Below are 72,089 nucleotides of genomic sequence, written 5' to 3'. Positions count from 1 at the left end.
GAATCAAGTTTCAAAAATATCCCCTCCTAAGAGCTTGTTCTGACCTTGTCCATGAATGGAAATCAAGAGCACCCTGACAACAATCGAGAAGGATGCCTTCATTTCCCCTCCCCCAGTCCACTCCGCGTTTCAGGGAGGCCCGCGTCTCATTTCCCCTTCTTTAATTCAGGCCTAAGGCGCTTGGGCACTGCCTCCCCCCCACCTTAATCGACAGCACTTGATTCAGTGTCAGTGCTGTGATTTTTCTGGAAACTTTGAACATGTTCACTTTTTAACTTTTTTTTTGTCATGAATAGAACTTGTACTTTGAAAAAAAGAACATGATGAAAATGAGTAGAAAATCGTGACATTTCCATGAGACTCCGTAAGCAATCATATGTTCCTGAAGCTTTGGGTAGGCAAACTTTCATGACAACAAATAACTTGTCTGATCGAGATTTATTTTTTTAATTTTATTTATTTATTTGAGAGAAAGAGAGAGAGAGAAAATCAGCAGTGCCCGGGCCTCCAGCCAGTGCAGACGAACTCCAGATGCATGCGCCCCCTTATGCATCTGTCCTATGTGGGTACTGGGGAATCAAACCTGGGTCCTTAAAGGCCAAACTATTTCTCCAGCCTTGATAAAGTTTTATGCTGCTGCTTGTCTTTTTAGCATTCAATGGTTTGATAAATGAAGGCAAATCACTTGATTGTAAGATCTGTTGATCTATTTAGAGTGTGGTGAGCGGACAGGGTTAGTCTGCAACAGCAGAAGTGAAAGACTTACGACTTTTAACCGTAGGAATGGCATTTGGTTCCAGTACACAATCAACCTACTCCTTCACTTCCTGTCCCTCTATTTTTAGCTGTCTCTTCCAAAGATGATGGCATTACTTACAAATATCCATATGTGATAGTTTCAAATCTACAAACAAAAATGAGCAGATTTTTGTTTCATGTAAACGTAGATATAATATTTAAAAGGCCTAGATGACTTTTCCTCTGTATGAAGGAAATCTTAGACAATTTTTTGACACAATTGGGATTGAAAAATGCACGTATTAAGTATGTATTCAATCCAATGGATTTGGACGCAGCCTGCAGCTGTGAACACATTACCACTAATAAACATATCCTTCTCTGCAAGCAGTCTTTGCGTCTCATTTTAGTTTTGGTTTTCCTTCATGTTTCTCCTCTGCTATGAGCACAGTGAACATGGGACCCACCCACTGAAAACACACTGATGTGCCTGCTATGGTTTCCTTACTTGTAAGTGCTGGGTTGCATAGCCGATGTCCACAATGAATCCATCCTGCCTACCTGAAACCATATGAACTGAACACATCACCACCTTTTCCTTCACTCTTTGGAACCCCTGTTTGTTTTCTCTGCTTTTATGATCGTGGAATATATTTCCTGTCAGGGAAGTCATCCAGCATTGATCCCGGTCTGATCCAGGATTTTGGGGTCCAGGCATGAATTCGCAAGCCTTTGAACTCCAACGTTTGGTTCCAGATCCAATTTTAGCAAGTAGTTGGAAAAAAAAAAAAAAAAAAAAAAAACAAACCAGACTCTAAGAAAGGTAAATAATGAATGATGAGGTTTGGTTTGCGTAGCATGAGAACCTCGGGAAAAGGCTGGCTGGAGGACTCCCGCAGGGGATCCCCTCCCCAGCCAAGTGGAAGGCGGAAAAAAAGGCCACGGTGAAGGCATGGAGTAAAGATCTAGAAAAAGCATGCACACACGCACACACACACTCACGTGCACACACACATACACAGCAAACGTGAAAAGAAAAAGCTCTTCACCTTCACATAAAGGAAAGCTAAGGGATAAGATAATATACAGTTAAGGGCTTAGACAAAAATCTTATGTGTAATAAAGCAAGAAGGAACCCAGAAACAAACCATACATGCTGAAAACCAGCAGGAAAAGGCCCAGGCATGTAAGAATTCCCTCCACCCACCTGGTGCCCAGCAAGACTGGGAGGGAAGAGAGTTGACCAAAGCAGAGAGACCAGGAAAGTCCGGTGACAAGCAACTGAATAGTCAAGACAGAGAGAGCGAGATTTGCACACATGGCTGGCCCAAGTATAAGGCCCGTGCATCTTAATTAAGAGGCCGCGTGCCCTGTGACTCAGGTGTGTAATGCAGCGACCGCACTAGTTGATGGAGGGCCAAGCCCACTGTGGTGTGCTGAGCTGAGGAAGAAACAGGAAGCTGTGGCCACTCATGCTGACTGGCACCTCCTTGGATGAGACTGGATCAGACATGCTTTCTACTTCTGCCAGGCCAAACAAGGTGGCATCACCTTGGCCTTTTGCCCATGGCTGACTGCTTACAAAAAAAAAAAAAAAAAAAAAAAAAAAAAAAAAAAAAAAAAAAAAAAGCTGTTTGGAGAGATGGTTTAACAGTTAAGACGTTCACTTAAGAAGCCTAAGGACCCTGGTTTAATTCCCCAGGACACACTTAAGCCAGATGTACAGGGAGGCACATGCATCTGGAGTTCGTTGGTTTGCAGTGGCTAGAGGCCTTGGAGTGCCCATTCTCTCTCTCTCAAATAAATAAGTAAAATGAAAAATAGTTTTTAAAAAACCCTCTTTCTCCTGTTTCTCCTTCACTTTTGTGAGTAGTGTGCCTTAGTAACTACATTTTTTTTTTAGAAAAGTAGCGCACTGTAAGAGATGAATCAAGCATTTAAAGGTGTATATAATCGGTTTACCAGGAGACCTAGTAACACTTTGAGGTGCGTGGTAGATTACTATGTAATTTGACAGCCATGCCTTCATTTGCTTAAGACAGCGAATATGTTTTCTATATCAGTGACTCTGATGTAAGGGGCTCAATGCACTAGTTAAGATAAAATACTGTTGTTTTTAAGTTCTAAGCTTCGTGCATATGTTCCTTGGCAATTTCTCACATGACAAAATTCTCCGTGGGGTTTTTCTCAATTCAAAACATGTTCTCAGTGAACCGTATCTCTGAGATGTTAAATTAATAAAATAACTTCCTCGTAGGCTGCTTGAATCATGAAGACTGGAGACTTCCTCACGCCTTCCAATTAATTTCTAAGAACTTTAGGATGTCCAAAATTAAGCAATAAAACTGCCCTTTGGCACATCTGGAAAATTAAAGAAAGGCGAAACAGTACCCTCTCAAGATTATAACTGAGAATACTCAGCAACATACATCTTAAAGGAGGGTTTTACAATCTAAACAGAGAAGGGGAAGAACATTCTATGGTCTGTTATAAAACTTAAGTATCTTCATATATTTGAAGAATTTGCTTTAAAAGTCAAAGGTGCACTTTGTTTTCTGTGTATTAGTCACCTAAAGCTGTCTTTGTTAGTGTCCGCAGTCAGCATGTGAACAAACACAATGTCGTTCAGAATTGCCTAGAATTCAAGTACAGAGTCCTAAAATCACTTCTACCCATCGAAATGTAGATCAATCTCATCAGAACTGGGGAGCTAATTTAGCTCTGCATCCACACGATCGGAAGCCTTTGCCAAGCCTTCTTTCTGTAAGTGTGAGCAAACACTGAAGGCTTACTTTGTGCTGAACTTACACTCCTCAGGATTCGAGACTGGGGTTGCTGGCTCCTTTCTGAGTGTGTGCTGGGTCTGCAGCGGCCATAATCTACCCCAGTTTTTCTACATTTCCTGGTCTTTGGTTAAGAAAATTTGCCCTTTTAAAAATATTTTATTTATTTGAGAGAGAAGGAGAGATACAGGGAGAGAATGGATACGCCAGGGCCTCTAGCCACTGCAAAGAAACTCCAGATGTGTGCACCACCTTCTGCATCTGGCTTATGTGGGTTCTGGGTATCAAAACTGAGTCCTCAGGTCCTTAGTCCAGGCAAGCACCTTAACTGCTAAGCCATCTCTCTAGCCCCCAAATATGCCCATTTTCACCATTCTGGAGAGTTCAGAAACCAAGGGAATAGTCCACTGGTATTAGATATTAAGTATTAGGATTTGTTTTTAAGCAAAAGTTGATTTTATCATTTTAAGTCACTATTTGAAAAAAAAAATCATTTGCTCCATAGAGATGTTCAGAAACTCCAAATGCTGTTAATGTGCTACATTTTTTTGCCATGCATTCACTGTCTTCCCCTATTTTGTGTTTTGTCACTTGGCCTTCATTTGATACAATGAGTTTTGCCAGGCTGAGTTACAAAGGGCACAGCTTCATGTCCGTGCTAAATGTCACTGTTACGTGAACTCTCTTCAATCTGTTGCTGTGAGTCAAACAACGTGGGCAAAAATATGTCCTCAAGAGCTAGCATACGACTCACCCAAACTTCTGTCCTCTTTCTAATTATACAGGCCAACCTGAGCAGTCTCACATGTGGGCACTCTGGGCCCACCAGCTCAGCTGTAGCGGAGGAGTCATGAGCTCCCCCAGGAACACGGTCATGAGCTGGCCGCTGAGCGGGGCCGTCCATGCAGTGATGACAGGAGCCTGCGCTACAATAATCGGATGAGGCTTTCTAACAACCTCACTTGCCTCACTTATCCATGAACAGTGAACTCTCTCCTTGCAGAAACCGCAACCCTAGGTCACAACCACCTGTAAGTGGGTGTAATGTTAAATAATGTCTGTGGAGGGGAATCTCTATTCACCCAAAGTTCATTTCTTTGGTCAATATTAAAAAAATAGAATAATTAGTGCATTCCAAATTCTTTTCTACACTGTTTATGGTTGGGTATTATTTTCTCCTTTCTCTTGGTTTAGTGTGTTTTTTTTTTCTTTATTTTTATTTTTTCTAGCCTCATGTAGAAGTCTGGTTATTTAAAAAATCCCCAATATGCACTCCCGTTGTGACTTTGCCACAGTTAATTTTCATGAACGTGTGGCAGCCATTTGAGGATGAGATTTGCAATTTTCAGAGGAAATCTGCTTCTTAATTTCTCAAAAGCACATATACACACACAGATAGATATTACAGAGTTGGGAAGCAGACTAGATGGATATACAGAGAAACATAAATAAACATCTCCTTGATGCCTCCTGTGTATTCATATTATTTCCTCAAACTAAAAAGACACAGATCACAAGGACTTAAAATGAGCACTATTCCATTTATGAAAATGTGCCCATATCTTCTCTGAACAATTCATTATCATGTAAATAAAAGGTAAAGAAGTATTGTGTCTGCGGATGCACAGCGCAGTCATCATGTTATGAATACCAAGTCTTTAAAGGCATGTTTTGCAATTTCTTAAACAAGAATGTGATTTTTAAAAACATTCTCCCCTTGTCAGTGTAACTGAGCACCACAAACAGTACAGGTTGCTTGTTCAACAGGCTTCTTCTGCACGCACATTCCGCACAGAATCTATCACTAGATCAATGGGTAATACCTGTACTTGTTTTTACAGCTCTACGAGATCATTAGTATCTCAGAGGTGCAGAGAAAGAGATATTGCTGAATTTCATAAGAGGCACATTCCTACTGATGCTACAACATATGGCAAGAAAACATAATACAGCTTGCTTGAATGTTTCAAGTGGGGTATGACTTTCCAGTTGCCTCTTTCCACCCCTTTCTAAGCATCTCTCGTTTTAATGGTGAATGCTATTGTTGGTAAGCTCCTTGTTGACAAATGAGTCAAAGAAAAAAAGGCATGAATTCTGCAGATGGTGGAAGTAATTCAGTGGGATAATCTGCATAAGCAGATTCACATTTTCATAGAAAATATTTTAATTTAATGTTTAGCTCTTACCACTAGCTTACTGAAACATTCCTAATTTTTCCTGGCTAGTTCCCACCTCATTTTAATTAAAAATTGTATGAGGATTAGAGATTAATCATTTCCCAAGATGCAATATGATTATACTCTGAGGTACAGATTTTCCATTGTGTTAATTTTTTTTTTTCCAGATATATAGCCCTATGTCACCAAGTTCTTTGTGAAATATAGCTCAGTGTGAGGGAAATGCAAACAATCTGGTGTTAGATAGCATTTTATTTATCTAACACAGAAAGCACACCAATGCTAATACAAACCACAACTTTTTGGCTGGCTTGTTTCCATAGAACAAAAACACATGGAAGTTTGGCACCGAGGTTCTTATAGATTTGTCAGTTTATCTGTTCACCAATTAAACGTGCGTTTGGTTGAGAATCTTTTCATGCAAGTTGATGCTACTCTAACTTAATAGAAACAATGGTCTCTTTCCTTCACAACACATCTTACCTGAGTACTTGGGAGAATTCCCTCACCTTGGAGAGCCATGGAGTAGAAAGAACCGAGTTAAGGATGAGCTGACTGTACTGTTTCTACAGACGTGACAACCAAACCCAAGTCCAGCTCAAATCGCAACCTACTATGGAAAAAGTGTGAAACAGATGTCACTGCTTTACCTTCATTTCCTGCCCCCTTCTGACCATCATAAAACAGGATTTTATCAGTTACCTGCAAAAGGCAAGCTATTGCTCAACATCATGTTTAAGAATTTGGAATTTTCACTCTTGCTGTGAGTCATTTGCTTGCTATCTAGTTTCTTTTGCCCTCTATGCTTCTAGAGCTGAAGATACCAATAGAAAGTAAGGGCTTATTTCAGGCTGCCGTGTGGGCAGTGAGAAATGATTGAAATACATTGACAAGGTGTTTTGAGAGTTTCTACAGTGATCAGAAATATGGAGCATATACTAAGAGAACTCAAATGAAACCACTGTACCCTGAAGCAAGTAGCCTAGACCTACACCTCCCCGGAGCTACATCCAGTGGGAAGGCTGCCTTTGGTCACTGTGGGTGGCTCTTCTGACCTCTAGAGGAGGCCATTTCAACACAAAGGTGAAGACGGGCAGTTGCTTGTATATATATATATTTTTTTTATAATTAATAACTTCCATGATTGTAAACAACAGTTGCTTATATTTGAATAGGAAGTTATTTATCTTCAGCAAGTTCACTGGACAGAACTGAGCTGAATTTCTCAAATTTTGATGTTCATCAGTACGCCTGGGATGAGTGGGCATTAAATCTATGCTGGTGGGCACACGCCCAGAGTCGGTGATTCAATGGGTCCTGGCAGAGACTCAGAAATCTACTTTTCTAACAAGCTTCTGGGCCCCACTGATGCTGCTGGGCAATGGAACACACATGAGAACTAACAGGGGGCTATGCTGCTAAGTTAATGGATAGATGTCTTCATGATGTGCCAAAAGATTGATTTACATTCCAACAGAGGCCCAGTGTAGTGTTCTGTCTACATATGTAAGCCTTTGGGATTGTCCTAGGGGGTAGCAAAATCTGCACAAGAAAGAGTAGAAAGAAACCCTGAATTTGAAGAAATGTGTATGCATTTATTTTTTGCTACTGGGGATCAAACCCAGGGCCTTAGGACTATGAGCTACATCCCCAGTTCTTGTAGTAAGGACATTTAGTCACAGCCTTTTAATATTTCTATGCTCAGTGGCTTGGAATGACAAATTACTATTAGAAACTTAATTTCCTACTCTATAAGTTGGGAAAGATACCCATTTCTGGAAGCTTCATTGAGTGTGAAATGGGTTAGGGCACATGAAAATGTCTTATGAAAAATAAAGAATTTTTTGATGTAACTACTTTTTCAAATGTTTTATTTACCTGAGAGAGAGAGAGAGGTAGAGAGAGAGAGAGTATGGATATGCCAGGGCCTCTTGCCATTACAAAGAGCCCAGATAAAGTACCACTTTCTGCACCTACCTTTGTATATTTGCTGAGGAACTGAACCTGGGTTGACAGGCTTTGAAAGCGAGCACTTTTAACTGTTCAGCCATCTCCCTAGCCCAAAATGTGAACCATCACCTGTTCATAATCTACTTCAAATATCAGGTATCATGTGAATTTTCCAGTTGAGTCTACATAGTAGTTGTGCTTTGAATGCAAATTATTTCCCCTTAAATCCACATATATTCTAGTATAATTTCTAGTTCAAAGTTATCAATTTCAACAGGGTGTTTTAATTGAATAAGAAATCGCAAAGCAGCTTGGGGATGAAGGGTCATACTTACAATCCCAACACTCAGGAGGTACAAACTGAAGGTTGATTCATGCCTAAGATCAGAATGAGCTATGCAGTGAGAGTCTGTCTCCAAACAAAGAAGGGGAGAAAGAGGGAGAACTGATAAGGCAGAATGTGTATTGCTCAAACTCACTGTGGGGCCAGGGCACGTAACTTACTAGTAGAGTATCCAGCATGTGTTAGGCCCTTGTTTTGAGCTCCAACACTCCACGCTCACTCCACCCTTCCTTATTGACCATACATAGCATATTTAGCAGAATGAAAAACTATAATTTTAAAATATTTTATTTATTTATTTGAGAGAGGCAGATACATACATACATACATACATACATACATACATATATATATATATATTAGTATAATATATACTATAATAATATACATATATATAATAATATAACATGTATACTATAATAATATTATGTATATGCAGATATACAAAGAGAGACAGACAGACAGGCAGGCAGAATGGGCTTACCAAGGCCTCCAGCCACTGCAAATGAACTGTAGTTTCTTACGCCACCTTGTACATATGGCGCATGTGGGTACTGGTCCTTAGTCTTCACAGGCAAGTGCCTTAACTGCTAATCCATCTCACCAGCTTCAAACTTCCTTTTTTTTATTTTTTGGTTTTGGTTTTTCAAGGTAGGGTCTCACTGTAGTCCAGGCTGACCTGGAATTCACTACATAATCTCAGGGTGACCTTGAACTCACAGTGATCCTCCTACCTCTGCCTCCTGAGTGCTGGGGTTAAAGGCATGTGCCACCACGCCGGGCTCAAACTTCCTTTTTTTTTTTTTAATCAAACATTTGATGGAAGGGGATGTGATATTTTACTTTGTTCCATTTGCATCATTCCACATTGTTTATATCTTATAGCAATAACACTTGTGCAGAAATACCATACTTAAAGTGATTAGTAGCCCAGAGGCAATTGTGTGTATGGGGCATATCTTTTAGTGAGAGAGGGGAACCATCAGAACACTGCCCAGGCTCTTTTATTTGGAAAGCTTCACTCTCCCATATCATTACTTCACATTTCACTTCTAAAATTGCAGAATTGCAGACTATGGTAAATCCTTAGCTTTCTGGTGTTTCTTTTCTTTCTTTCTTTCTTTTCTTTTATATTGCTCAGCTTTCTGTCCATGCTAACATGAAATCCCAATCCAGTGGCTTGGAACCAGTCTCTTTTCCTTGAGCCCTACCTCCTAGGGTACCCGTGCTCTGTGTCAGAAATGTACCACTGCTGAGCCCTAGGCTTCCCTTTGAGTGGTCAGTGAAAGTGAGGTCTAATCAAGAATAGCTTTCCCCTCAGGTTTCCTTCCTGTAATTTACTTCCCACTGATTCTCAGGGAGGTGATTCTGCAGGGAAAAAAAAAAAAAAATGCCCTGGCTGTTTAATCAGTTCTCTTGATTTCTTTCTGAAACAAGTAAGAAGATAGTTTGTAACAGCATCCATTCTCTGGGCAGCCTTAGAACCTTTGAGCATCGTGTCAATGAGCGTTTTTCCAAGCAAAACTCTGTGCTAGGCACCAGTCGGGGAGAGAAATCTGAAACGTGATTTACATTCTACTTCCAAACCTAGAAAAGGACCACAAGGACGAATGAGCTCTGAGCATGGGGGGCTGAGATCGCACAGAAAGCGGCTGAGAACAGTTAGCAAAGCATGGTGGTCAGGAGGGGAAATGGCTGCCTTGCACGTGGTAGAAAGTACATGGAAAGATTTGTCTGTCCCTCTGTCTCTTCCTGCTTCCTGGTGTTCCTTGGTTGGCTGGTTAGTGTTGTTACTGCTCTTTTATTGTTCAGGGGCTATCATCATGGCATGTAATATAAAGGAAGGGAGAAACACTTTAGGACACACCTAGCAGTGAGACGTTGATCTGGGGATCAGAGGGATTCTAGACTCTTGCGCGACAACACTGGTTAGTGAAACTAACGGTGATATAAAATTGAAAAGGTGCTAAAACTTTCTAATGCTGTCTTGGTGACGGGGTACTCTTCCTGAGGAAAAAAAAAATGCATGTTAGAACCTCCCTATTCTCTTACCCACCTTGGGGCTACCTCCATAACGACCATCCTCTAATCATGGCCTGTCTGTCATCTGTCTGTCTGTCTGTCTTTCCACATTGTAGATCATAATCTCTTCAGAGGCAGGATGTTGGTTCTTTCTTTTCAGTGTTGCAATGATTGCTCTGCTGTCTAGCCTTCACGGACATACTGAGTAAAAGAAGCAAGTTTCTGAAATAGGATCTGATATTGAGGCGTATTCTGAATTCTTTTTTTTTTTTTAAACTGATTTATCTTCATGCGTACATGTGTGGATGTACCAGGGTCTCTTGTCACTGCAAATAAATGACAGACCCATGCACCTCTTTGTGCATCTGGTTTTATGTGGCTACTGGGGAGTTGATATCAGACCCACAGGCTTTGCAAACAAGCACATTGAAATGCCCAGCCATCTCCCCCCCCCCCCCGCATATTCTGAATCCAAAAGGAAAAGAAATTGGCCTCTACTACACTACGCCTTGTATCTTAGGTTGTTACTCTCTCCAATCCTACATATTACAGCCTTCACATAATTCTCACATTCTCTTTATGTCTTTACTAACATACGGTTTCTTTTAAATTTTTCTCATTTTGGCTTCCAAAGTCACTTTCTGAACCTAAGGCTGAGTGTCTTATCAGGTATCAAAAACCATAATATGCTTGGTGTATTGTTGCATTATGTTGTTTTTTAAATAGGAGGAAGAAAAAGGTATGGAAAAGAATTTGCCAAAGGAGCTGTAGAGAATGGAGAGTGGAAATCTGAAAGACGAATGCCTTGCCGCCAACACGATTTTTTTTTTTTTTTAAGTCAGGGAAAATCACTATGATTTTGTTTGCCTTTGTTCAAGAGTCTTTTTCTATACATTGATTGTCACTGTGACAAGTAATAGAAGTGAAGGGAATAGCCACTTGAGGACAGACCTGGCAGGTGATTTGGGGCACAGTGGAATTCCAGACCCACCCACTGAAAGAGTAGCCAGGAGCCTTGGAAGCCGGAGGAGGGTCAGGAAAGAAGAGCTGAAGGCGCAGACGTGAGATCCTTCCTAACCAGCCGACTGTGAATGGAAGTTCGCTCAGAGCTGAATCTGCAGCGAGAAGAGGAAAGCCATTAGAGTTGACCGCACTGGTTTTAGAGAGAATTATAATGCCATATACATCCAACTTTAAAATCTGAATATCTAAAAGCAGGTGCTCATCAAGCCTCAATCAGACAACCTCTTGGATTTTCACTCAATAGCTTCAAGCCGACAAAATTTTCCAGGGTGTGAGTCTCCAGGGATTCACCCTGAAGACACAGCCAGCGTGTCACGTCTGGGTTCTGCCGACTCCTCCCATGTGACACTCTGTCTGCTATAGGTTTGTAAGTCTATCTTTTTAATATTTTGTTTTATTTATTTGAGAGAAAGAGGCAGAGGGCCTCTAGCCATTGCAAGCAAGCAAACTCCAGATGCACATGCCACCTTGTGCATCTGGCTTTATGTGAGTTCTGGGGAATCGAGCCTGGGTCCTTCGGCTTTGCAGGCAAGCACTTTACCTCCTGAGCCATTTCTCCAACCCAAGTTTATTTATTTCTTTTTGAAGCTTCTGCACTGTTTTTATATACTGAGCATTAAATGCTGTCAGTTGACATTGAGTGATAACTGCATCATAGAATCATCTGATGGCATCAATACACCTCATATTTTAATTTTTTTGTTCACTTTTTATTTATTTATTTGAGAGCGACAGACATAGAGAGAAAGACTGATAGAGGGAGAGAGAGAGAATGGGCGCGCCTGGGCTTCCAGCCACTGCAAACGAACTCCAGACGTGTGCGCCCCCTTGTGCATCTGGCTAACGTGGGACCTGGGGAACCGAGCCTCGAACCGGGGTCCTTAGTCTTCACAGGCAAGCGCTTAACTGCTAAGCCATCTCTCCAGCCCTCATATTTTAAAACAAAAAAAATAAATTTCATATATTTCTTAATAGCTGAACCTGGGATTAACCAGGTATATGGTCAAGTGGCGCTCTAAAGTACCCCTTATTTCACAGTCATCAACCTCAGAGATCAACTCCTATGTAACTGTACTTCTTTGATTGAAAAGGTTCTAGACTGTATGAAATAAAGGGTATGACCAAGTCACGTTGGCCTAAAGGCCTTCCCCGCATCAGACTTCCATCTGTTTCCCCAGGGTTTACACCCTTTGGGATTTTGTTGGAAAAGAGAAAAGCTGTGTAAGTTGTTTGTGAAACAAGGTTCATTGGACTTGGTGAATGTCTTTAGTGAGCTAGCAAGCTCTAATTGTGGTAGGCATTGCTAGGTACAAAGGGAAATACACGATTTTGAAGTCATATGCGTTGCCCATGGAAACTAGCGTGTCACACAAATGTCCTTCAGTGTCTAGCTGACTTGAGTTGTAAGGTGCTCCTGTGCAGCTCATGTCGTCAGCTGTGGTTGCAATTGGAAATATTTATTGTGACAGGTCTCATGATCAGGTAAATCTCGCCTGAGAAACTTTGCTGCACGGACCTTCTCCATGTTATTTTGTCAAAGTTTGACACAAGTGACTCCATTTTGAGTATGGCAACTTTCACAGCTGTATCTTAGCTACGTGGACACATAGATGGACCCAACCCTCCTTCACTGAAATTCCCTTTGGGCTTACTGTGCTCTAGACTGGTCCCCTCACCCTGCACATGTATGCATGCACTGACTTGAGGAAACCCTATTGATTGCCCAAGCAAAGAGTAAGGAAAATGAGCCACGCAGCATGCCATGTTATTGGCAAGGATGCTTAGTAGTGATAATAATAATAACGTTAGGGATATTATTATTATAATAATTATTATTACATCTCATGTGTTGGCCAAAATTGAGTAAGACACTCAAGAGTCAGAAAGTTGAGAAAGGTGGGGAGAGAGATAAAGAGAAAGAGAGAGGGAGAGAGACTGAGAATAGATGCGCCAAGGCCTCCAGCTACTACAAACAAACTCCAGACACATGTGCCCCCTTGTGCATCTGGCTGATGTGGGTCCTGGGGAATCTAACCTGGGTCTTTTGGCTTTGCAGGCAAACACCTTAACCACTAAGCCATCCCTCTAGCCATATTTTGTATTTTTTTTTTTTTGAAAGGACATGACCCTACAGTGTGGTGTGGCTATTAATTCCATATTGAAAGAGTGAAATAGTCCTTTCTGGAATTACATTAATGTCAGGAAAATAAGGGACGTTACAAGACTCAAGTTACTGCAAAAGTTGTAAGATTCACAACGGCCCTCCCTAAAGTTGTAAAAGCAGTGAAAAATTGCCAGAGAGGGGAGAAGCTGGTGGAGTTACATGCAGATTAGCTGGGCAACCCTAGGAACTCAGCTTTGGTGAGTTACCCTGGCTGGGGTGGGCTCATCCACACTTCTGTGGAGAGCTGAAATAAACTCACTGGTTTTCTACCGCAGACTTGAGTAGGGTCATTTCTTCAGTTCCTCTTGCTGCAGGTGTTGAGAGCAACAGAAACGGTCTCAGCTCTCAATGAGCTTCGTTTAGGGAGTTAGAGCCCCAGACACTTAATGATCTTGCCACCTGTGAACAATGGCAAGTGCAGACAAGACTGGGGAGAAAGTTATGCAAATGTTGATTTGAAAACAAAGTGGGGGGGGTCGGGGAGTGAGGCGCAATTGCTCCTGAGCTGGGAGGTTTCCTAAGCAGCTGCAAGGTGACTTGACTTGGACCACACCCTTGGGTAGTTAGAGGTGGATTGGATGGGCTTCTTTCAATATACATGGGAGCCTTTGATAGGCTGATGCATAAGACAAAAAGATCAGTTACTTTGTGACCTGCCAGCCAGCTGGCCTCTTGGTGAGTCATCATGACTCAGGGGTTTTGACCTTTTGGTGGAGATTATTATCCCAAGGCTGTTCTCTTATAAACGTTTGTGCTCATCAAATCTGTCAGGACAAACAGATTATGTGTTTATTCCCTTTGGGCCTGTAATTAGCTGAATACAAAATGGAGCTCTGTTACCCTTAATCCCCATCCATATCTGGGGTGTGTGGACAGTTCCCATCTCCTCAGCAAAAGCCCTGCAGCATACTAAAACAAAGACTTATGCAGAGGGGCTGAGGAATTTGTGCATGGGCACAGGGTACCACCCAGCCCATCTTTTCCTTTTCCTGGCACATGGTGGCAACAAGCCAAAAACGAAAGGTAACCAGCAGCATCATTTTGCCATCCGTTCTGGGGCATCAAGAGGAGATGAATGTTTCCAGTGAGAAGTAATCTCAAAATCTATAATGTATGTCCCAAATATTAATTTTTAGAAAGCTCTTGAAAAGATTAAATGTGGCTGAATCCATGTGCCAAAATAGTCTAGAAAAAATAACAAGACTTTTTTTTTTTTTCTTGATTCCTTGGACTATGTCGTTGAGAGGCATAATATTGGAAGGCAATTATGAGATGAGATTGAAATTCTAGGGTTGTGCTCACCCAGCTGCAGAGCTCGATGTGAATTATATATGCGGCTGAAGGGAACTGGGCAGCAGTTTTAATTAATTGGCAATTTTGAGCCTCTTATACTAAAAGCTACCTTAATGATAAAAAAATGATATGAGAAGGCTATAGAATTTGAAATATGCAGCCTGAAACAAGTACATTACGACCACTGAGCTTTTAAGCAGCAATTTGTCTTTGACTCAGCCATTACATGCTAAATATTTTTCAGTTATAAAAATTATAAATAAATAGAACCAGCCTAGAATTTTGAGTTTAAGAGCTTTTTGCATCTGAAAAGAAAAAAAAACAGATTATTATAGCCAGATTCCAACATCATTTGCTTTTGAATAAAAACTATAAATATTCTATTTATTTGCATAATGCATCTCAGAAGGCACAATTCTAAAATCATTTGAACTGAAAGAGGTTGGAAGAGTCTCAGAATCAAGGCCAGTAGGACCCTCCCTTGGCCTTTCTGTGTGACAGACAACCATGACGGAATTCTCTGAACTCTCTGCACAAGTAGATCATGAGGCTTTCACTCCAGAAGCATCCAGACTGACCTTGAGGGGAAGGAATTGAACAGAGAGACTAAAATTAATTTGCACACACAGAGTGTGTGGCCTTACCACTCCAGACCCCAGTGGATCACTGCCTTGATCCTGTCACAAACCTCCCGTCACTGTCCACTCTTCATTCCACCTTTGAATAGAATGGACAGCTTTCCCTGAGCAATTGGCCCCTCACTTTGGAAGATGCTTAGATCATGTGAAACTTCAAATAAGCTTATGCTTTTCGCTTTAAAAAAAAATTGTTAATTTATTTGAAAGAGGGAGAGAAAGAGACAGATGGAGAGAATGGGCACACAAGCACCTGTAGCCACTGCAAATGAACTCCAAACGCATGCGCCACTTTGTGCATCTGGCTTATGTGGGTCCTGGGGAATCGAACCTGGGTCCTTAGGCTTCACAGGCAAGCATTTTCACTGCTGCACCATCTCTCCAGCCCAAGTTTCACTTTTAAAACTGCCTATTGGTGTCTATGTTTATACCCCCTAATCCATGCTGCTGTCAATATTGGTGCAAGAATTGCATTTTGCCAATGCCTACAAATACTGGTGAGACCAAAGACCCATCAGGGTGACAGGGGAAGAAAGCCAAGGGCGAGGAGTGAGAGAGGTCGCCTCTACCACCTCGGCCAGGTTTTAGGGAACATCACAGAGGAGGTGGTGCAGTTCTCTCCCTCTCACCTGAGAACCTCCCACATGGATCTGACACCAAGGAGACGCCAAACTCATCAAGACGGAAAACTCGAGCCTGCTGTGAGCTCAACTCCAAAGGAGACTTAAGGCACACCCTCCAACGCTCAGGGAACGTGCCAGAAGGGGGAGAGAAACGCGGTAACAGCCACAGGGTAGCCAGACACTGAAGCAGCCCTTCCTGGGGAGGAGGCAGGAAGGAAGTTCCACAAACTCAGGAACTCAACGAGCCAGGGAGAAGACTGCAAGACCTGGGCCCTAAGGATGTACAAAGGGGGGCTCCTGCAGTGTGGGCCAGATCTAGGGCTCACTGATGCCTAGGCGGGCTTTCTGGTGATGAAACTGCCCTTGTGTTGAAGCAGCTACTGGGAGGGTCCTCCAGGATGGGGGACCCTCTGCTTCATTCACCTATTGCTCCTGTAAGTAACCCCAATAAACTCATTGGCTCACCACACTGGTTTTGGTGTTATCTTCCCTTGGTCTGTCATGTGGGCCTTGTCTGGGGAAAAGATGAGCATTGGGGGTCAACCCAGAGAAAAGGTTTCCCACCCAATTTCCTTAAAACCTCTTCCCTTCCTTCTGTCCTCTCCCGGGATCGTGTCTTTTACCCACACTCACTCCCACATGAACTTACATGTTTGTATAATTTAAGAACTAAGATCCATGTATGAGCGAGGCCATGTGTGGCTGGACACCTGAGTCTGGGTGATCTCAATTCAATGATTGAAGATAAGAATTTCAGTGGAATGGTGTGGAACCAGATGCAGGAGGAGGAGGAAGAGGAGATGACCCTCGATGTTGTGAATGTGGCGGAGGGATGACACAAAAACAAAATAAACACGAAGTATTCTCATCTCACCCCACCGATCTAGTGGCAAGTTTTCGCCAACTATGCTGGTTATCACGCAGTCGATCATGGGAAGCTGGACGACATCTTGATGCCTTCCACCAGACCCACTCCCCACATTCCCCAGTGTAGTCTGGGCCAACACTCTCAGGACTCCCCTGCCTGGGCTCCCCACTTCCTTAAAACAGTTTCAGCTTGCTCCCCTGGGCTAGGTATGGCCATACAGGCAAACAGACCACATCCCAGCTAGCCCTCAGCTTCCTCCGCCCAGGCCCTTCAAAAGGCCGCCATCTCCAACTTCCCTGGCCTCAACCGAGAGCTGTCAAATAAACTTGAACTAGCTTTGTGGATCTGGTTTGATCTGGTTCTTCATGTGGGATAAGCCTTTCAGCAATATTATCTAGCAGCACTTGAGAAATGCAAACGGGGGTTATTGGATTTAAAAATTAAAAGCCGGCCTGGAGGGATGGCTTAGCGGTTAAGGGGTTTGCCTTCAAAGCCAAAGGACCTAGGTTCAATTCCCCAGGAGCCAAGTTAGCCAGATGCACATGGGAGCATGGGAATTTGTTTGCAGTGGCTGGAGGCCTTGGCATGCCCAGGCGCGCTCTCTCTCTCTCTCTCTCTCTTTCTCTCTCTCTCTCTCTCTCTCTCTTTCTGTTCCCCTGTTTTTCTGTTAAATAAATAAATAATAAATATTAAAAATTAAAAGCCAATGATCTTTCTTATTCTTCAAAGCATATAAAGAGTTCAGTCTTAAAGTGAGGTAAGATAAGAATGAGTCCTTTTGATGCCATTTTCTGGTTTCTGGATATGAAAAATTTTGAAAAAATTTAATGGGTGGCTAGAAGTGCATGTGAGCCCATTCTTTCTTTCTCTCTCTCTCTCTCTCTTTCATATAAATAATAAATATTTTAAAACATAATGGACATATGAAACACTTAAATATCTTGGTGAAATGCAGGCAGTGGTGGTGGTATGTGTGTTGTTAAGTGTTAATGGGTCTTGAACTCAAGGCTTTGCACAAGCTAGGCAAGAGGTCTACAGCTGGGCAGCACTGCGTGTTGCACTGCAGGAAACTGTGGAGGTGATGTGCAGATATTAGTCTACAGAGGTGATGTGCAGATACTAGTCTATGGAGGTGATGTGCAGATTCTAGTCTATGGAGGTGATGTACAGATACTAGTCTATGGAGGTGATGTGCAGATTCTAGTCTACGGAGGTGATGTGCAGATTCTAGTCTACGGAGGTGATGTGCAGATATTAGTCTACGGAGGTGATGTGCAGATATTAGTCTACGGAGGTGATGTGCAGATATTAGTCTACAGAGGTGATGTGCAGATTCTAGTCTACGGAGGTGATGTGCAGATATTAGTCTACGGAGGTGATGTGCAGATTCTAGTCTACGGAGGTGATGTGCAGATTCTAGTCTACGGAGGTGATGTGCAGATATTAGTCTACGGAGGTGATGTGCAGATACTAGTCTACGGAGGTGATGTGCAGATTCTAGTCTACGGAGGTGATGTGCAGATATTAGTCTACGGAGGTGATGTGCAGATTCTAGTCTACGGAGGTGATGTGCAGATATTAGTCTACGGAGGTGATGTGCAGATTCTAGTCTACGGAGGTGATGTGCAGATATTAGTCTACGGAGGTGATGTGCAGATATTAGTCTACGGAGGTGATGTGCAGATATTAGTCTACGGAGGTGATGTGCAGATACTAGTCTACGGAGGTGATGTGCAGATATTAGTCTACGGAGGTGATGTGCAGATACTAGTCTATAGAGGTGATGTGCAGATACTCGTCCATAAGCAACACTTTGAGTAACAGAGGGCTAAAATTAAGAATAAAATGCAGGGTTAGAGTTACAGTAGTAATTGTTTCCATCTACCGGGATTTTTTTTATAAGAAATATTTTATTTTTATTTATTTGAGAGACGGAGGCAGATAAAGAGGGACTGGGTGAGCCAGGGCCTCTAGCCACTGCAAACGAGCTCCAGGTGCTTGTTGCCACCCTGTGTGTCTGGCTTAAGTGGGTAATGGGGAATCGAACCTGGGTCCTTCGTCCTTGCAGACACATGCCTTAGCTGCCTAGCCATCTCTCTGGCACTCTAGTTGAATATTTACTATGGATTTCATGTATATTGCCCAATGGCTTTACTAATAGCACATGATAGTATTTACTGCCGAAAAGTAAGCAAACCAGGGATGCCGGGAGTAAAGGCATGTGTGAGTAAATCAAGTTGAAATACAGTAAAACCATGTGGGAAGCTCTCAGGAACACAAACAGTGACTTGCTTTCAGTTGATACTTTGGGCACCAAGGGGAGACTTCCATCGCTAATTTGAAAGAAAGAGAAGATTTTAATCATGGTACAGTTTTAACATTTTTTTCATACTAAGTTATTTAATTTCTAGTTTTATATTTGCCCTGGGCTGTAAAACTTTTCCTTAATAGTAACATTAACTCAGACCAGCTACACCAAATTTCAGCAGAATTTACCTTCCATATATTTTGATCTTTCTCCAAACCATTCTCTAATGAATCTGGTCAGTAGTGCTCATATCAATAACTTTTTTCTTTTGAGAGAGAGAGAGTGAGAGAATTGGTGCACCAGGTCCTCAGCCACTGAAATCAAATTCCAGACACCTAGTGGGCATGTGTTACCTTGTGCTTGCCTCACCTTTGTGCATCTGGTTTATGTGGGATGTAGAGAGTTGAACACGGGTCCTTAAGCTTCACAGGCAAGCACCTTAACTGCTAAGACATCTCTCCAGTCCATCAATATCTTTTTAATTGCAAAGGCACAAAGCAAGAGCACTCTCACAATTGCTGCTAATTAAAAAGACAATGGCATAAGTAGAAATCCTGCTTTTCATTTGTGTAAACAAAGGCAAGATGCAAATAATAAGCTATTGAAGTTCCAGTGGTCTTAAAACAGCAATGATGAAAACCTAAGATCCACTCTTTCATTTTTGATAAGGCAGTCCCAATGACTGTATCTGACCATGATAACCCACAGGTCTACCTTAAAATTAGTAAGGAAGTTATAAATTCTGTTCATTTCTTAAAGTTTTTAAAGCTTCTTGTCACTGCAGGAAGTGATGCATAAAGCAAATTCTCAAGTTCTCATTTTACTTTCAAAAATATGACTGTACCTTTATTAAACATGCAATATATTTTCAAAAGATTTACAAGTAAACTTTCTATTATATTATTAGCCAGCCATGGCTCCCTCTATGAATTAAAGAATTAAAATGTTAATGGGAAATTCATGACTCAAGAATTAAAAAGCTTCCTTTTCCCTCCAAATGACTGAGGATATATTTGGCTCTTTTCAATAACAGGACCCAGAAAATTCATTAGGTTTGCATTAGCAAAGAGAGCAATGGGCATTAATCTCCCTTCCCAGTCTAGAAAATAGGTAAAACATATTAACAAGTCTTAAGTGTCACTGGTGTATCGAGAACAATGCAAAGCACTTATATAAAATAGGTTGATATTTTTATACAACTACATCCACCTGCCTATATGCTTTCAATCATGTCTAAATTATTTATAATACCTAATAAAATATAAAGGTAGTATAAATAACTGTTACAATTTTTGTCTAAATACAAAGAATGAGCACATATAATAAGGCATATATATATATATATTTATTTGTTTTTAAGATGGAGTCTTATATAGCTCAGTCTGCTCTTTACCTATGCAGCTAAGGATGAGTTTGAAGTCTTACTATTGTTATTGTTATTATTCTTTTTAAGTTTACATGTTGGTGCATGTGAATGTTGATGTGTGCATGTGGAGGCCAGAGGACAATCTCAAGGATGGGATTGGAGAGGCTTGATACTGTGTCCAGTTTTACATGGGTTCTGGGAATCTGCACTCCGGACATGACTCTTGCACAAGAACTGTTTCTGCCCATGGAGCCATCTCCCTAGCCTAGCCCAAGGTCGATCTCTTCAGCATCCAGCCCCCCACGTCCTGAGTGCTATGACCAGTTCTCGGCGCCCCCAGTGACCACCAAGGAGAACCAAACACGTATGCAAAGGCAAGGAGCTTTATTTTGGGCTTAAACTCGGTCTCTTGACTTCACCAATGCAGAGGATCCATACAAGAGCCCTGAGCAGCAGGGGGCAGGTTTTTTATAGGGATTTGAACAAAGAAGTAGGGAGAAGTAGGAGAATGGTTCCATGATTGGTTGATTTCAGCAGTAACTGCACTTGTGTTTTTCTGATAGGCTTAGGATACTGATGGGCAAAGTTGGTGGGCAGGGAGCTAGGGGGGATTCCAAGCAGATTAGGTAACCTTTATTGTGATTGGCTAGGTGTATTTGAGGAACTTTAAACAAACTTATTTTAAGCAAATGTATCAGTGACCACAGGAACTCGTGGTGCAGACAGTCTATTCCCCCTTACCAGGAAACTGACCTTGCTGGGAAGCAGAAACTTGGCCTGGTGATGATTCTGAGGCTTATTGTGGCTTCCTGAGTCCTTCATAGCCCAATGTCGATCTCTTCAGCATCCAGCCCCCCACGTCCTGAGTGGAGGCAAAAGAGCTATGCACCGCCACACCAGATGTATATATATGCACACGCGTGGAGATCAGTTGCAGTGGCTAGAGGCCCTGGCATGCCATTTCTCTCCCTCTCATTATAAAATAATAATAAAAAATAAAAATGAAAACAATGATGAGCTTCATAGTGGACTTTTTTTCTTTGTACTTATGTTGGTGGTTTTTTAATTTATCTATTTCTTTGCAAGCAGAGAGAGAGAGAGAAGAGCAATAGGGAGAAAGGAGAAGGCAAGGCTAGGGCAAGGCAAATGAGTGGGCACCACAGGGCCTCTGGCTGCCACAGACTCCAGATGCAATGTACCACTTCGTACCTCTGGCTTTACATGGGACCTGGAGAATCGAATCTGGGACATTAAGCTGTTCAGGCAACTTCCTTAACTACTGAGCCATCTCTCCAGCCCTTATGTTAGTTTTTAAGCCTCTTTGATGATAACATTCTTAATATCCCTTGCATTCTTTCCTAACCTATGAATTTTATCTAGCCTGTATAAGCATCACCTATCCCCTAGTAAACTCCTTTTACCTCACTTTTTTCCCTTAAATTGCCTTTATTTTACATACAACTTTTCAAATCATAATAAAATCTTATTCTGTAAAAGACAGTATTGGTCAATAATCTCAGAAAGTTCATGAATATTTTCATGATATATACCATCAAAACTGTACAACAATTCAAATTATTCAATAGTATTTGGTAAAAGTAATAAAATCATAATTCCACAAAGTAACACCAATGCCCCCTGACATGCATAATTTCACTACATCTTCACTACAACACTCTGAGGTGAATTCTATTGTATTACTCCATGATCCTAATGGAAAAAATTCCTTTAAGAAAATATTTTTGCTGGGCGTGGTGGCGCACACCTTTAATCCCAGCACTCAGCACTGGGGAGGCAGAGGTAGAAGGATCTCTGAGAGTTCAAGGCCCCCCTGAGACTACATAGTGAATTCAAGGTCAGCCTGGGCTAGAGTGAGACCCTACCTCAAGCCCCTCCCCCCGAAAAAAATATTTATTTATTTGAAAACAGAGAAAATGAGTGCACCAGAGCCACTAGCTGCTGCAAGTGAACTCCGGGTACATGTTCCCCCTTTGTATATCTGCCTTTCTGTGGGTCCTGAGGCATCGAATCCAGGTCTTTGCGCTTTGCAGGCAAGTGCCTTAACCACTGAGCAATCTCTCTAGCCTGAAAAGTTCATTTTTGAGGAATATAGTTTCTTGAAAAAATTATATACATATCTGCCTTTCTCAAATAAATAAATATTTTTAAAAAGAAAATAATCATAAAAGTGCCAATGAAAGCCAAATATTTCCAAAACCCCTCCACTGAGAAACAAACAAGTTTACAAATGATTGCTAAAAGTTCTTCCAGATGCGCCTTCTTGCGTGGATACAAACATGATATTTCTATGCCTTACAGCCACATAGGTAGATCAATATTAGATAGAGACATGGTGGATTAATGACAAGTAGACAGAGACATGGACAACAAATTCAAGTATATAGGGAGGTAACAAGGACTCTTGCTAACATTTTTGCTAGTTTTCCATATACATAGTAAGGCACCTTGTATAGGAGAGAAGATGGAATTAGAGTATGTGAAGAAACACAAAGATAAAAACAGATCTCTTTAGCAACTCACATCCAAAGCAGGAATGTCACAAGACATCAAGCCTTGCGATCATACGTTATGAATATAGAAGGAACATTTTATTTATTCCCTTATCTTCTCCATAGTTAAACCCAGAACCAGTTATACAGAACAGAACAGAACCATTTTGTGAATGTGATTTCCATGCAGGAAACATCTCAGGTAATCTCCACTTACCCAACTCCAGTCAATTGTACAAAAGTGGAGATTTTATAATAAAATCATGAGGCTATATTAATAAAAAAAAGTGCACATACAAAAAGTAAAGGAGTTTACAATGATAACTGTCTCTCTCAAATAAATTAATAAATACAAAAGGATAAAGTTTATTCTTAAAAAGTTCAAGTTCATCTTTACAAAAACCATTTCCTTCTTGTGGAGAAACAAAAGAATGAGAACTCCAATTATGCAGAGAGATGTTGATGGTAGTTAGGAACAAATTTGATTAGTTACCCAACTTCACAGCCAGGTCGCACTGTCAGCAAATGTACCTTGAATTTCTCTGTGGACGAGTTTCTCAACTTTGGGAGCAAAGTGAAAAGTATTGCTTAAACAGTGATTACTGGCAAGACCCACAAGGCTGGGTTGTGCCTAATATTTCTCAAAGTTAGCTTGTTAATAATAATAATAATATAGGAGAAATGCATGTGCTCATCTTCACAGCGGTGCTGAACAACCTGGACGTTATTCCTTTTGCTTTACACAGCTGCATCTTATGCATTCTGTAATTTCTCCCTAAACACACCACCCCACGGACCACTGACCTGACCTATGAATGCCAGCGTATTTTCTTGTTGGTACAGCTTTGGGACAATTTGTCTCTGCCAAATTGCTTACAGCTCAGTCAGATGAGTCCATCATAGCTGTATTCCATTCAACAACACAAACCTGAACTTGTGCACCAAAGGAAAGCAATGTAATATTTATAAATGAGCCCTTTTTAAGACCCTCCTTCTCAGCCAGGAATTAAAACTGCACAGCAGTGAGCACTGAAGGCATAGTTTAAGGGTTGACAAGCCTCTTTTCGCCAAATTGCCAAACATTTCTTAGCTCCCCTCTAGAAACCTTTTCTTTTCCTAACTTGACCCTTTAGACGCTTCCAGCCTCTTGTTCACTAGTCGGTTTCAAAGCCACGTCCACATTTTAGGTACCTGTATGAGGTAGACCACTCCACTTCTCTGTACCAATGTCTGACTCAGTCCACTCCTGCTGCTGTAACGAAGTGCCCTAGTGTGGGTAAGATAAGAGCAATAGAAACGCTTTTTTAAAAAGATTGGGCTGGAGAGATGGCTTAGCGGTTGAGTGCTTGCCTGTGAAGCTGAGGACCCCGGTTCGAGGCTCAGTTCCCCAGGTCCCTCGTTAGCCAGATGCACAAGGGGGCGCACGCGTCTGGAGTTCATTTGCAGTGGCTGGAAGCCCTGGCGCACCCATTCTCTCTCTCTCCCTCTATCTGTTTTTCTCTGTGTCTGTCACTCTCAAATAAATAAATAAAAAGTGAACAAAAAAAAAAAAAAAAAAAAGATTCCTGGCATCTGGAAGGTCTTTGCAAATCAGGCCAGGAGATTAATAAACACCTGCTGAGGGCCTTTTCCAGTGATGATGCCTTTTCACAGTGTCCTCCCCTGGTGAAAGGGGCAAACATGGTCCCTGAAGCCCTTTCATAAAGACATTTTTGTCAGAGACCCCACCCAAGAAATCCTGCCAAAAGCCTCACCTCTCAAAGACCTCCAGTTCTTAACACGATCACTTCAAAGGTTAGCTTTCAGTGAGCAAGTTTGCAGGACAGACATTCAGGCCACAGTAAGTACATGCCAAAGGTAAGTTTTTGCTCCTAAAGCATCTCTTCTTTGGTTTGTATGTAAATACTTTTGGTAAAAACTCATAGCTTTGAAACAATTAAGGCTCGAAAATCAATAAGGTCTAAAAGCCTTTTATAAACGTCGCAGAACTTGGATTTAAACTACTGCAAGACCTGGTTTATAGATTCTGTCTAAAGGTGATTTTTCTTTATTCTTATTTAATAGAATTGATCAGAATTTTAGAAAACAATGGGAAATACATGAATTCATGATCTGAAAGACAGGCAGGATTTTTTTTCCTCTCATAACAAAATAAAACTATTGAAATAATGGCTGCAAACAGATGCCTATGATGCCACGGACGAGACTGTAAGAGGGAAGGTGAGGGTCGAACTCAAGACCAGAAGTAGAGAACTCCATTGTACCTGTGCAGCGTGCACTTGCGCCGTTTTAACAACATGTGAATGCCGAGAAGACGCTCGGGCTGTTTTCCTGCGCTCCGCTGCTGATCTTGTATCGCATTTTATTGCTTTTGAAAAGAGGTTTCTTTCTACTTTCAACCTCCCAACGTCAGGCTGAGTCTGTCTGACTTAAGAGCCCTTATTGGAGCATTTCATGCCTACTTTCCTTACATCTAAGCGGCTTGAAATCATTCAAGTGCTCAAGTGAGAATTCCCTTGAACTCATCCCTCACAAAGGCGTGCAGGTCTTTCCCGAAGGCGCTATCTTCCCCCGCGCGTCCTGTCCTCCATCAGCTACAGCGACCGCGTCGCCTGGACGGCGATGTAGAAGGAGGAGGAAGGAGCCTCAAGTGTGCTGGAAAGTTTGGGATAACTCACTAATTCTATGATATCACTTTTGGAGTGCTTTGTTTTTCTGACCTTACTCTTGGTCTTCCATTCTCGGATTTCAAAGGACCGGTGTCTAAGACTCTCCAGCAGCATTTAGATATGCTGTTATGACAACCAGCAAAAGAAAGGAGAGCCTCTCACCGTGCAATAATGGACAACGGCTCAGCCACTCCAAGCTCTCCTGTTTGAGCTACTGTGGCATTGGCCACCCACCACAGTTTAACCACAGTCCCCCAAACAACAGACAGCACGGGGAAAAACTTGTTGGCCAGAATGCCAGATCCGATTTCGGGCTTAATTGGCGCTGCGTATGTAGCATGAAGGTTTTAGTTGGTAGCACATAGCTCCAGTGTATGATCTCCAACTGCTCATCGGATCTAAAATCGGTTGTCCAGCTCAAACACAGTCCTTCCTCTTCCTGTTGTGCAGTATTCCCATTGGGAACCCTGAATGGGGATCTGGCGGCTAGTGTTACCGTTCCAACATCTAAAAGCAGAGTGCAGAACGGTGGATGTCCAGATGTGACCTAATAACTGCTCTCACTTTATTCACACATGGTCCTATCTTCTCATCCGTCCATCTCTGACTTCAGAGATAGGGCTAGGCAAAACCTCCCTTCTCTGCCATTGGGTGCTTTGTTTAGGGCCATAGGACACAATCATGAGAATTAAAGAGACCAAAATCGTAGGTGGTTGACAAATTCAAGAGAAATAAGTTCTATCACATAAAGAATAAAAGAGGGCTGAAAAGACAGCTCAGCAGTTGAGATGCTTGTGTGTGAAGCCAAAGAACCCAAGTTTGATAGCCCAGTGCCTTTGTAAGCCAGATGCACAAGGTGGAGCATGTGCCTGGAGTTTGTTTACAGTGGCTGGAGGCCCTGGCGCACCCATCCTCTCCCTCTCTATGTGTGTGTGTCTCCCTCCTGCCTCTGACTCTCTAATAAATGAATGAATGAATAAATAAATAAGTAAAATATGTTTAAAACAGGAATAGAAGAAACCTATAGTAAAGAAAATATCCCCATTATGATTGCAAAGTAGAAGCATTCGTAATTTCAACCCTAGAAAACTGCTGCTAAACTTTAATTGTCGTATTCTGATATTGTTGAGAGCATCTGCCTTCTGAGTCTTCCCACAGGCTATTGCTAAGTTAGAGAATGAAGGTAGTTATGGGACACTTCTTAAGTAAGAACACACACACACACACACACACACACACACACACACCAAAAAAAAAAAAAAAAAAAAAAGATATACAAATACTCCTAAATTCTTGGATTTCACATCAGAAGTGCTGAAATCAAACCAACTCAGAGAATGTCCTTACTTTTACCACAGGAAGAAATCTCTTACAAAAGAGATTTACAAGTTGTTTTTATTTTTTTAATTTAAATACTCTATTTATTATTCGAGAGAGAAGGAAAGAAAGTAAAAGGGCTTCTAGCCACTACAAACAGACTCCAGACACATGCACCACCTTGTACATCTGGCTTTTCGTTGGTATTGGGGAATTGAACCTACGTTATTTGGTTTTGTAGGTAAGTGCCTTAACCACTAAGCCATCTCTCCAGCTCAAGATTTACAAGTTTTATTAATCGTATTACTATATAAATGTACCAAGAGAAGATAATCAAAAATCTATAATTTGCCTACCAAGACCTCAAGTTGACATATTTTAAATATATATAATAGATACAATAATACATATGCCTAGTCCAAAAAAATACATATATCTTTTCAGAGAAGCACAAATAAGAACATGAAAACCTTTCTTTCTTTCTACCCCCAGTTCTGCCAGTAGAAAAACTTGGTTATCATTTTAAAGATTTCAGTATTCAACACCATTTTAAAAAATACTTGCTCCCAGTATTTTAGAGTTCTCTAGAGGAACAGACAAGACAGAACAAAAGTATGTGATAAAGGGAGTGAGATGGTTTACTGTGTTGTCAAAGTGATCGGATGAGGAATCCACAGACATTCCTCCTGGGCAGGCCTCTGAGGTTGCTTCCGGGAAGGATTAACTGAAGGAGGAAGTCCTTCCATGTTACCTATGGACCGCATATGGTGTCCTTCCCTGAGGGTGAGCCCTTCCCCAGAGTGAGCCTGAAGGCTTTATGTAAGGAAGCCCTGGAGAAGACAGCCTCTTCCTCCCTCAGCCTTCCATCACGGACTGAAGACCAGCAGTTCTCCAGGAAGCCTTGGGGCTGCGTTGGGAGTGCTGAGGGGAACCAGCCACGGGGGGCTGAACAGCCATCCTGGACTCCCTAACCCTCAGGCCGGCAGGTTGCTATTGCTGGACTGACCTAAGCTAATCCAAAAAGCTCCCTTTTCTAACACAATTCATTCTGTCCGTTCTGTTCCCCCAGAGAGCCCTGACTGCTGCAGGGAGTTTCCTTGGCATTAGTTTCTAGGATACGAGCTGGACAGTCCCACAGTCGCTGGCTACGCGGTTGAGAGTCAAAGAACCCAACGATCCGGTTACAAGCCTTTGCAGTCCCAGCCTGGCACTGAAGGCCTAGAGTCCCCCTGGAGAGCCGCTGGGTTCAGCCCATGTGGGAAGGCTGGTGAAACACAGTTCTAGAACCTGCGGAGGACAGGCAAAGCACAACACAACAGAGTAATAGCCAGGACAGCCTCAGATAAAAAGCATGCACCAGGTGAAGGTTCCGTGTTCTCTTGGACTATAAATATATACATATATACATATATTATTTTTCCATGACTTTCCCAAGAGTCATGTTTCTGCCTTGATTTCTAATCTGTTCAAGTTCACAACAGGAGTTAATAGCATACTAAGCACGAAGCTGCTCTCTTCCATCCAAGTTCTTAAATGAAGTCCATGTCATATTTAATTTTATTCATGAATGCTGTGCATCCTCCAAAATCATGATGTTGGTATGACCCATGATGTAGCCACATGGAAAAATAGACAGATCTATTATAATATATAGTTTAGTTCTCTTATTATAGAAATGAGGAAAAAAATACAAATCAGTGAGTTTCTATAACCGGGCTAAGCCCCAATGTCAATAACTAACAACATCATCCACTGAATTCAAAGTTCATATTTTTTCCATCCCTGATGAATATTTTGTCTTAAAATTCAAGAATACAGTGCAGGAAAGTAAGCTACACATTGGTTTCAATTTAATAACACTCCACTCATGATTGCTTTGCTTAGCCACAGTAAAAGTTTAGCAAAGGATTATTCTCCACTTTATTTTCCAGTACTAATATTACAATTAGTCACGCATAGTGAATTCCAGGTCAGACTGGGCTACACTGAGACCTTACCTTGCAAACACAAAAAAGAACACACACACAAAAGAAATAAAACTGAAACAAAGGAGTATGTGCTCTTGGTTCATATTTATCTTTCATCTGATAATCCACAGTATGTGTCAAAGGACATAGGCTGAGTTTATATCCTAATTATAGTAGTTAGTACTTATAGAGATTTACCAGATGGCAGGTATTGGTCTAACTGCAAAATCTTTAAAACTTTTTCCTTTGTTGTTTATTTTCATTTATTTGAGAGCGACAGACAGAGAAAGAGGCAGACACACGAGAGAGAATGGGCTCGCCAGGACCTCCAGCCACTGCAAACGAACTCCAGACACATGCACCCCCTTGTGCATCTGGCTAATGTGGGTCCTGGAGAATCGAGCCTTGAACCTAGGTCCTTCAGCTTCACAGGGAAATGCTTAATCATTAAGCCATCTCTCCAGCCCTAAGTGCAAAATCTTTTATTTGACTTTAACAATTATATTGGTAATGGTTTAATAGGTTGCCCATGAGTTACATAACACAGATACTATGTGATTCTACAAGTTGTTCCATATTTAAGGAATGAATAAGATTATGACAATAACAGATTAATATTGACTGCAGAGTCTTAATGAATTGCATTAATTTGCTTAACACTTGTAGTTATCTGTTTTCCTCACGTCTAGTCTTCGAAGACCCTGTTAGTTCCTGTTGAAGATAAATGAAACACTTACGAGCTAGAAGCACTGCTGTAAGCTGTGAACTTGGCTTTCTTTTGTCAGATTTGCTCCTAGGAAATATGTTTCCTTTGCCCATCGTGTAACATAGAAGTTGGAACCGAAGGAATGGCAGAAGCTCACGAAATTGAAGGTTTGAAGTCCCCAGACATGCATGTGAATCAGTGCACAGCTGGTACTCCTTAACTGTGTCAGTAGCAAGGTTTCCTTCTAAATTTCACAGGACTTACTTTCACAAGGGTCCATTCAGTCCATCTGGCATTCCTTATACCATTGCACCTGCTGTTTTCACCCATGATTGGCTAGTGTGTGAGTGGGAAAGCCCATCTCCTTTGCCTTGGGGGAAGCACGACGTGAACGTCAGAGCTCTTGGATCTGCCTGTAGTAACTCTGTATGAGCTTCGTCCATTTGGCACGTGTGTGTAGAGTGTGTGTGTGATGTATGGAGTGTGTGATGCGATGTGCACATGGTATGTGCATGCGTGTGTGTGTGCAAATGCACACACCCTGTGCGCATGTGTGTGGAGACCATGGAATGCTGGCTGTTCTCTGTTTGCTCATCTGCCTGTTTTCTTGAGATGGAGTCTCTCATCCCTCACTCATCCCAGGGCTGGGATTCTCACCATTTTGTGGGTGACAGTCAGCAAGCCCCAATGATTTTCCTGCCTCTACTCCCCTCTCCCAAAGGATTAGAGTCACAGACCTAAGCAGCCACACCAAGCCGTGGATGTGGTTTCAGGGGAACGAGACTTGGGTAGGTGGGTGTCCTCATACCCTCTTGCCTATGCGGCAAGTGCTCTTAACTGCTGAGCCATCTTCCCTGTCCCTCCTCCCAACCCCATATAAGATTTTTGTCATATATGACTCTCTGCTTGCAGACTTCTCCTGTGACAACCTGAATCTCATGCTTTCTGGCCACATTTAATAATTTCCTGTAACATAATGTCTCTTCTTGGAGTGTAATTGTGGTGAACCCAGCTCGAGTCACTGTAACCTGAAAAAAAGAAAGAAAGAAAAATCTACTCAGATAAAATGTACTAAAAGCATGTTGTCATTCCCCTCCAGGACTTGGATATGATAATGGAGACTTGCTAGACCACTGGAAAGAGCACATGAAAAGCCATTGATTCAGTATGACCTTTTCAATGTGCCTTTCCAAAAAATATGGTTATGTCAAGCTTCAAGGAAGAAAAAGCTGCAGTAGCTTATGATTCATCCTTTTCATAACAGCACAGACACCATTTATTTAGGATTGTCATTGTTCTAGCATTTTCACATAGTTTCTGCCACTTTATTCCTGTGTCAGTTCTATGAAGGAAGTGTTTGATTTTGAGGGAGTTCTCAGATCACCCACATAGATGAGCCCAGATTCAAATACAGGTCCAATCTGTTCTAGATGTACATACCATCTCCCTCCTTCGCCTCTGGAACCAGTCATGTACAATGGCTCCCTCCAGTAGCGTGAATGTATGTGCTCACTAACATATTAATAAGTTCTCTCTGACACTGGCTGAAAATAATCAGGTAGTGGTTATCTAGTGATTTTCATCAAAAGACTGAGTATTGGCAAAAAAAAAAAAGAAGAAGTACCGTATCATTCTTTTTTGAAGGGCTCATACGCATGTTCCCAAATGTTTTAAGAAGAGCGTGACTTGTGTGTTTCAGATCAAGTTATGAGAAAACCCATGAAGAAGCTCATGAGCCACTTTATTTGCAAGCGAGTGTAGGAAAGGTGTTTCGTCGTGTGAGGGCTGAATCTAGAAGGCTTTACCACGTAACTACTGCTTAGATTGCGTAGATAATGACTGTGGCACACTGTGTTTCTGTGGCGGTCATTTTTGGCTTCTGAAGCCCGGTCAACAGAGATGCCCACCTGGAGGCACGCTGCGTTTGTATGTGGCATCTTTTACCCACAACAGCCTCGAGGGAACCCAAGAACGTAACCAGAGGAGGCACAGGAAGTGGGAGCCACTTGGCAGTTTGCAGTAAGACACAGCATTATGTGACTTACAGCAGCCTTTGATACAGACAATGGCATAGCTCAAGTGGATTCGTGTGTGTGTGTGTGTGTGTGTGTGTGTGTGTGTGTGTGTGTGTCCTTGAAAGATAAAAAATAAATAAATAAGTAAAGACCATCCTTACATCCTGTGAGCACACATAGACACAAATACCAATACTTTGCATGCACAGAGAGGTTTCGGCCTTGGTCCTCCATCCTTAGCCCTTCCTGTGTGTTATACCTGAGTAACTCTTTGACAGGTGGCAGGCACTGCATTTGGGAAGGATGATGATTAAGTTGAGTGAAAGAATAATTTACTGGCCGTAGTAAAGCTCATGCCCATGTTACTGTGAGAGTAGCAGAATTTACTTCTTCCTAATTGCATCTAGGACATGGAAAGCAGTTGGCTTGTCGTTAAGTGTTGGGTTCCATCCGGAAAAAAAAAGACGTTGATGCTTAATTCGCAATACCTGTGAGTGTGTCCTTATTTTGGTGACTAGAATGTTTGTGAATAATCAAGTTGAGGACACTCATAATCTAAGAATGATTAAATAACCCGTTATGGTTGTGTCCGCAGTGGAAGAGGAAATTTCGACACAGATGTGGAAGAGCAAGAGTGTCGTGTGCGTTAAAAGGCAAAACTTGGCACATGTCTAGAAGCTGAGGAGTGGCAAAGGCTGCCTTTAAACTAACAGAAGCAGCAGACTCACCACTGTCACGCTCAAAAGCCTCTGGCTGCACTGAGGCATGCTGGTGCCCACCTTCAATCGCAGCTGCAGGAGGCTGAGGTAGGATCACCTTGCCTTCAAGGACAGCCTAAGGCTATTCAATGGGTTCCAAGTGAACTTGGGCTTCAGTGAGACCCTACCTCCAAAACTCCAAAACCAGCCAGGCGCGGTGGTGCACGCCTTTAATCCCGGCACTTGGGAGGCAGAGGTAGGAGGATCCCCATGAGTTCGAGGCCACCCTGAGATTCCATAGTGAATTCCAGGTCAGCCTGGGCTGTAGCGAGACCCTACCTCGAAAAAAAAAAAAAAAAAAAAAGATGTGGACTGGAGAAATTAAGTTTTCTTTGGGAATAGCAATGATGCAGGCAAACAAAAAAAAAAAAAAAAAATTGCCTGTGACCATGATTTACACCAAACAGAATAGAGGTAAAAACATCTGCACATGCCTTAGGTTTAAAGTGTGTTTTGTGTGGTCGGTTAATTCTTTTCCTGCCTCGTAGTACATTTTGCAGAGCCCCATTTGAGAGAGACAAACGGTGCCATGTAGAAAAATTAGCAGCTGAAAGTCCGAATAGCAGTTGAGGTATCACAGTTTTGTTGCATCGTTCTCCACAAAGGAAGTTGTTGAATAGTCCACGAGCTTATTGAAAATACCTACTTAGGAAGCAGCTAGGGAACAGATGACGCCGCTTGTGCACACACCATCCTCTTCGAGCTGGAGAAATCTGGGGATGTTTCTAAGCCATGTTTGTCACGTGAGTGGACAGAGTTACCAGGGACGTGGGCAGCAATCTGAGCTACAGAGAAAGAGGTGGTGCTGGCTCCTCGGCACATTCATCTCCTCTCATGGAAACGTCATGGCTAAGTCAAGGGTCACCCTCCCAGGCCCTCAGAGACACAGAACCCCATGCCTACTTGCTTCTTTATTTTTAATTTATTTTTGTTTATTTTTATTTATTTATTTGAGAGCAACAGAGAGAGAAAGAGGCAGAGAGAGAGAGAATGGGTGCGGCAGGGCCTCCAGCCACTGCAAACGAACTCCAGATGCGTGCGCCCCCTTGTGCCTCTGGCTAACGTGGGTCCTGGGCAATCGAGCCTCGAACTGGGGTCCTTAGGCTTCACAGGCAAGCACTTAACCACTAAGCCATCTCTCCAGCCCCCTACCTGCTTCTTTAGTGAAATAGAAGCACCTGTAAAGTGGAAGAACCTCAGAAGAGTCATCAGCCCCTTCATTTCCCTCAGCGAGCTAAAAATATTATGCTATAAATGCTGCAGAATTTTTAAAGGATTTATAAATCTGACAATCTATTGTTGTTTTGTTTAAAATCTGTTCGTGACAGCATTTTGGTTGAAGAAATTGCTCTGTTGGCATGGCAGAGGACTATCTGACCGTAAGTCACCGGATTGGCTGTCCGGGAGAACATGCCATACCACTTTCATCAGACCTTTGATCTTCCCCCTGTATGCCATCTGACAGTCTTTCTAGAAAATATCACACTCGAGAACCAGAGTCCAGCTAAAGTTTCTTGGGAAAGTCTCTATTCCCTTGGCAAGATTGTTCAATGTAATAAACTCATTGACTTCCATTTGGCAGAAGCCCTGTCTACAGAATGGCTTGAAACAATCCTCACATGATTATTGGTAGAAAAATCATTACTAGATCTAGGGTTTTGTTTCCTGGCACACAAATAGTTGGTCAAATGCAGTAAAGGTACTTTTATTTTAAGAAGTGCCTAACATTAAAACCAATAAATTTTCAGCTACATTACCCTTCATAATGTGGAGAGGCCTGGCTGAACCTGCTGAGAAAATGATTGACAACCACAAAGGAACAAAACAGTTCTCCCTCCATCTGCTTTCTGACTCAAGACTACAGAGCCAAGCTGGAGAGATGGCTCAGCAGTTAGGGCTTTTGCCTACAAAGCCTAACAACCCCAGTTCAATCTCCCAGTACCCACATAAATCCAGATGGACTAGGTGGTACATTCATCTGGAGTCCATTTGCAGCAGCTGGAGGCCCTGGAAAACCCTTTCTCCCTGTCTTCTCTCTCTCCTTTCTCTCTCTCTCTCTCCCTATACAGCAAACATTAACATTTACTATTGTACTCTTTGGAGGTCTCTCTCTAAATCCTCCCATATCTCTCTCCCCACCCCATATGGTAGACATTAATATTTACTATCACTGCCTTTGTTTTCAATGAGCCTATATTCTAAGCCTTTGAAGCAGCATCTTTTTATTTTTTCATTCAGGTGAGGAAACCATTGCCCATTCACTGAGGAGGTACTTGAGGTCCAAGGATGTTAAGTAACTTGCTCACAGTGACAAATACGGTGTGGTGGTTGGATTCAGGTGTCCCCTGTAAACAGGTGTTCTGAATGCTAGAATTCCCCAGCTGATGGAGATTTGGGAATTAACACCTCCTCGAGGGAGTGTGTTGTTGGGGGCGGGCTTATGGGTGTTATAGCCTGTTTCCCCTTGCCAGTGTTTGGCATATTCTCTCATTGCTATTGTCCACCTGCTGTTGGCCAAGGGGTGATGTCCACCCTCTGCTCATTTTCCCCTACTATCATGGAGCTTCCCTTCGAGCCTGTAAGCCAAAATGAACCTCTTTTTTTTTCCCCACAAGCTGCTCTTGGTTGGGTGATTTCTACCAGCAATGCAGACCTGACTGCAACACACAGTAAATGCTGTAACTAAAGGCAGCTACATGGTTTGTGATGTTTCTTATTCAAAAATCAGGGACATCCATTAAGAGAGCTAAATAGTAAAAGCCTTTTTCTTTCTCTTTCTCATGATGATTTTTTTTTTTTTTTTTTTTTTTTTGGCTAATGGCAACCTAAGCAGAGAAAATTTTAAAACTTACACTATTAGCATGAATTTTAATTCTCATCTTTTATCATACAAGATCAGTTTCAAATGCAAGCATAAGATTTAAGTCCTATAGAGAATGACCAAAATTGCAGTTTCTGTTTCCCTAACTTCTTAGTTTATCTGTATTTCAGAAGAGGAAACATTGGACAAATCTGACTCAAATGCTTTAATTTCAGTTTTGCATATACACACATCCTATCAAACAGTACTTCATGACTCCTGGTGATAAGAGAAAAGTGAAATGTAACAACAAAAAGTCACAACAAATCTCTGTACTGTTCTACATCTGATTTTCTGTCTATGCCATATTCTTGAGTGTGACTGTTTGCCCAGTGCTGAAAAGTAATGTAAGGAAAGATATGATAGTGTTTCTTTGTTATTCTATTTATTTATTTATTTGAGAGAGAAAGAGGTAGATAGAGAGACAGAGATTGAATGGGGATGCCAGGACCTTGAGCCATTGCAGATGAACTCCAGATGCATGCACTACCATATGCTTCTGGCTTATGTGGGTACTGGAGAATTGAACCTGGGTCATGAGGCTTCACAGGCAAGTACCTTAACCACTAAGCCATCTCTCCAGCCCATGATAGGGTTTCTTGATTTTCCACATTTCTTACTACATTATTACTTTCTTTATTCCAAGTAAACTCTATTTTTAATATTTTATTTATTTATCTACTTTAGAGACAGAGAGTAATAGGCTGGCAGGGAAAGTGAGTATGGGTGTGCCAGGGCCTCTTGCATTGCAAACGCATTCTGCATGCATGTGCCACTTTGTGCATCTGGCTTTACATGGGTACTGGGAAATCAAACCTGTATCCCTAGGCTTTGCAAGCATCTGAAGTGCTAAGCCGTCTCTCCAGCACCCAAGTAAATTCTAATTCAAACACAAACTTTGGCTTCTCAGGGTTACCAGTGCCAGTGTTGACTTCTTCTTTCTCTAAAAAGAAAAAATAAGGGCTGTAGAGATGGATTAGCAGTTAAAGCAGTTGCTTGCAAAGCCTAAGGACCCACGTTCAATTCTCCAGATCCAACATAAGCCAGATGGTGGCACATGAGTCTGGAGCTCGTTTGCAGTGGCTGGAGGACCTAGCATGCCCATTCTCTCAATCTCAATCTCTCTCTCTTTCTCTCACTCTCTGTCTCTAATCAATAAATAAAAATAAATCTTTTTAAAAATTTGTATGGTGATTTTCTCAATCATTTGTGTGTGTGTGTGTGTGAGTGCCTGGCACAGTGGATGTGTAAAGCTCAAAGCACTATGTTTTGGTCTTTAATCACCATTTCACCACCCTTGAGGCAGGATTTCTTTTGATGTCACTCTTCTTTTCTTGCTCCTGTGTCTGCCTCCCATGTCTTCAACAGTGTGCTGGGATCATAGAATCCCACATGACTCTCAGCATATATATATATACACACACATATATATATATGTATATATGCTGAGAGTCTATATATATATATATATATATACACACACACACACACACACACGTGTGTGTGTGTAATTTATTTGAGAGAGAAGGATAGAGAGAGAATGGGCACACTAGAGCCTCCAGTCACTGCAGACAAATTCCAGACACTTGTGCCACATTGTACATCTGGCTTAGGTGGGTCCTGGGGAATCGGACCTGGGTCCTTAGGCTTCGCAGGCAAACGCCTTAACCACTAAGCCATCTCTCCAACTTGTGAGTTTTCTTTCTGATGGCACTACTGTCTTTAAGAATTACAGCTGATTTCTCCGCACCCACCTTTTCTGTGTGTTTAAACTTGTGCACGCTCCTTTCCTCAACTAATTGCACGTCATCTGCTCTCCTGTCTCTCACTGAGCTGACACAGCAGGGGACTAACCGGGCCACAGCCTGGGTTTGGTAATGTCCACGCTTCTTCCGCCAAACAACTTAGTTCATTCGCTTTGAATTCAGCCTCACTCAAGTTTTTAGGACACATGTTGAATCGTGGCCAGAATGTGAAACTAAACTGGTCTCTGGTTCAGCTTGCAAAAAAAAGTCCTTGTTCCCTCATAGAACTTCGTGAGCCACATTTTATTGTTTGCATTCCCCTTGGCATTGTGGTTTTCCTAACCCTCGCCAGGGTGACTCATCAAACTCTGCTTCTAGCATTCCATGTCTTCTCTACACTGCAGCTCCAAACTCCTCCACATTCCTTGCACAAACCATGTCCAAAGGCTCATGAACTGAGCTCAGGTTGACCACAGGAAAGGCCCCACTTCTTGATACCAATTTTTTTTTTTAAATTTGTTGCTTGCTCACTGTTGTGACAAAAGACTTGACAAGAGCAATTAAAGTTTACTCTGGTTCATGGTTTAAGGGGCACAGCCCAACCTGGTGGGGAAAGAGTGGTGATGTGTTGGCTAACTACACATTATATCTGCACTCAGGAACTAGGCAGTGTTCAGCTAGCTTCCTCTTGCAATCAACCTGGGTCCCCAGCGCAAGAGATGGTACTTGCCACTTTAAGAGCAAATCGTCCCTCCTCAGTTAAGTCTCTCTGAAAGCACCTCAGCCACTCTCCGAGAGCTATCTCTGAGGTGATTCTAAAACTGTATCAGTTGGCAAAGCAGTAGGGGATGTTCTATGTGGATGAGGCAACAAAGTGCATGGGAACGCTCTACACTCTCTTCTCTATTTTTCTATAAATTTAATACTTTTTAAAAATTCATTAATTGAAATAATGTCACAAGAGCTTCATTGTTCTAGTATATTAGGTTCACAGATAAATTACAAAGAACATTTGGTGCCAGTCTTTACCTGTTTTCTTCATAGGAATGACTTTGCTTTTATAAATACTTTTTATTTATCTATTAATTTAAGAGACAGAAAGAGGCAGAGAGAGGGAGGGAGGAAGGGAAGGAGGGAGGGAGGGAGGGAGGGAGGGAGGGAGGGAGGGAGGGAGGGAGGGAGAAAATGGGCATGCCAGGGCCTTTAGCCACTGCAAACGAACTCCTGATGCATGCATCCCCTTGTGCATCTGGCTTAAATGGGTCCTGGAGAAATGAACCAGGATCCTTTGGCTTTGCAGGTAAACACCTTAACCACTAAGCCACCTCTCCAGCCCAACAGCCACCTGTTTTGATGCATTTATCTGTTGTGACATCAGCAGGAATTATAAGAGAAGAAGAGGAAGCGTCCAGGGGCATCTGAGACCTGAACAGTCAATTAGAAACAAGTAAATAAGAGAACAGTATTTCAAAGAAGTACTCACAGTGAGTTCTTCTCACGATCTGTTTTCAAGTACATAAAATGATTGGGACAAGTACAACCTGTTCTTTGCTCTCAGTCATAGTTACAAGTACCCGTCAGAGAATAAGCTCAAGTCATGGCTACGACCCACACCCGGAGTACTGAAAGCGTGTCCCGGCAGTTACAGAGGGTCACGACTCTCTTGGTTTCCACATGTGGGTTCATGATTTTTATGCTGTTGTTGAAGTTTCTTAAAAGTTTTAACTATGAGCTTGGGTGTTCTTTCTTTTCTTCCTTTTTTCTCCTTCCTTCCTTTTTCCTTTCTTGAATTTGCATGCAAAGAGACAGAGAACAAGGAGACAGAACGGGTGCACCAGGGCCTCCAGCCACTGCAGACAAACTCCAGACGCATGTGCCGCTAAGGGCATCTGGCTTTATGTACCAGGGAATCCACTTTCTCTATCTGCCCCTCTCTCAAATAAATGTTTTTGTTGTTGTTGCTGTTGTTGCTTTTGTTGTTGTTATTGTTGGTTTGTTTTGTTTTGTTTCAGTTTTGCTCTAGGTAGGGTCTCACTCTCACCCAGGCTGACCTGGAATTCACCATGGAGTCTCAGGGTGGCCTCAAACTCACGGCGATCCTTCTACCTCTGCCTCCCGAGTGCTGGGATTAAAGGCGTGTGCCACCACGCCCTGCTGTCAAATAATTAAAAGTTTTAAAAAATCTTGCCTCTTTGCAACATCTACAGCCAGAAGGAAGGCTTTTCTCAGCAGGCAGAGTGTCCACATTCCAGAAAATGTCGACATCCCTCTGAAGGGACCAACAGTTGCTGTGACAGACCCAGTGGACCGCCTGGAAAGACTTCAGTCACATCGACGTAGAACCGAGTCTCCCCGCAATGAACGAGCGCCTGCGAGCTGACAGGCCACGCAGAGATAGAACGCACCTGGCTGCCGTTTGTACCATCTGCAGCCTCGTCGAGAACACGGCTCTGCAGCAAGGTGAGCTCCGGGTATGCTCACCCGGCCAACCGACGTGGTTGTTCAGGAAAATGGGGCTCTTCTCAAAATGTGAAATTTCTTGAATGAAAATTAAAAAAAAAAAAAAATCCATGGGGTAGGAATGGGAACAGGTGTCATTTGTTCTGTGTCTGAGAAAGATGAGCCAAGCCTTGAAGGAAATCAACTGGACCATGTTTCTGAGAAAGGGAACAGGCCGCAGGCTGACAAGTAAGATCTAAATTATCCAGCTGCAAAAAGAAACATGATCCAGAGCCTACATCATAAGAACAATTGGGTTCTTATTAAAACGGGTCAGAGAGATTGCCCAGTGGTTAAGGCACTTGCCTGCAAAGCTTAAGGTCCCCAGTTCGATTCCCCAGCACATAAGCAATGCCAGCTATGCAAGGTGGAGCAGGCACCTGGAGTTTACAACGACTGGAGGCCCTGGTGTGCCCATTCTCTTTTCTGACTGCTTCTTTTTTTTTTTTTTTTCTGTGTCTCATAAATAAATGAATAAATGATAGTTTTTCAAAAGTAACCTCATGCTCTTTACAGGGACAGTAGGAAATATTTTCTGAGAAGACACAGATGGGAGGCTCCAATTACTGAAATACATAACTTTACGTGGAAGGACAGAGCCTGAATTGAGAATGCTGTTGAAAAGGTTGTCCGCTTGGAAATAATGACCTTGGACAATGTTCCTGTGTTCAGCAACCAAGGTACATGGTACACCACAGCTGTAATCGAAGGGGCCAGGCTGCATCTGGAACAGGCAGCAGACCTTGGCAACCTCATACACCTGCTGGGTTTGCAGGTGTGCAAAATGCAAGTGTTATGGCATCAAGATACATCCAACAAGATTCCCGAAAACTGCTGGGCCAAGTAATACATAACAGTATTAAATTCCACATATATATGTATATATATATTCCACACACACACGCACACACACACACACACATATATATACACACATATATATAAATTCCACATATTTATGTACACACACATGTATATATATATATATGTACATACACACATATGAAGACCCCAACCTGTGAAGATAAGAGATTTTCACTAGAAACTCCAGGATACTGGGGATGCCAGAACCACAGGACGTCTGCCAGAGAACTCTGGGCATAAAGTAGAACAGACCCAGGAGAGAGACTTTTTGCATGTGGCAGAAACGGGAGGCCAGAGCTACCCAAGGGTATGAAAGCCAGAGTCCCTGATGCTGGACGTGGAACCTCTGGGCTTGGTGTTCCCCCTCCTGGGTTTCAGTCTCATTTCGGTCCACTGTCTCCTTAGGATACTCCCCTTCCTCCCTTCTCCAGTGGGAATGTTCATTACATGCAATTACATGTTTAAAGTATTTACAGAGTCCTTTGTTTTATTACTTGAGAAGAGTGCAGAGTTAAGAGATTGCCTTTGGGCTGGAGAGATGGCTGAGCGGTTAAACGCTTGCCTGTGAAGCCTAAGGACCCCGGTTCGAGGCTCGGTTCCCCAGGTCCCACGTTAGCCAGATGCACAAGGGGGCGCACGCGTCTGGAGTTCTTTTGCAGAGGCTGGAAGCCCTGGCGCACCCATTCTCTCTCTCCCTCTATCTGTCCTTCTCTGTGTGTCTGTCGCTCTCAAATAAATAAATAAATAAATAAATAAGAGATTGCCTTTGGTCTCAGAAAGCATCGAGATTTTTAAAGGGCATTTGGAACTCTTTGAGGCTTTGGGGCTCTTACAGGTGAACTGAATGCATTTTACGTCATGGGATGGCCATGAGCCTTTGTGGACCAGAGGCGGAAAGCGATGTCTTCAAAAACGGCACGCTTTGATGTCAAGTTAACAGTGGCTCAACCTGTGATGGTTTATTGTCGCTGCCACTTTGATGGGATGTGGAATTGCCTGAGCATGTCTGAGGATGTTTCCTGAGAGGCTCAACTAAGGGAAAGTGTCACTCTGAATGGGGCAGCGCTGAGACATGGGCTGGAATCCAAGACTAAACACAAAGAAAGAAAGGAGGTGTTGAAGAGATGGTTCAATGGTTGCAAAGCCTGAGAGCCCGTGTTCAAGTCCGCAGTGTTCAGGTAAAGTCAGAGACACAAAATGGTACATGCATCTAGAGTTTGTTCGCAGTGGGAAGAGACCCTAACATACCCATTCTCTCCCTCTCCTTCTGTTTTGTTTAATGTTTACTTGTTTGTTTATTTGAGAAAAAGAGGCAGATGGAGAGGGGAGAGCACATCACGGGGTGGGATGACTGCAAACAAACTCCAGATGCACGTGCCACCGTGACCATCTGGCTTACAACGGTACTGCGGAATCAAACCTTAGGCTTTGCAAGCAAGCGTCTTAACCACTAAGCAATCTCTCCAGGCCTCCTTCTGTTTTTAAATGAACCAAAAATTATTTGCAGAAAGAAAATGAAGAAGGAAGGAAGAGAAATAGCAAGATAGAAAAAGAAAGAGAAAGGGGGAGGGAGAGAGAGATAAAGGAAGGAAGGAAGGAAGGGAGGGAGGGAGGGAGGGAGGGAGGGAGGGAGGGAGAGAGAGAGAAAGAAGGGAAGAAGAAAGAAAGAAAGACAGGAAGGAAGGAAGGAAGGAAGGAAGGAAGGAAGGAAGGAAGGAAGGAAGGAAAGAAGCGAGGGAGGGAGGGAGGGAGGGAGGGAGGGAGGGAGGGAGAGAGAAAGAAGGGAAGAAGAAAGAAAGAAAGAAAGAAAGAAAGAAAGAAAGAAAGAAAGAAAGAAAGAAAGAAAGAAAGAAAGAAAGAAAGAAGGGGAGGGAGGGAGGGAGGGAGGGGGGAAAAGGAGGGAGGGAGAGAGAGAGAAAGAAGGGAAGAAGTAAGAAAGAAAGAAAGAAAGAAAGAAAGAAAGAAAGAAAGGAAGGAAGGAAGGAAGGAAGGAAGGAAGGAAGGAAGGAAGGAAGGAAGGAAGGAAGGAAGGGAAGGGAAGGGAGAAAACACTGTGGATTCATCACTCTGCTTCTTGACTGTGGATGAAATGGGATCAGTCAACAATGCAGCCGTGCACCTTCTCTGCCCTTGTGTTCTGTATCCATGCAGCTGTGAGTCGAAATAAGCCCTTCCTTTCTGGAGTTAACTGTAAAGTGATGACCAAAACAGCTCACCTGAGTGCAGAACTCTTTGAATGTCCTGCAAAGCCTGGAGCTGTTTAATCATTCTCCCTTCTCTCATTGCGCTTTTCACTGCTCCTACCGTCTTGCCTTTGCCAAAAATCTCACGGAGTTGGCATCTCTCTGCATTCAGCCACCTTTTCAAATCATTTCTTTTTGTTTAGTAATTTGTACTTCAATATTCTTTGTATGCCTTGACAGCACATTTCTTTCTTTCTTTCTTTCTTTCTTTCTTTCTTTCTTTCTTTCTTTCTTTCTTTCTTTCTTTCTTTCTTAGCTCTGAGTAATGTTTCATTGTCTAAATGCATTTCTTGGTTTATTTATCCACTCAGCTACTGATGGCATTCTGGTTTGCTTTCCCATTTTGGCAATTGTGGTGACCTATGTGCTTGTGTAGACATAAGTGGTCACTCTTCGCAGTAGGGGTCAGAGTCTGATATGACTGGTCCCTGTGAAAGTATCTGCTCATGGTTGACTGAAGTGATGAGGTATGAGGTGTGACTCACTGTATGTAGCCGCCTACCTTCCAGGTTTTTTTATTTTTTTTTAAATTTATTTATTTATTGGAGAGCAACAGACAGACACAGGAAGCGGCAGAGAGAGAGAGAGAGAGAGAGAGAGAGAGAGAGAGAGAGAGAGGGAGGGAGACAGAGGGAGAGAGAATGGGTACAAAAGGGCCTCCAACCACTGCAAACAAACTCCAGATTCGTGCGCCCCCTTGTGCATCTGGCTTATGTGGGTCATGGGGAGTCAAGCCTCGAACCGAGGTCCTTAGGCTTCATAGGCAAGCGCTTAACCACTAAGCCATCTCTCCAGCCCCTACCTTCTAGTTTTGCAGGTAGTAGTTTGCCCTGTGCCCTCACGGGTCTTGACAGGTTGACAAAGATTATTGATTTTTTTTTAAGTTGTTCAGTTTATGATTTGTTAGAATGGGATGGTAGCTTCTTGATCCCATACACCACAGCCTGCAAACCAGAAAGCCTAATTCACTATATCTTGAACAACCGTTAACTACTTGAATTCCAACGAAGAGTTAGGCAGCCAGATACTTTGGCAACAATAGCTATTGAAGTAGTAACTTTAAGGAAACTCTCATCTCTGACGTTGTCATGTGTGTGTTTGGAGAGTGCACTTGGAGAAACTTGGGAAATCCTTTCACCTAGTGAAAGCAGATCTTAAAGAGAGGCCTTTGATTAGAAGAGAAACAACAGTCCGGCTTCCGTGTTAATGCAATCATCTTCTCTACGTCCTAAAGCTAATGCGTCTACTCAAGATCCTCATCCACTTGGAAGGAGAGCGGCTGATGACTTAACCCGAGCGTGGGCACATCCTTGCGAGCGTCTCCCTCCCCACTTGGAGAAGGGGCACAGTGACTTTAAGGGTAAGGCTGTCGTGTTGTGCGGTCGGGCGCTGGGTCTGGGGCTGAATCTTAGCTAGCAGCAGCTTGACCTTTCCGAACAGGCATATTAAGACTGTTATATTTTCCACCCAGTCAATGCGTGGCCCGTGGTTAATGATTACTTAAAGCCTAAATCCCACAGCTCATTTTCTGTCATTTGGAAATGATCAGAGCCCATGTCCAGCAGAATGCGGCAGTGACAATTTTGGCAAGCTCGCGCGGCGGCAGATGCTTCAGTGAAAAGGAGAGTCCAAGCGGGGCAGGAGGGCGGAAGCAGCCAGTTTTTCAGGAAGAACTTATTTTGCTTATTCTTTAACCCTTGTTGCAGTCAGGTTCGCATTACTGGTAGAAATCACCCAACCAAGAGCAGCTTCTGGGGAAAAAAAGAGGTTTATTTTGGCTAACAGGCTGGAGGGAGAAGCTCCCACGTTGGCAGGGGAAATCTATGGCATAAGCAGAGGGTGGACATCACCCCCTGGCCAACATCAGGTGGACCATAGCAACAGGAGAGTGTGCCAAACACTGGCACGGGGAAACTGGCTATAACACCCATAAGCCCGCCCCCAACAATACACTCCCTCCAGGAGGTGTTAGTTCCCAGATCTCCATCAGCTGGGGACCTCGGACCAGAACACATAAGTTTATGGGGGACACCGGAATCAAACCACCACAACCCTAACCCTCAATCTCTCAACATAATGCATGACATGGGCGACGTTTAGCATTGTAATGAATTACACGTGATGGTCACAGTGGAGAAGCGTTGGCGGTTTACTTATTCCAGTTGCACAATTGAGGATTCAGTTGCCACTGAAACATAGAACACCTGTCTGGAGATACGATTCACTTGCCTGCAAAGCCTAAGAACTCACAAACAACTCTCCAGGTCCCACATAAGCCAGACGCTCGAAGTGATGCAAGCGCACAGGGTCGCACATGCACACAAGGGGGCGCCTGTATCTGGAGTTTGACTGCGGGAGCAAAAGGTCCTGGCACACCAATTTTCTCTCCCTCATAAAAAGACCAGTCTGTTGGGCTTACAGCATTCCTTGTCAGAAGTATACTGAAATGGCTTCAAGCACATTGGCAGTGTGTGTGTGTGTGTGTGTGTGTGTGTGTGTGTGTGTGTGTGTGTGTTATCCTCAATATTCATCAGGTTAACTTTCTTAGATTGTTCAACAGGGGAAATCTGATATGTTTGTCTTTACTCCAGCCCAGAAGCCATGGGAGAATAGAGTGAAGATGAGCAATAACTCAAGACAATAGGGCTGGCCCTCTCACATCTGGTGACTTGTGGATGTTGCTGCATTCTGTCCATTGTCGTTTTGTGAATGCTTCTGTGTTCTTTCTTCCTCTTTGCCCTTGGCTTACATTCAACCTATAGATTCTGGTAGTCATGGACAGAACTCTCTTTCTTCAAGGTTCTTAAAAGTAGTCCTCTGATCAGAGGGGAAACAACAGTAAGGCTTCTAGGCTGATGCAATCATTTCTCTTACCTTGGGAAACCAACGCGTCTACTCATGATCCTCATCCAAAAGGAAGAAGCAGTCTCGATGACTTAACCGAACGTGGGCATATCCTCGTAAGTGTGTCTCCCTCCAGCCTGGGGGAAGGGGCATGATGAATTAGACGTGCACTGTGGTAAGTGGGACGGATGGAAGTTTCTTGCCTGGAGGAATTTCCTAAATGCTTTCACCAAAGATTACCTGATGATCCTTGAAGAGAAAAGATAAGGCCTGGAGAACTAGGTTTCCTTGTGTGCAGGATGAGCTCCAAAATGGGAACTATAGTTAAATCTCCAATCAACACCACAAGAGAATAAAAGCTAGCTCTGGGACGTTCACACTTTTGTCTTTAGGAAAGCCTGCTTAGCCTTCATTGTGCAAGCTCCTCACAGTGACCCGTTCATAACCACTAACTCTACCTAAGGCCGCTCCACCCAGTGCTTTGTGCTCCAGAACTTGGACAATTCCTGTCCAACTCAAGTGCTTGTTATTGCCTGAGCGCTGTTGCTGTCTACGGGGCTTTTGCTCAGCTCCATGGCTGCGCCCATAATTGCCAAGGTACGAAATCTCTATGTGTATGAAGAGTGCCTGTCTGTTGGTGTGACTTATTCTTATGTGGTGAGATTACTAAGCTGGAAAATAAAGAGCTAGCAAATCCACAAAGCACTTGTTTGTTCTTCCCCCTTCCTTGCTATCCGCATTGGTTGAACGGTTATACTGAGGTGCCTAGAAACCCAGAAAACAGGGTGCTGGCACGGAGGTGCATGCATGGAGGGACAGCAAGGGACTTCCCGACGGCCCACGGCAACTGCTCAGTCAACTTCTCTTTCCGGGAAGTAGGAGAGAAGGAAAATATAGTTAATTGTTACTATCACTCGGTGGACCAGCGTGCAGCCACAAGGCCACGCAAATGATGAAGGACTCAGGAAAATATACTTTCCACCCAAAGTAAGTAAACCGTCTTGTTTCAATAAATATGACCATCACGTTGTCAGCTTGGAAAGAAGGAAAGTGGGTAGTGTTCGCCAAATACAGATGCCAATTAGTTATGTAAAACAGATGGGAAATAAGGGATAGATGACCTGTGGATTTAAAGCTGCCTAAACAATAGTATGGTCTTCTGTAGTACTGCCTGGGGCAATACAGTCACCATGCCAAGCTGTTAGGAAGCCAGAGGTTTTTCTTTTTTTAATTTTTGTTTATTTATTTGAGAGCAACAGACAGAAAGAGAAAGAAGCAGAGAGACTGAGTGCACCAGGGCCTCTAGCTGCTGCAAATGAACTCCAGTCACGTGCGCCCCCTTGTGCATCTGGCTAACGTGGGTCCTGAGGATTCGAGCCTCGAACTGGGGTCCTTAGGCTTCACAGGCAAGCACTTAACCGCTGAGCCATCTCTCCAGCCCCCAGAGGGTATTTTGTAGATAGGATTACAACAGTCTTTGCCTGATTGTTAGAGGGTAGTAGCATAAGTCTGTCCTTGAAGCCACATGACATCTGCTATTGAACGTCAACATTTTTAGTCCTGTGAATTTGGGCAAATTTGGGGATTTCTTCAATCCTCAATTTCTTTACTTTTAAATGAGCATAATGACCACTCTACCATGTTAACCTGAATATCAAGAGAAATAATCATGTAAAATATTACATAAAATCTATACCAGGAAATTATCATCACTATTTTCTCCAAAGTCTAAATTTTCTCCTATCCTGTAATTTCTTACTTATGTGTCGAGATGGCCTGTGCCTTCTTGTCCCTGTTCTTTGGCTTTTCTCCATGAAGTCCCTTCAATTAGAATCTTCTCAAATTAAACTTTATTGTGGAACCGGAGAGATGGCTCAGCTGCTAAGGCACTTGCCTACAAAGCTTAACAACCCGAGGTCAATTCCCCAGTATCCATATAAAGAGAGATGCATAAAATGACCATGTGTTTGATTTCTCAGGCAGTGGCAAGAAACCCTAGCTTGCCCATTCTTATTCTCTCTCTCTCTCTCTCTCTCTCACTCAAAAAATATTTTTTAATATTTTTATTTATTTATGTATGTATTTGAGAGAAAGAGGGAGGCAGATAGAGAGAGAATAATAGGTGCCCCAAGGCCTTTAGCCACTGCAAATGAACTCCAAACACAAGAGTCACCTTGTGCACCTGGCTTGCATGAGAACTTGGGAATCAAATCTGAGTCCTTAGGCTTCACAGGCAAGTGCCTTAACAGCTAAGCCATCTGTCCAGCCCTTAAAAGTATTTTTAATACTAAATAAAAATTGAACATTAATGTGTACAACTCCCAAGGCTCAGGGTCTATTGCGAAGAGGTGGCGGAAAGAATGTAAGAGCCAAAGGAAAGGTAGGACTCCTTACCACGTGCTCCCGCCAGACACAAAATGGCCTGGATATCCATGACCTCACAGTGCCTGACACTACCTACACAAGACCATCGTAACAGGAGGAAAAGATCATGACATCAAAATAAGAGAGACTGATTGAGAGGGGGAGGGGTATGATGGAGAGTGGAGTTTCAAAGGGGAAAGTTGGGGGAGGGCAGGAATTACCATGGGATATTGTTTACAATCATGGAAGTTGATAATAAAAAAATAAAAATAGAAATAAAGTACCACCTTTTTCTTCCTTGGGTCACGTGAGTTTCAATAATTACAAATATCAGTTGAATGCAGATGTAAACAAACCTGTAAGTCAACACGTTTTTAATCTATGGCACAATGAGGATCATATCTCTTTAAATGTGAAAGAAAAATTTTAAGTAGATGTGTACATTAAAGGTTTTAAATAATGGGGCTGGAGAGATGGCAGTTAATTCACTTGCCTGCAAAGCTTAATGGCCTTGGTTCAATTCCCCAGTACCCACATAAAGCCAGATGCACAAAGTGGTGCATGCATCTGAAGGCATTGCTATGCCTGTTATCTCTGTCTCTCTTTATCTCTCTCTGCTTGCAAATAAATAAGCATTTTTTTTAATATAAAGAGTTACATAATAGGGCTAAGGAGATGGCTCAGTATATGAAATGGTGCCCTCACAGGTGTGTGGGCCTGAGTTTGATCCCCACCACCTATACCGATGCCTGAAATCCTAGTGCTGGAGAAGCAGAAACAGGTGGGTATCTGGAGCTCTCAAAAGCAAGCCTAATTGCGCACGCACAGAAACACACACACACACACACACACACTCCCCTAAACACATGCAAATTTATAGAAACACATATTCATGTGCATGCTCACCACCAAGCCAGGCGTGGTGGCGCACGCCTTTCATCCCAGCACCTGGGAGACAGAGGTAGGAGGATCACCATGTGTTCGAGGCCACCCTGAGACTACATAGTGAATTCCAGGTCAGCCTGGGCTAGAGTGACACCCTACCTTGAAAAAAAAAAAGAAAAAAAATAATTTAAAAAAGTATTCTAAAGAGTCCAAAGAATGCTAAAAATGATTGCTCACGTCTTTAATCCCAGCACTCAGGAGGCTGAGATATGCGGATCGCATGAGTTTGAGGCTAGCCTGGGGCTTTGGAGTGAATTCACTGACAGCCTGGACTAGAGTGGAAACATCCTTGAAAAAAAAAAGGAAAGAATAGTGGCATTTGTAGTATTCCTTAAGATATATTTGGTTATTAGCCTCAAAAGCCATGATTGAAACATTAACATGCCTTCAATCCCAGCACTCAAGAGGCAGAGGTAGGAGGATCGACATGAGTTTGAGGCCACCCTGAGACTACAGAACAAATTCCAAGTCAGCCTGTGCTAGAGTGAGATTCTACCTCAATAAATAAATAAATAAAAATTAAAAAGGAAAGAAAAGTGTCATTTGTAGTATTCCTTAAGATATAGTTTTTGGTTATTAGCCTCAAGAGTCATGGTTGAAACATTAACAAAAATTTAATTTCATTGCACCAGGGAGGACATTCAGAAGCGACATGGCACATCTTACTTATATAGGTGGCATATTATAATATTTCTTAGGACAGAACTTCAGAAGCTTCTTAGACATCTCTGCTATTCACCCTTCCAGTTGAAGAGAATTATTACCACCTGCATGCTCCTAAAGCGACTTGTGCTGGCGAAAAGCATAGCACTTACACTGAATTTTATGATGTGAAATTTAAGCATGTCCACTGTAAGTTGGGTTTCACACGAAGGGTTAGGAAAATCCAATTCATTAAATACCTTTTGTCATTGACTTGTTCCTTCATCCTTCCATTCAATCATTCATTCCTCACCAGATGTTCATAAACTGTGTTGTGAGTGGAAGGTATAGCTCAGAGGAATTTAAAAAGGTAAATATTAATTTTAAGTAGATGTGTACATTAAAGGTTTTAAATAATGGGGCTGGAGAGATGGCAGTTAATTCATTTTTTTCAATTCACATTCAAGAGACACAAATTACTTTTGTCACATATTGTTTAAATTATTTAATTATCAAGAGCACCTCAGAGAAAGTAGAACTTAAGAGGTTAAGTCCGAAGGTTTGCAAGCCAAAGGGAGAGCTTTGAAGAGCATGAGTCACTGTGGGTCGTCTGGACACAGATGACCCGGGCTTGGACTTATTTATCTGCCGGGCTTTGAGTTTGTCATTGCCAATGTCAGCGCCTTTGTGTGTTGTGTTGGTGTGGCAGGGCTCTCAGGACCAGCATGATAAACAGCGTGACTCCAAGTGACTGTGTATTGCCTACAGTCGTGGGGATTGAACGGTCAAGCTTAGTGTGTTCCCTGGGGCATGATTTCTCAGAAGCCTCTTGAAGGTTCTCTCTTGTTCTCCCAGCTTCTGATAGCCTAGGTCTCCACCTTTACGCAGCTTCCTCTCCCTGTGGACGATGTCACACCTGTAGCTGTCTTCTCTGGGTGCGTTTCCATCTTTTCTTGTGTATGGATGTGTGTATGTCAACGTGCCCCTTTCTGCCAATGTCAATAATCACCTTGGGTTAGGGTTTAACGTAACGGCTTCATCTTAACCTTAGTTACGTCCTCAGAGGACCCTGTTTCCAATCAACGTTACATCCATAGACACGCATGGTTATGACTGACGTGTGGAGGGGTGTGATTCAATGGGTCACATTCAAAATCAACCCTGTAGAGAGGATACACAGTTCTAAGCATTCGCCGTATGTTTGCTAAACACGTGTTCTTCTTTACATCATGCTGAGACATTCACACTGTCATTACGAATTGCAAAATTCATCCTTGATTCTGGAAAACAGACAAATGAAACATTTTCAGTCTTACATATATATGTCTTGTCTCTACCGCAGTATTATGTCCATTAACTTGCTGTCCTCGTCTCCTTGTAACATTTTCTTCATGTGTTGTTGCCTGGAGACATGAGAGGGACCATAACAAATTTGGATTTGAATTTAATAATTTTTCATGTGGCCAGATCAAAATTCTGTGTCTTATTCCTGTTTTTTTTTTTTTTTTTTTTTTTTTTTTTTTTTGCTTGAAATGAGGAAAAGAAAAAGATGCCGCAAACTGCAGAAGGGAGGCTTGCCTGCTTCTGCTTGCCCCCCTGAGTCGGACCCCTGGGTCGCGCTCAGCAGCGAGTCACACAGCTTTCTCCTGGTTCAGAGCTCTTTGGCACCTGCGGGTCTTATTTTACATCAGAAACAGCTGGATTTCACACCTCCGTTTGCCACCCTTCTAGATCCTTCTAAGCTCATTACCCCAGTCCAGTAGCTACCTTGAAGATAACACTGCCAGGGGCAAAAAGGTCTCTTATTCCCAGATGTCAGCACTTGAGCTCAGGCCCGGTGCCTGTAACCAGCAGCATTGAAACAATACGCTCATTCAGGTGAGAGTCATGAAAATGCTTCTCTCCAGCAACGATCCAACAGATGTGATTATTCAAAAGTGAGAAGAAAATTGGCTTATTTTGCATTTTTAAAAACGCCTGGAGCTGGAGCTGTGGACTCATGCCCTCACCGAAGCATCACACGGAACCTGGTGCTGGATGACGGCTTTCCCGGGGCCCTTCGCCATCTCTCCTACAAGGAACAGGGACGGCCACCTGCCCCTCCTGCTCATTTCAGAGAGAATGAAGTGTCCTCGAAGTGTACGGCACTGAGCTTACTTCACATGTTACAAATATTCCAACTTGGAAATTAGGAGAAATAATAATAATGCCTCCAAATCAACAAGAGAAAGCAAAAGAGTCACTGTGCTAGTGGTTATACTCTGTATTTTAAAAAATATTTTATTTTTATTTATTTGACAGAAAAAGTGAGACAGAGAGAAAGAGAGAATGGGTGCACCAGGGCCTGCAACCACTGCAAATGAACTCCAGACACATGCGCCACCTTGTGCATCTGGCTAACATGGTTCCCGGGGAATCAAACCTGGGTCCTTTGGCTTTGCAGGCAAACGCCTTAACCGCTGAGCCATCCCTCCAGCCCTGCTCTAGATTCCGTGATCTGATCTTGCACTTAGAGAGATTAGCTAGTATTCCATTTCAGTGATTTCGGCTCGGAAGGTAGTATGCAAACTTCACTGTGTATTCACTACTATTTCTGATGAATTTCAGACTACGCTGGAGCAGACAATCACCTGCAAGCAACAGAAGCTCAGCACCATTAAAGTCACAAAACCAAGATCCTGGGATGAAGGGATAGCAAGCCCTGTAGAGGCTCGCTGCTGGCTTACGACTTAAGCCTGTTACATGCAAAGAAGAAACGTCATCATGCTCATCGAATCCAGACTCAGGTGGATCATAAGCACATCTTCGACCATGACAAGCTGTGGTCACAACAAAGGGAAAAGGTCGCAGCTGAATCCTCAATATATGCGCGGCCGGCAGAGGTTACCAAAGTCACCTGACCTGAGTAAAAATTTTGACCGAGAAGCTTAAATCAAGTAAAACTTGGACCAATGTAGATAGCGGGAAGAGACGTAATTTGTATCTTATTGTCACTTTAGCTTCTTTGTATGAATTTTTACTGTACTAAACACTTTCTCTGTGAACTTTAAAGACATCCATGAGTAATCATTCAATCATTACAGTCAAACATAGATGTCATCCCTTGTAGGATGCTCTTATTAATCCTCCAGTCAGCCGATATGCAGCATTTTTACTTAGTTAAAACCTATTTGATCACATCCCACACATCTCTGTTTATTGGGAACATTAATGTTTGATCATAATTTAACCGCAATTTGACTTATTCCTATCTCATGATCTTCTTTTGGCCCCTATTCCATTGAGGACCTGCCTCTTTCCAAGTAATCCTTCCTCTGTTTTGTTATCTTATTCCCTTCATCCCCCAACAACCTCCATGTCTAAATATCGATGGGCTCAGAGCAGTGCAGATTCTCTTTTTTTTTGGGAGGGGGGTACCAGCAACAGCTGTGGGGTCACAGATGCAGCAGTTGGTTCATGTTGGGAGGACAGTACACCCAAAGCACTGCTTCCCACCTTCTCACGTTCTTTCTGCACTTAGTGTGGAGCTCCCAACATCCCCTTATTTTCAGCTTTGATGGGTTTTGAGTATCCTCAGCATCTACCAATCAAATAGAAACGCCATGCCCATGAAAAAGCCTTCTAAATGTATGTGTTTATGCCCTTTGGTTATGGCTGGTCTCACTTTTGGTTTGAGAAGCTTCTTGTTACAGATGTAAGTGAACACCAGGGAAACCCAAGGACTCACGAAGACGATGAGAAAGCCCAGTGCTTAGCACAGTCCACGTCATGTCTATCCACCAGCCAGCGCTCAGAGACCATGGAGGAGGACGCGTCACATTGTCTCTGAGTGCCGCTCTCACGGGTAGCCAGAGAAGCCTCTGAATGGAAATACATATCTTGAAGCTACAAAAACCACTAACTAGATGAGAATTCAACAGATTCTAAGCTCCACATTGCATTGCTGTTTGTGGATCCCAATGTGTCTAGCACAGTGTCTTATACGGAAAGTGCATAACTGAGAAGTGCAATGATAAGAACACATGTTAACTCACTGGCCATAGCTACAACTGTATGGTACTGATTACAGGACAAGAAACCTCATATGCGAGGCATGAGATTTTGTTTTTCCTAAGCATTTGAAAATGCAGCGAGGAAGCGCTGTAAGGGTGATCGTGCCGTCAGTGGAGCTCCTGAGAAGAAAGGCATTCTCTATGCATGAACTCAGCTTCAGACAAATACACTTAGTTAGCTGACAGAAAATGTCACCATGAGATTCCAGAAGTCAAAAGCAAGACGGATTCCAAGCCTTGAGAAATCAGTGTGATGAGGACCCTTGGAAAGGTGAAGGCTCTCAGCGAGCTACGAGAAATTGCTATTAGCAGTAGCATTCCACAGGGAGAAATGTGATGTGCGATGCTTGGAAGTGCTCACTTGTCTTACCTGGGGTCTGTGAGGGGAGAGGCAGAGTTCACAAGGAAAATGAACTCCTGACTTAAGTCACTAAACTTTTGTGTGTTTTCTTCCTGCATCTGATAAATATTAAGAAGTGTGGCCAGAGACAGAAGGTCTGTTATTCAGGGATAGACTTGCGGCTTTCTCTACTAGTCTGCAGGATATAAAGAAGGCCATTTTCTGGAATAAACCTCGCTTGGCTGGTGACATTGCATCACAGGCTGCTGCCAACTGGGGCTCTGCTGTCTGGCATGGAACACAGATGTTTTTCTCTGATGTTGTAAATTGGTTCTGGTTAATAGAAAATGCAGAACATTTAGGTCATGTTTTCAAAGCTCGGTTGCAAACCTTGCTTCCTAAGTGTGTGTGATATACAAGGTCTGTGCTTTCCGTATTCCCCTTCCATGCAGTCCTGGCCGCAGCTCCTGGGAGTGCTATGAGCAAAGTGGAGTTGTCTGTGTGTCCCTTGAAAGAGAAGAAGAAGAAAAAAAAATGTTACTTCAGCTGCAGAGAGACACCTCGCAAATTCACATCCTTCAGAGAGGTGTCCATACGAATGGATTACATGAAGGATTATAAAAGCTGGGACAGTTGGGCCAATTTAGGACAGTGGTGAGGGGTGTTTATGGATACAGGGCTCCTTGTGGGATGATCTGAAGCTATTGTTGGGTCTGCTTTGCTCCAAAACTTCTCCTGTGGCCCAGTTCCGTATCGTTCCCCTTCCTTCCTCAGGCCCTCACTCATCACTATGGACGCTGCACATTACACGTCAATGACTTAAAGAACCCAGTATTCAAAGAGTGAAATGGACACACTTGAAACGTGGCATTTGCTGATTTGCTGCCACATGAGCAAGCATTCGGAGGGAGTGATAATGCTGAGATGTCAGGGTGCGTTGGTTCTAGGATGTTCTTAGCAGAACAAGCATGGCATGTACCAAGCTAGGACAAGGGCTTCATCAGCGAGAGTCACAAAGATGAGGTTGCAGGAAAAAAAAAAAAAAAGGCAACTCTGAAGACACCAAGTTGACAACTGATTACAAAGACTGTAATAGGCAATCCTTAATAGAGGGGACAGTGTGAGCAGAGCACATAAAATACAAAAGATAGCCCAAAGTAGTGGATTTTGGTTGCTATCAAAATGCTGATGGTGTTTTTTTTTTAAAGATTTATGTTTGTTTATTTACTAGAGACAGAGAGAGAGAGAGAAAAACGCAAATAGAAGGAGAAAGAATTGGCATGCTAGAGCCTCCAGCTACTGCAAACAAACTCCAGACGCACGTGCCACCATGGTCATCTGGCTTACATGGATCCTGTGGAATTGAACCAGGGTCCTTAGGCTTTGCAGGCAAGCACCTTAACCACTAAGCCATCTCCCCAGCCCAATAGTGAGTTTTTAAAGTAAAGCTGTGACTCTCCGGCTCGTTCAGTTGGTAGAGTATGAGACTCTTAAAGGTGAGTTGTTTTAGAAAGATCTCAAGGAACCAACATGGAAGATGGATTTGAAGGAAATATGGAGAAACAGAGGACAATATCAGTAAGTTGTTACCCTAATTCTGTCATGATGGAAGCTACAGTGTAAAATAAGAGTGAGGTGCAGCAAAGAGGAAGAGAGAGACAGCAATAAGCTGAAAAGCAAAATGCACTGAAGAGGCTACGCTGAAAGCATTAAGCTACATCTCTCCATGTGCATTAAGTAACGCCTCCTTTTGTTCCAAATCATTTGATGAACACTGTTTGTCGAACACCTAAATGTTCTCAGAATTGTTTCAAGTACCATAGATATGTTTTAGGATATAATATATCTCTGAGATAGGTTGTTCCATTTCTAGTTTGTAAATAAATGGACCCAAGGAGAAACCATCCAGCAATATCCAGGTAAAAACTATTGGAATTAGAATTTTAACAGTTTTATTCCAATTAATTGTCCATTTTCCCTCTATTTATTTATCTAGATATTAATTTATTTATTTGCAAGCAGAGAAAGAGAAGAGAGACAGACAGAGAGGACAAGTGTGCCAGATACACAGGAGCTACTTTGTGCATCTGGCTTTACGTGGGTGCTGGGGAATCAGGCCCAAGTCATTAGGATTTGTAGGCAAGTGCCTTAATCACTGAGCCATCTCTCCAGTCCCATTTTTTAAATTTTTATTTTGTCAATTTTAGTAACCATTTTACTACAATTCATTATATAAAGATCTGAATATTAAAAATGTCCTTTTGCAGGGAGTGCCATACGCCTTTACTCCCAGCATTTGGGAGGCAGAGGTAGGAGTAGTGAGTAGTGAGCTTGAGAATATAGCGTGAGTTCTAGATCAGCCTGGGTTTGAATAAAACCCTACCTCATAAACAAACAAGCAAAAAACATCCTGTTTTTTAGCAATGTGAGACAAAATTTGCAAATAATCTATTGGCATTATGTGTGTGAACTTTGTCTGTCCCTAAATCATTATGTCACATGGATACAAGAATCCAAGTATAGCAAGTTATCTGAAATGAAGTTTTCTGGACAAACGCGCTTACCTCATTTGTTGGCATGCTCTGCTGATGTGTTTGAGTATGGTGTATTTATTCTCCAGGAGTGTCATGAGACAGCTGGTTTCAGTTCATCTTCTACTCCAACAGATAGATTCGCCAAGGCACTAAGTGACTTTCACTTGGATGACTTTCCGTGTTGAGATCTTCATGTCACCAAAGAAGGATTTTGGAAGTTTCTTGATTTGTTCGTCGATGAATTCACATGACCAGGTGCATAAGTGTCTCCTTATTATCACTCTGCTTCCCACTTTATTATCACTCATTTGGGCGTGTTTCTTGACTACTAGCGTTTCGGTTGTGCTCATTTCCGGAACGAAACGCCCTGCGGAAGAAGCGTAGGGAAGGGAAAGGTGTATTTTGTCTTACAGTTAGTCGGGGTGAGACCGTGATGATGAGGGAGCACATCAGGAGGAGGAGGGAGCTGGCACCACATCTTCACCTAGGTAGGGAGGACGTAGAGAATGACGGATGCTGGTACTCAGCCCACGGCCTCCCTTTCTTACAGTCCAGAACACCCAGTACGTAGAATGGTGCCACCCACAGTTAAGGTGGGTCTTTCCACATCAATTAATCGTATCTAGGAAATTGCTGGGTTGGAGAGGTGGCTTAGCACTTAAGGCATTTGCCTGCAAAGCCAAAGGACCCAGATTCAATTCCCCAGAACCCACGGTAGCCAGATGCGCAAGGGAGCGCACGTGTCTAGAGTTCATTTGCAGTGGCTGGAGGCCCTGGAGCGCCCATTCATTCTCTCTCTTCCTCTTCGTCTTTCAAGTAAATAAATAAATATAAATAAAATATTATTTTTAAATAAAAGAAAGAAAATTCCTAACTGACATGCTAAGAGATTTGCTTCCATGGTGATTCTAAATCCTGTTAGGTTGAAAAAATATTATAGATTAGCCAGCATAACCACTCACTCTAAAAGCAGCTCCTGTCTACGGCCATACCACCCTGAACACGCTTGATCTTGTCTAAAAGTAGCTCTGTGTTTCTCTCTCTCTCTCTCTCTCTCTCTCTCTCTCTCTCTCTCACACACACACACACACACACACACATCTTACATACACATATATTTCTACTTTATTGACATTAACATATCATTGCTCAATAGTTTCTTTTTATGTATAATTATTTTTTTCTCTTTACAAACTAGAATTTACATTCTATAAAAAAAACATTCTTGTTTGTTACTGTAACCTCGAAACTTAGAACTTAGGAAATAATCAAATATATATATATATATATATATATATATATATATATATATATATGTATGTATATATATATATATATATATATGCAGAAAAGTCATACCTTCATCTCCATATAATAGTGGGTTTCCATGTAAACATTTAGTAAAACACTGAAAATGACACCCAGGTTAGATGATGTTTCAACTAACATTCGTTAAGGGTATGTAATATTCTTGATTTGTAGAACATATGATTACACCTTTTTATTGTCTATAATAACCCTGCTAGGTATTAATGCTCACTCCCTATGCATGAGACATATAAATTTAAGTATTTTTACAGGCATAAAACCATAAATTCATATTAATGAGTAGCACACAGTGTCTTGCTGTTTGCTATACATACTGAGTGATGTTCAAACCAGATTAGCCATGTCTGCCTGCCCCAAATTCGTCATTTTTAAAATTATTTTTATTTATGTATTTATTTATTTATTTATTTTGGTTTTTTGAGGTAGGGTCTCACTCTAGCCCAGGCTGACTTAGAATTCCCTATGAAGTCTCAGGGGTTGTTTTTGAAATTTTCATAATTCTTTTAACCTTCTCGAAACATATGCTATCGTACTGTTATCTGCCGTGACCCTTACTGTGCAAGAGCTGACCAGAGCTTACTGGGTCCAGCTCACGGTAACTTAGCCCTCCTCCAGCCTCTGATAGCTGCCACTCAGCTCTCAACTTCCATGAAGGCAACATTACGGACTCGTACCCACCTATCTCATGTAGTAAAGCTGCACCCAGCTGCTGCTCGGGCCAGCCTTCCCCTTCTTTGTGTTGCTGAGTGGCATTCCCTTGAGTAGACACACGCACTTGCTTGTTCCTCAGGTCGAGGACATTTAAGCTCTTTCATTTCTCAGCTGCAGTAGGTGAGTGGTCCTGTAATGAACTTAGCACTGTAGACAGCCCATCGACCCGCTGATTTCATGGCCTCTGGGTGGATGTTTCATAGGGAGATGGTTGAAAGATAATTGCTTGTAACCCTTTGAGGAGCTCCCATTCTGGTTTTCATAATGGTTGTACCAACATGCATCCGCACCACCAGTGTGTGGTGGTGTTCCGCGTCCTTGGGGCGCACGTTTCACCCTTTGTTCATTGGCATGGCTGAGCTGGAGGTCACACCCAGGGCCCTGTGCGCACCAGACAGGTTCTCTAACCCTGAGCCACATCCACATCTTCAGCCTATCCTTAGCCTTCTTGATGAAAAAAGTGATTCTAACTGAAGTGAGGTAAGGTCTCACTGTGATGGTGACTGTTAGAACTCTTTCTTTACATTCCAGTGTTCCAAATGGCAAATTCCACATGATCTACCATACGATGACAAAATCTTACTGCGTTTTCTAGTTGTCTGTTGTACAGAGGGACTCCTGACCAAACTGCATCTTAAGATCCTCAATGATAACCTCTTCTGTTGAGTTGTATGTTCATAATATTACTCTCAAAAGAAGTAATCCTACAAATATTGACAAGTAAAGTGGCTAAAGTGGCTTCTAAGGAAGACAGACACTCACATGACCAGAAGCAGAATGTGACTCTGAGTACAGAGTCACAAACACTCTTTCTTTAAATTTTTTTTGTATATTTTTATTTATCTATTTGAGAGTGACAGAGAGGGAGAGGAGATTGGGTGTGCCAGGGCCTCCAGCCACTGCAAACGAACTCCAGACACATGCGCCCCCTTGTGCATCTGGCTAATGTGGGTCCTGGGGAATCGAGCCTCGAACCAGGGTCCTTAGGCTTCATAGACAAACGCTTAACCACTAAGCCATCTCTCCAGCCCAAGAGTCATAAACACTCTTTCCAAGTACTCTGAAGGACCGATCAGATCCCTCACTCAGAATCCGGGACCGGTGGTCTGATTGAAAGCTGAAAATGAGTATCCTGTGATTTTCCCTGTTTTCAGATACCTTGGGGAAAGCATGGGCAAAATGCATTCAATCTCTACTAGCTTGGTTTTCTTTCCTGAATATTCACATTCTTCAGTGTAATATGCCCTGCTCCTGTTCTCAAAGCCTTAGGAAAATAAAAGGACTTGCTTTCCTGGTTACAGTTGCTGTGAGATAGTTGCCTAGTATCAAGATGGTGGTGGTATTGTTGTTATTTTACAAGAACTACCAATACTACAACATCAACAGCTACTTTCATATCATTAAAATATTATTCGTTTTACAGTGGTATGATGACCTTTGTCCTGTTCATTATATTAATGCAATTGTTTCTACTACACCCCCAGAAAATAGGAGCATTTGCCTTGCTATACTTAAATGAGCAAGGTTAAGAAAGCAACTCCCATTTGGTTATAGCATGAACGTCTCAGGTGAGCTTTTGATACCTACAGAAAGGATCACATAGTTTTCTGTCATTATGCTTTACTATGTTAATGGATTTCTGAATATTGAGCCAAATGCAACATAAGTGAAACTTTCATGTCCAGTTATTTTGGTGAACTTTTTCAATTCATTTGTTATTATTTTTTTAACATTTATTCTTATTTACTCATTTATTACATACAGAGAGAGGGATGGAAGGGAGGAAGTGAGAGTGAGAATGGTGTGCCAGGATTTGTTTGTCTATTTATTAAAGACAGAGAAAGGGAAAGAAATGCAGATAGGAGGAGAGAGAGAGAGAATGGCCATGCCAGGGCCTCCAGCCACTGCAAACAAACTCCAGAAGAATGTGCCCCCATGTGCATCTGGCTTACATGGATCCTGTGGAATCGAACCTGGGTCCTTAGGCTTTTCAGGCAAATGCCTTAACCGCTTAAAAAAAAAAAAGAAAGAAAGAAAAAGAAATTTGAGGGCTATAGGGATAGCATAGTGGTTAAGGTGCTTGCCTGCAAAACCAAAGGACCCAGGTTCAATTCCTCAGGACCCACCTTAGCCAGATGCACAAGGAAGCACTTGCATCTAGAGTTTGTTTGCAGTTGCTAGAGGCCCTGGCATATCCATTCTCTCCCTGTCCCCCCCCCTCTCTCTCTCTGTCAAATAAATAAATAAAAACGAAATATTTAAAAACTAAAAAGAAATTTGAAAGTTTCAGGCTTACATGGATGAGTCTAGGCTCCATCCAGGAAACAGGCAAGCAAGCACTTCCTTCTCATCCAGCAAAGGGTGGAGCCCAAGACATGGGTATGGTGGGAACCAGTACTGAGTATGTGGGAAGCACTTTGAATTTTTATTTCCGTTCTCCCAATCATGTGTTTCTCTGTTTGTAGACTAGGAAACCGAGACACAGTGACATTGAGCTACCTTGTTCCATGTCACATTGCCAGCTAGTGGTTGATTTGGAATCTGGACAGGACATGGCAAGACCGAAACATCAAGGTCTGAGCCAGTTCTCAGTATATCCTCCTCCTCCAAAATAAACTCAGGGATGTGGTTCCTAAGAATGTAGCAAATTCTTCCCCTTGAGACCTGGTCAGTGTGGGTTGTCTCCAGTTAAAAATGCTTTAAAATTATAGCTTTCTCTGTTACACAAAGATAGCAATGAAGAGCAAAGATTCTGTGCATGTCACAATAGTAAGCTGTCACAAATGGAGATCTTTGAACACCTTGATGAATTTTCCCCAGAAACCCAAACCAGATTTTCTGCTATCTGTTCATATGTCAGCACTCTAAAAATTTGTGGTTGTGATCTATAAATGTTTCTCTTGTTAATTAGCTGGCATGGCATCAAGAAATAAATATGCAATTGAACGTACCGTTGCAAGCCTCAAACGTGAGGTAATTGAATACAGTTGTATGCTCCTAGCACATAGTGACATTTAGATAATTCTGGAAATAAACAAAATAGGTATTATAATTTGGACAGTATGCCCCTTTAAATGTCTTAACTCAGTAATATAATTACTTTGAGGGGATGGATGCTGTGCGTGTGATGTATGCCCGTGTGTATGGAAGTGTAACATGCCCTCTGAGCAAGAGGCAATGTTTCTGTGCATAATGTCCCAACTTGTGGCTCTAACAATCTTTCAGCCCCCTCTTCTGTGAATTTTCCTGAGCCGTGCTGGGTTTGTTTTAGGTCTACTTCAGTGATGGAGTCTTGGGAGCCTCTGTATCTCTGGATCTCTGGTTTGGTAGGATTTGAGTGTTCTCTGTGTCTGTCTCCTTCACCCTTGTGCTGGTACCAGGTTCACCAAGAAAGCAGCACTCTTGTTCATTTCCCCAATTACTCTGTCGTTTCAGCTGGGGCCCTGGTGAGGCATAATGGGCTGGTCCTCTCCTCAGGTTCTGATGGCTAACCCCACAGTGCATGACCCACATTCCCCAACAAGGAGGGTCCCTGCAGAGGGGGGAGGACAGAGAGGAGGCTAAGGACGGTGCCAACATGGTTGTAAACACAGTACATAACTAATAAAAAAAAATAAAAATGAGCATGAGGCTTCTTGTACTAATATTCACCCATGTATGTCCTTCAGACAGCGTCCCTCAGGGAACCTGGAGGTGCTGTTTTCAATCAGACTGGCTGATCGAAGTGCCCAAGTGATTCTCTTGTCTCAACTCCCAACAGTTCTGGGGATATAACCTTACATGACCATGCCCAGCTTTCAATGTTGGGTGCAGGAGAATCAAACTGCAGAAGAACCAGTCCTTTGTGCCTACACAGCAGATGCTCTTCCATGCTCAGCCATAAGCTCGCTAGCTTAGGTGAATCTATGGCCCCATAAAGTCACGACTTACTGCATTTATATTATATATGGTATAAAATGTATAAGACATATATATTTTTTTCAGGAAATATAGTTTGTCCCTGTAGTTATAAAGTAAATATAATTTATTCATTTGTACTAACTTAAGGTTTCCATGAGAAATTTTCTTTCTCGCTTCCCCCTGCCCCCACAAATTAGATAGCCAAAAGTAATAAGAAAATTATGAATGGTCTTGTCTGGTAAAGCTGCAACACTACCTTTTTTGAGAAACAATATCTCCCTTACTCATAATCTTCATTCCAGAAGGCTTCCAGTTTAATTTTTTTTTACTCTTTAATAAAAGAATCTTTATCAGCTTCACAGCTAATTGTAAAAATAATTCATTGTGCTTTTTTTCCTAAAGAATTTTGAGTGTATTATGAAATATGTGAAAAGATTTGATTCAAAGTACTAGATGAATTCTCTAGGCACAAAACACAGTACTTGTATACAAATTGCTCATTTGAATGACAAAACTCATGAATGTAGGCTAGGTAACATATTTGCACACCAACCAAAATATAATATGAAACTATATTATCATACTTTATTTAGAACTTAATTCTTTTTCTATTAGCTATAAAATGTCATGTTTAAATTTTTGCATGTAATGAAATATGTGTATTTGTAATTGTGAGAATATATTTAATAGATATCCTACTTTGAGAAGAAAATTAGGCAAAATCCATTACTTATTTTTATATTGAAAGAATAGAGAATTCTGGCAAAGGAGTAAGCTGTCAAGTATGTAACTCATTTTAAATAGCTACTGGGTTCCCTTTGTTTACATGACAATGGTCCTCCTTCTCTATAATAAAACCAAACCATTTTCCATTTTCAGAATCTAGCTCCATAACTTGTATGCCCTGCCACTCAGCCAGATCTGCATCTCCCAGTTTACAAATAAAAAGAATGAGATGTGCCGTTAAAATCCATACTCTGAGATGGGATTCTTTCAGAATAATTCTCTGCTGCATGTCATCACTGTTCAGCATGTGCTTTGTATAAGGAATTGATTTTATTTATATATCACGCAGAGTGCATTCACCGAGCTAGCAAAACAACATGGTACATGTGCCATTCATCATTTTAATCTGACAAATTGTTAAATTTTATCAATTTTGTCCAACTTCCGCGGGGCTATATAGGAACAGATGATTTCAGAAATATGTTCTTAAGGTATTTATTTTTTATTTTCCGGTCTGAGGGTTATATCATTTGGAGCCATAGGGAAAAGCTTTTATTTTTCAAAAACATAATTTCAGGCTTAGGAATTTTCAGAGGGAGTCTTTGCACGGTTTATGCTTACAAAGAAAACTAACAGCCATGCCAATAATCAGACAGATCAGTTGATTGATGTGCTATTTGTTACATGAAGTCCATGATGCCAGAATAATTGAAAAGATTTGATGTTATGTTAGAAAAATTATGTACAGCTCTTAATTCTACTGCATTATTTTGGCTGTTGCTACTCAGAAATCTGACACAGGAAAGTTTGACCTCTCCATCAACCTCACATGAAGGAATCCACAATTATTCCAAGACATATAATTCTGTACTGTAAAAAATATATATATAATAGCCAGCGGGGCGTGGTGGCGCACACCTTTTAATCCCAGCACTCGGGAGGCAGAGGTAGGAGGATCGCCGTGAGTTCAGGGCCACCCTGAGACTCCATAGTAAATTCCAGGTCAGCCTGGGCTAGAGTGACACCCTACCTCAAAACCAGCAAACAAACAAACAAACAAACAAAAAAGTAATCCATGCATTTTTAAAAAATTTTTATTAACATTTAACCCATGCATTTTTGTTATGGTGAAACTCTATGGATAGAGCTCTGACATTTGGGAAATCATTCTCACTCACGGAAAGCTCCATCTTTGCTTTCATCAGTGTTTGTGGACACCAGGTCTTCCTATGCAGAGCGGAGTGGCCTGAAGTTTCCCTTTATCCCCCACGCCCTGCTAATGCCTTCCAAGTGTCGCAGGACAAGTGCATGCCAGCGCACCTCTCCACTCTCTGTTTCACAAACTGGAGGGCTGGAGAGATGGCTCCGCAGTTAAAGGCGCTTGCTGGCAAAGCGTGGCAGCCTGGGATCGCTCCCCCCCATAAAGCCAGATTCACAGCGTGGTACATGCAGCACTGACCATGTGATTTTGAACCCCATCTTTGTGCAAGCTCAAAGAGATAATATTTGTTAAACAAGACTTAGGGTTTTTTTTAAATATTTTGTTTATTTATTTACAAGAAAGAGGTAGAAAGAGAGAGGGGAGAAGAGAGAGAATCGATGTGCTTGAACCACTAGCCACTGGAAACAAACTCCAGATGCATGTACCATGTTGTGCATCTGGCAAGCACCTTAACCACCAAGTCATCTTCTAGTCCACATTTGTTTCTGGGTGGCCTTTTTTTTTTTTTTTTTTTTAAGAAACTTGTGTATTATGTTCTCAGACTGATGAAGCACACATTCTGTGCTGGGGACAGTGCTGATGAGGGCAAGAGCTTACAGGATAACAGTGGAAGCCCATTTCAAAGTAATAGCTATTTCAATATAATAAGGTGTCTCGGCTGGAGAGATGGCTTAGTGGTTAAGCGCTTGCCTGTGATGCCTAAGGACCCCGGTTCAAGGCTCAATTCCCCAGGACCCACGTTAGCCAGATGCACAAGGGAGCGCACGTGTCTAGAGTTTGTTTGCAGAGGCTGGAGGTCCTGGCACACCCACTCTCCCCTCCCTCCCTCCCTCTCTCTCTCTGTCTATAGCTCTCAAATAAGTAAGTAAAAATAAACAAAAAAATTTAAGAAAATGTGTCTTGTTCAAGTTTCTTCTTAAAATCATAACCTTGGTTGAAGGCATGGTATAACACTTAGTATGTTGTATGGCAATCGAGGCATAGGGTGGGAATAATGAATGAGGTTGAATAATGAATGAGACTGAGTTATCTGAGAGCCTTATGAACTGGATTTCAAACCGGCCAGCCCAAGGGTCATCTATCAGATCCCCTCATACACTGGTCAAGGATGAGGCCCACTGGCATCCGTTCTACTAAAAATGCACTTTGCGTGTCGACGAACATGGGGAGATGCAGCACCCATCCCACGCTAGGGCCACGGAGAAGCCAGGGTCAGTAACTGGACGGGAAGAAGCCTAGGTCGAAAGTGAAGTGCTGTCCGGTTGCCCTCGTGGAAAGTTCTCCACAAACTACATGGTTTCACGCACTCCTGCTGGAATGCTGGCTCAGGCCCACGGTGGCATGAAGGGACACGGAAGGGCTCCACATGCATGGTGAACGATGAAGATCCAGGGTGACGGGGAAGGAAGAAGAAAAACATGTTTAGTACCATGTGGACTTTAGAGAAGACGTCAGAAGATGCTACTAGATGCTCAGAAGAGAAGTGGATTCCAAAGACAAAGGCGAAGCACAGAAGGCTTGAAGTTCTCCGGGCCACAAGCTGAGAAGAACACGCATCTCTCCAGAGCTTACCGTGATGAGAGTCGTGTCCCAATGCCAGTCTCACGCTCCGGTCCCGGCCACCCTTTGCACGTGCGAGAAGAAGGTTTTCCCTCTTGCGAGAGCAGTTCTCGTGCTGAGGGTCTGTTCTGTCCTCTGACATCCCTGTAGAAGACAGGGGCTTTCCTTGCCAAGTCAAAAGAATTGAAATGAGAATTAGGAGAGACGTCATAGTAGAGACCTTCCAAACGTGAGATCCAGGACTTCCCTTCCACACTCTTGATTTCTGGCTTGCCCAGGAAAAAGGATTCTGAATCCCAAAAGTTTCACAAAATCAAGAACTGGGGCTGAAGAGATGCCTCAATGATTAAATGCTCTTCCTGTACAAACATTGAGGGAGGGGCGGCTCAGGAGTCTTGATCCATTGAGTTTGAATTTCCAGAATCCACATGAAGCACCTGAGTGTGACCAAGTGTGGCTGTGACATCATTGTCATCACGGGACACAGTCCTGGGTGTCACCAGAGCTTGTGGGGGGGGGTGGACATGGTGGCGCACACCTTTAATCCCAGAACTTGGGAGGCAAAGGTAGGAGGATCACTGTGAGTTCAAGGCCACCCTGAGACTACGTAGTGAATTCCAGGTCAGCCTGGGCTAGAGTGAAACCTTATCTTAAAACAAAACAAAAAAACAGCAAGCACTTTGATTAATAACAGCTCAAGCAAGAGTGGGAACAAGATTGATGGAGCAGAAAACCCAATATTCCACCACAGAAGAGCATGCCACATATCCCGTCCCATTGCAGGTGAGCTCATGAAGCGTCACACAGGCACATACATGTGCGCACACACACACATGCACACACACAGACATACCAACTTTACAATTCCTTCTGGTAATGCGGAGGAGCCAGGCAAAAGAAGAGAAGAGGTTCAAGTTCATAGCCACAACCACACTAAAAAAGCAACTTGAAAAATATTATATTAATGTCCATATTCATAACTAAGAGTCAAAATACCATAGTTTTCAAATATATTTTAAGAACTCTTTTGTATTTTTCTCTATTTTTTCCACATAAATAATTTGTTCTCTAAAGATCTTCCTAATGTAACAGCTTTTGTAACTTGACTATGACTTTTTTTTTCAGAAATAGATTGGCCATGAGCTAATTTTAATGTTTATGCCTGGAATTTGATGTGACTAATTTAAAGGTCAGACTTCTTAGCTGTTATGAATATTTTTTGTGGATCTTTTGACATTGTAAGATGAAATGTAATCCTATAACTTTGAAATTCTTAATTCTTTTACTCTGGAGAGTTTATTTCATTCCATAAGCAGTGGCATATCTTAAGTATGGGATTTCAAGTCAAACTCTTAGAAGAAAGTGAGTCAATGTTGTGAAATTGATTATATAGTATTACCCAACATGAATAGCATGTAAACTTTCTTTTAAAAAGTAATACTAAGAAAGACTATCACAGCCATATAGCTGAGGTAAAGCCAAAATGCCATCATGCCTGGGTCTTAGCCAACGTCCTCTTTTATTTAAATTTTATTTAAAAGAAATGAGATTAAACGGGACAGCTAATTATGAAAGATAAAGTGAACATGCTAAGTGTGCGGAATCCTTCAACCCGAATTTCCAGGTTTCTAAAAAGCGATCTCGTATTATAATGTTTTCACATTTGGAGTTTTTCTTTTCATTGTAATGGGGTGTGTGGGTTGCTGTGTGTACCATCCCATACACTCACCTGAAGCTGGAGTCGGGGGGCGGGGGGAAGGCACCCTACTACAATGGCCAGAGTGAAAGACTGGGTGTCCTGCATCCAATTAACACTCTTCTACATTTGTTTCTTCAGCCCGAATCTACTGATCCTGGACCTTGCAGGTTTCTGCTCCACTGGAGAGACTGGGGTCACCAGTCCAGATGCCCACGCCCAAATGTTTTACGTGGGATGCGGAGATTCAAACTCTGGTTGCTTCAGGAGTCCTCTGTTCTTCCGCTTGTGCAGGAAACACACTTAACCATCATTTCAGATCTTGGAGTTTTTCTTTTTTTTTTTTAATTAGAAAAAAAATTAAAAATTGCTCTTAACCAAAAACACACAGATCTTGGTCATTCTCTGGACATAAAATGCACGCAGTTCTACCTTTAGCATTGAAATCCTAGGGTGATATTTTCTAAATAAGACGTTAGGTCAATGTTTTCCAGAGATTAATGATTACATGGTATAGAGAAGTGGTTATACAACCAAAATCCTAACAGATGTCTTCAAAACCTTTATCTTTCCCTGAAACAAAGTCCTCAATCCCACCCCAAAAAACATCGAATTAAAAAAGTTTTCTCTGTTCCCAAAAGCTGCCAAGAGAGCATTGAATATTTAGTGTTATAACACGCATGTTTAATTCGCAATTTATGGAATGCCACTTTTGTGGTTACAGTGGGGCTCAGCTTTGTTCTTTTGTCACAGGCTGAGTGGGCAGAGGTTTGCTTTTCTCCAGGGGACTGGAAATCTGCAGGGTGAGAGTAGACCGGTAACGTATATCAAACACGGAGCAGAGGCAATGGCTTGAAACTTCAGAACATAGTAATTTTTTTTATAAAGGAATTATTTTCCTCTTTTATCTTAGAAAACAAACCGAAATCATGAAGCCTGTGTCTTATTATAGTAAGTATGCAATTTTTTTTTTTTTTTTGTTCAAGATAACCAAATGAGAATCATTATTTGGAATTCAGAGTTGAGTATTTTCCCCTAGTTTGTTTGGTACCACTGGTTTGTTTAATGCCGCATGTAGGCTAGCTTGACTATAAAGCAGCTTCTTTACGACGCTAAAAGGCTAGTTTGGAGCAGTGATCCATAACCTTTCTAAGATCCAGGGGACAATGTGATAGTGGGGTGGGAAGCTCCTAAGGGCCAGAGACTAGGGAGAAGTGCTTTGAAATTCTGTCTACTGGACATGACATGATCACTGTAATTATGAACATATAGCAGCTGAGACTGCCTGCTTGAGACCTGCAAAATAAAGACACACTAATATAGAAGGAAGAGTTATGAAGAGGGGACCCAACAGGAGAGACAAGAGTTGATAAGACAGACAGACGGACCAATGCACTGTAGTCACGTATACAGTCTTCAAATATCAATTGTCTTAAAGGTTTTCTTTTCAGCTATTGAAACTAGTCAATGTAATTATTGGAAAATATTTCTCTCAAGGTGTCTTGTTTTTAGCAACTGGTAGATGAGTAACAATTTCTTATAATTCCAGATAAGCTAGTTTTTTGTTGTTTTTTTCCAATGCTTTGGGAATCATTTCTGGGGCAGTAGAAAAAGTATGGAATTTAGTCCAAAATCAGAAACCATGACAATATTCAAAATCAAGAGAAAAGTCATTTGAGGAGAAGGCCAAAGCTCATGTAATCCGGTGGCAATCCCTAGTATCTGTGAATGGTCAGAAGACAAATGCACAACTGTAAACAAAAACAGATAACCAGACACCACTGTACAAAGTCTGGATACCCAAAGGTAAAATATTCCTCACAAATGAATCTGGAAGGATCCCTCCACCTAGGCTGATCATGGAGGAAAAAAAAAACAAAACAAAACACGAAAACCTTTTCCTAACAACACACCAAGGAGCCAGCCCTCCTTGGCACTTGGCATAAGAATATTACATTTGCTGGGCCTGGTGGCGCAAGCCTTTAATCCCAGCACTCGGGAGGCAGCGACAGGGGGATTTCTGTGAGTTCGAGGCCACCATGGGTCTACATAGTGAATTCCAGGTCAGCTTGGGCTAGAGTGAGACCTTGCCTGGAAAAAAAGAGTATTACATTTGCAGAACCTAAAAATCCCAAGCCTAAAGTGAAGAGGTCTGTGATCTTATGCCAATAGTGCCCACCATCAATGTCAGGCAGCCTAGGTAGCCTTCCCATGAGCCCAGCACTCAAGAGGCAGAGCCAGGATCTCCCTGAGGCTGTCTGTCTATCTAGACTAGCTGAATCGCCGAGCACTGGGTCCAATGAGAGACCCTGCCTCAGTAAATGAAGTGGAGAGCCACCAAGGAAGACAGCCCATGTCAACCGCTGGACTCTCATGGATGAGCACAATGTGCACACGTCCCTCACAGGTGTGCCCACACAAATGTGAATGCACGCACACACATTATAGAGTCCACCACACACACACCAATGTTTTCCGCAGCGATCTCGTTCAAGCCCCATCTCTAAGGAGCTCACCCCAGGTACACGCTTACAGGGAATGCTGTCACTGTCCTAGCGGCAGAACTGCCCACAGGTCGGTCCAGAGGGCGGGAGAGATGTGGCATCTGTGAGTCAGCCCTCACCTGGGCGGGGCTGAACTTTTTCCCAACTGGGTTGTCGTAGAGTTGTCCATGCTCCTGGAGGTGACTCCAGTCCACTCTGTGGCTCACTAAGCTAAACCTGTGTGGCGTCGTTCCTTTCATCCATTGTCAGTGCCCTAACCCGCTGAACAGATGCAAAGGGTTAACACAATTCTAATTGAAACCTTCCCATTCTAAGAAGGCACTGGAAAGAAGGAAAAGTGGAGAGTGTGCAGCTGGAGAGATGGCTTAGCGGTTAAGGCATTTGCCTGTGAAGCCTGAGGACCCAGGTTTGATTCCCCAGTACCCACGTAAGCCAGCTGCACATGGTGGTGCGTGCATCTGGAGTTCATTTGCCCTCACTAGAGGCCCTGGTATGTGCAGTCTCTTCTCTCTCTCTCTCTCTCTCTCTCTCTCTCTCTCTCCCTCCCTCCCTCCCTCCTTCCCTCCCTCCCTCCCTCCCACCTTTCTCTCATCTATCTCTATATCTATCTATCTGCCTCTTTGTATGTCTCAAATAAAAAAAAAAATAAGTAAAATATTTAAAGACTAGATAATATGCAAAATTCACAAAGTTCACAAACTGTGTGTGAAACATAATTTGAAAACATTTTGAGTTAGTTCAGAACAAAATCTGATCCCTCAAAAAACAGGGTTTGAATGTTTATCTAAGCTTGAGACATAATGATGGGGGCGTCTGATCCTCCAACTGGTATGTGTACCCTCAAGATTTCTTCAAGAATTTTCACAAACACAAGAACAGTGTTCAGAATGGATCCATCCCAGGGTAGAAAGTCTGGGTAATTGAGATAAAATATCTGTAAATATACCAAATTTCCTCCTTGGAAAACGGAGGAAAGCTCTTGTGGGGCTTCTTAATTTATACTTCATATAACCAAAGTCTCCAGGAAAGATTAAATGTACATTTCTATCTTCTAAAAAGAGGCAACCAGTACATGAGGACAGGTGGCTTGTTTGTTTTATATTATCTTTAACAGAAGCGGAAGTCAAACAACGATAATTGGGAGCTGGAAGAAAACAACAAAGTTCTCTTCTAGTTTCCAGACCAAATGCCAGCTTTAAAACAGGAGAATTAAGTATCTATAAATGGAGGTGGTTTGGCTCAGCCTGGCTGGCAAGTATTACATTTAAGTGAAAGGGGCACCAAAATGCTTCCTTCTCTATTAAAAACCCAAAGAATTTTAATTTAAACTTAATTACAGCTTTAAGTAAAATATTACACAATTATCCAGTCTCAAAGGACATGCAAAATAATGTCGTTTTGTAGGAAGTTGGTTCAGAATTGACTAGTTGCCAACTGTCAGGGGAAGGGATTTCTTTTTTTTTTTTTTTTCAGAGACCCCTGTGCAGAGGTTTTAAAAGGCAGAGGGAATAAAATGATATATGTGTACAAATAATTAGCATAACTTCTGCAATAATTCTCTGTGAAGCTCTTAAGTTTTTTTTTTTAATGAAAGAGAAGCACGTTGAAAATTGGAAAGTATTACCTCAATCTTTGAAGAGAGAAACATTTTCATGTTACAAAAAGTCAAGCAGCTTCCATCACAAAAACATTCCACTGTAGAGAGGCATGTCTTTCAAACTTGCAAATATTTTCTAATTAACTCATAAATGTTTATTCAAAGCAAGCGTCAAATATACAATTAAACACTTTAAATTAATTTATAGGCTAGACAGAGGAACTTCTCACATAGCAAAATATGTCATTATTATCTTTAATGTTTACATGTACATACTATAAATAATTGGTCTCAACACACAGGAAATCATCATTCCTGGGGGTCTGCTCTTGGTTATGAGTGTAAACCTTGGGCAGTGTTATACAAATTACAGTCTTTAATCAAAGACCATTGGCAAAAATTCCAGAGAACCATTAGCTATTTGAGCATAAAATAAAGTAAAACTACTGTAGTTTACTGTAACATCAAATTCTTGTTTCTTTTTTAAATTATTTATTTATTGAAAGAGAGAGAGAAAAGGAAGCTAGAGAGGGAGAGAGAGAGAGAGAAGAGAACGGGCATGCCAGAGCCTCTAGCCACTGTAAACAAACTCCAGACACATGCGCCACCATGTGCACCTGGCTTACATGGGTTCTGGGCAGTTAAACCTGGGTCCTTAGGATTCATAGGCAAGTGCC

Source organism: Jaculus jaculus, chromosome 20 (assembly GCF_020740685.1).
Source record: "Jaculus jaculus isolate mJacJac1 chromosome 20, mJacJac1.mat.Y.cur, whole genome shotgun sequence".
Classification (NCBI taxonomy): Eukaryota; Metazoa; Chordata; class Mammalia; order Rodentia; family Dipodidae; genus Jaculus; species Jaculus jaculus.
The sequence above is the reverse complement of the archived record's forward strand: the minus strand, read 5'-3'. Positions refer to the sequence as shown.